The sequence below is a fragment of the Vidua macroura genome, chromosome 18 (genome assembly GCF_024509145.1).
Source record: "Vidua macroura isolate BioBank_ID:100142 chromosome 18, ASM2450914v1, whole genome shotgun sequence".
In the NCBI taxonomy this organism is placed as follows: domain Eukaryota; kingdom Metazoa; phylum Chordata; class Aves; order Passeriformes; family Viduidae; genus Vidua; species Vidua macroura.
Genome location: NC_071588.1, coordinates 13,379,272 through 13,449,943, shown reverse-complemented (window position 1 = coordinate 13,449,943; position 70,672 = coordinate 13,379,272). Strand labels below are relative to the sequence as shown.

Below are 70,672 nucleotides of genomic sequence, written 5' to 3'. Positions count from 1 at the left end.
GCTCAGGGCTGGCACTGCCCAGGGCAGCAGTTCTGCCTCCTGGGCAGGGGCAGCTCCTGGGCTCAGGCCCTGCCCGGGGCTCTGGGGCCATCGCTGGGCCTGGAGCAGAGCCTGGGGCTGCTCTGCCCTCCTGCACACAGGGACAGACTGGGACAGACTGGGACAGACTGGGACACACAGACAGGGACAGACTGGGACAGACTGGGACAGACTGGGACAGACTGGGACACACAGACAGGGACAGACAGGGACAGACTGGGACAGACTGGGACACACAGACAGGGACAGACTGGGACAGCCAGGGCTGAGGCCCCTCTCACTGGGGCTCCTCTCCAGGCTGAGCAGCCCCAGCTCCCTCAGCCTTTCCTGGGCACCGAGATGCTCCAGGCCCCTGCTCAGCTCCAGGAGCTCCTGGCCCTGCTGTGCTGAGGATCCAGAGCTGGGCACAGCACCCAGAGGTGTCCCCAGGGCTGGGCACAGGGGTAGATCACCCCTGACCTGCTGGGAATGCTCTTCCTGATGCCCCCAGGATCCCGTTGGGCCCCAGGTCACTCTCGCTGTCCCCAGGTCCTTCCTCACAGAGCTGCTCCAGCAGGTGCCCCCAGCCTGTGCTGGTTGTTCCTCCCCAGGTGCAGGACCTGCCTTTCCCTGTTCTCTCCTTCCAGACAGTTCTTCTGGGGGAAGGGGAAAATTATCCTGAAATTCAGGTGCTTCTGCTGGGCAGCAAACACAGCTGTGGGGTGCAACCTGCTTCAACCCTGTGCGAGTGAATTCCTTGGAAATTCCACCCAGAAATCCCACATTTGGGCTGTGGAGGTGATGCCAAAGGGTTCCTGGCACTGAGAGGTGGAGCCCAGGAGAATTCCAGAGGCTCTGACTGTGATGTCAAAGTGTTCCTGGCACTGGGAGATGAAGCCCAGGAGAATTCCAGAGGCTGTGGAGGTGATGCCAAAGGGTTCCTGGCACTGAGAGGTGGAGCCCAGGAGAATCCCAGAAGGCTCTGGCTGTGATGTCACAGGGTTCCTGGCACTGGGAAGAGGAGCTCAGGAGAATTCCAGAGGCTGTGGAGCTGATGAGGGCAGAAGTTGCTCTGACCCTCAGCCCTCCCCTGTGACAGACTCAGTTCCCCCTGGAATGGCGGATCCAAGCCCAGAGATCCAATTAGGAGTGATTTTCCCCTCCTTTTGCTTTACTGGGGTAACTCCCTGTCACCAGGGAATTGTCTCTGGGAAGAGAGGAAAGCTGCTGTGCGTTCTTGGAGACTCCCAGGTATTTCTCCATAGTTTTGTCTGCTGAGCACACCTGAAGCAGCCGAGTCTTGCTCCTGCTCTCGCCCTGGGCAGGTGCTGACCCTGATGTGTCACATCCCTGGGAAATGCCATTGAAAATGACCTGCAGCTGCTCCTGGTGGCATCATGGCAATGATGCCACACCTGGCAGGTGACAGAGGCAGCAGGGAGGACTCAAAGAGCTTCTGGAGACAATTTGTGGTTAAAAAAAAAAAAAAAAAAAAATGGTTTTCTGTTCTGAAATGTGGAATCCTGGGAATTCTCACCAAAAATGGGGCAAACATCTACATCTCTTTCCTGCATCCTTGTGTTCTCACTCCCAGCTTTAGGGGCTTTGGGAGCCCTTCTGTCACTGTTCTGCTCCAGAACTGTCCCCTTGACGAGGCTGGACACAGAGAGTGGCACTCAGAGAGTGGCAGAGCTGTGGGAGGGGACTCTCAATCCCTGGGAGTGTCCAGGGCCAGACTGGATGGCGATTGAAGCAACCTGGGGTAGTGGAAGGTGTCCCTGCCTGTGGAATGAGATGGGATTTAAGGTCCCTTCCAGCCCAGCTCAGCCAGGAATTTTATGAATCTGCGATTTAGTGCCTCCCAGCTCAGCAGAATTTCCCCATCTCTGTAACAGCAGAGCTGAAATCTTCAGCTAAAGGGCAGCTCACATATCCTACACCAGGGAATCATCTCCATCATCCTCCCAAGGAAAAATGGCTCGGGATTGCTCCTTCCCTTCCTTTCTCTATTCCCTGAGGAGCTCTGTTCTGTGAGGAACCTTGAAATGATTGGCTCCTGCCAAAGCCTTTAGCAGAAAAATGGGACTTTTCTAATCAAGACCCAGCAAATATGCAAATTGCAGAGACAAAATGCTGATAAGAACAACAAAACTAATTCTGCCAATAATTATCACATTGAGCTTTGCTGCTTCTTATTAAAATCTTACACTTTTCAAAAGAAATTTCTATTTGGACACATGAAAAAATTAAAATATTGCTTGTAAACTGTACCTGAAAAATATTTCATGACCCCTGGGTATCTCTTTAGGGTCTGTAAGAGACAGAGAAGGAGTTGTAGGAGTTTGTAGCAGCAAAATCTTCGCAAGACATGAAGAGGGAGCAGAAATAATTGAGGTCTGGAGGGGCTGAATGCAGAAATGATTAAAAGAGATACTTATGGATAACGACTCAAGATGGAATATAATCACTTTCTTGGAGGGCATGGAGAACAAAAAGATGGGATTTGTTTAGATTTGCACATTGGGGCGTAATTAGAAGTAATAGGATTAAATTTCTGCATGGAAAATAATCTGATTATCAGGAATCACTTGGAAATGAACTGTGGTCTGCAAAGGGTTAACTGGGGCTTCAAGCTCCATCCTCCTCCTCCCTCCAGGCACATTCCTGGCTGGGGCATTTCCAGCAGGTCCTTCTGTGGGGTATGCCCCCGGAAAGAGCTGCTCCAGGCTTCCTCTTTGGAAGTGTAGCTTAAATTAATCTTTTTTAATAGGAATTTATTTTTTCCAGAATTTTAATTATTTCATTTTCTCAGGGAAAGTGAGTTTTATTGGGATTCTTGCTCCACAATCTTTCAGAGCCCAAAACTTCCTCAGAGAGGGCTGTCCCAGGAGTGGGGTCCAAGAAAAGGAGAGGCTCGAAGCTCACTCAGGGGAACCAGGGGTGAACCTCACTTAGGGTGAGGATGACGATGCAGAATTTGGGGAGGTGGGGGAGAATTCCCAGTGAGATAAGTCCCTGATTCATGGACATGTTTCCATGAGCAGGTGGATGTGAGCAGTTTCTCCTCCTGGAAGACCTTGTGGAAGAGGGAAAGGCACAGTGAAATGTAATGGTCTCATTAAAGTGCTGAGTGATTTTTATTCACCTCAGAATGATGTTCTTCCTGAAAGACACGATTATTTCCAGGACCTCAGGCAACTCCAGATGAAGAGATGTCTGAATCCATAATAAGCTGGGAAGGCTTTTCTTCCAAGCACTTGTCCAGCCTGACAGCAGAGCAAGAGCTCAGCGTTTGGGGTGCTTTAGTCAAGGAAAATGCACCAAATGCAGCCAAAAAGAGGGAAAAGTGGATACTGGATATCAGGTTTTTTAGGGTGAATCCATGGGAAGGGTGGCACAGGGCACTGGTGGAGTTATGAAAGCCATGGGAATGTGGCACTTGGGGCATGGGGCAGTGGTGGCCTGGGCACTTTTAGGTTTGATGATTTTGGAGAGCTTTTCCAACCTGAACGGTCTGGGGACTCCAGGAGCAGCCGGGTGCATCCTGCAGCTCCCACCTGGTGCTGAGACACCCCAACTGGGAAGGTCTCTGGATTGCACAAGGCTCCTCTGGAGCAGGCAGGGGGAGGAGGAAGAGGAGAAGAAGGAAAATGAGGAGGAGAAGGAAAAGGAAGAAGGAGGAGAAGGAAAAAGAGGAAGAGGAGGAGGGAGATTTGATCCCAAGATCTCTCCCTGTTCCCACACTGGGATGTCCCCAGCTCACACCTCTGCCCCTGTGATCCTGGCAGGGCTCAGAAGCCCCCAGCGTAGGAATGGACATGAGGAATTCTGCTCCTGAGGAGCTGAATCCAAACCCCTGAGGGTCCAGGACTGTGGGCACAGCACCATTTCCCTGGATCCCTGGGGCATTCCTTACTGTGGGACCTGCTTCCCACCGGGATCACCAAATCTCTCCTTGCCCCTGGAGCCCTCCCGCCCTCCTGAGCAGATCCCAGCAGCATTCCTGGCCTGCCTGGAGCTGTAAAGCTGCAGCTTTATGGCAGCAGCTGCTCCTTTACAGTCCCTGCTAAATCCTGGGCTGCTCCCAAACCACTCCCGGCCAAAGTCTTTCCTTAGGGGATGGGAAAAACCACCCAAGGTCGTCTGTCTGCTGCAATCATATCAGCTTCGTCCTGCTCCTAATGAGCCAGGCTCAGCTCTGGAATCACTCTGGGCAAGGCATTTTCCTTAGGCTTTGGATCACTGCGTTTCCTCCAACCTCCCCGGGCTTTTCCCAGCCTTTTGGAAGGTCAGGGCTGGATCGATGAGGCCCCAGCTCTCCCTGGGGAAGGCGAGATGCACAGGAGCTGTTGGGACACTTGTGTGGCAACAAGAGCATCATAAATTAATAATAATGGCACTAACAGGCTGCATAATTGGAATTTGGGAGCATTTTGAGCTCCTGGATTTCAACAGGAAATGTGAAGCTAAACAAGAATGTCCACCGAGGAATATTTTGGTGTTCAGGAATAAGCAGGTCCCAGTGTTTGGTGCTCAGAGCCAGATGTGACTCCAGCCCTACTGTAAGGACCAGACAACAATAGTAAAAGGTCTGGAAAGGAAAATAAATCATTTTTTCCATGCCAAGAAGATTTCTTCCCTACAGTCCGAGAAGCCCCAGAGCTGCTCCTCCCATGGAAACCACATCGCAATTTTAGCATCATAAATTATGACTCACTAAAACAAAATTATTGTTGTTTTTTCTCAATTTCAGGTGTTTGTCCACAGTGAGGGGATCCCATATTTTATGGAATCACTATCCCAGAGCATAGATTTTGCTTGCTTGGAGCAATGAGAGAAAACAAACAGTGGGATTTACCTTCTCCTCTGGGGATTCAGTTTTAACTCCTTGCACCACGTTGGGAATGTTCTGTTGAATCTTATCACTAATGGTTTTTGATCTATTGTTTCACCTTTTATTTTAATTCAAAGCAATTTTTAAAATATATTTTGGAGGTTCTCCTGGCATATTCCTGAAATTAATCACATCCCTGTCCAACTCTTCTCCTCTGAGACAAGAAAAATCAAATGAAACTTTCCTGGGTGAAGAGCCATCATGAGAATTTGATATTTAGTACTTAGTCATTGTCCCACTAAGGAGAAAACCTTCATTATTACCCCAAATTCATATTTTTATATAGTAGGATGGAAAATCGCACTTCCAGTCTTTTTTTTTTTTTTCGTAACACTGGGTGAGGTTTAGGGACAATTTTATATCCCTTTCTAATATAATTGGCCTGTTTTGTCATCTGTGTCACGTCCCCAAAGTGACACCAAATTTCAGGGACCAATCAGAAATGGAATTTTGTTTTTATATACTGAGTGCCACCAGTAAGCAGAGAAACCCACACACTGAAATTCTGGGATCTGTAGGGCCATTTCTCCCAGGAATTCCACCCCAAAACCATGGCCAGATCCTGGAGAACATCCAAATTTCCCACATTTTCCACCAACCAGAAAAATCCCTGTGAACCAACACAGCTGGCTGAATTCCACTCCTGAGTGCGGCTCTTCCATCCTGAACATTTGCTCATCCATAAAACCCAAATCAACAACAACAACAACAACCACAAAAATTAAGGATGAGGAAGAATCAATGTAAGAGTGCCATCTGGTGACATTTGCCATGGACCAGCCACAGCTTTTCCTGCAGTGCAGTGGGAAAAAACAAGGAGAAGAGAGGTCACTCTACAGGAGTTTTCCCAAACTGATCCATTTTCCCAACAAAAACCAAACAGGAGACTCCAACTTGGTGGCTAAGGGCTAAAAATCCGGCCCCAAATGTGCAAACCGAGGTGCAAAGTTTAATATTCATAGCCGTGCAAATGGACTCATTGTCTTTGCAAATGGATAGTTAGGAATGTTGGAGTGGGATTGGGATAATTAGGGACCATTGGACATGGGGTTGGGAGAACTGTGCCCACAGACCTGCCCTGCTGAGCTGGAGCAGGCTGAAAAGCTGTGACTGGGTCCTCCCTTGATGTATTTAAATATTAGCATCTCATGTTTATGCAAATTCCTGCCATGCTTCAATGATTGGAATCACAATGGTGACGACTTCAACATGACCTGATGTCAGGTCTGACGTGGAATGGCTCTTCTTCTCCAAAAGAGGTTAATTCCTATCACCCCTTGAATCCAGTTTTCTACTGGGAATCTGCTCCCCCTAAGAAAACAGAAGTCCAGGATGAGTTCTGGGGAGAAGTTGCTTGGAGTTGTTTATTTTTCATGGATATTTCCACATTGTCTCCACCTGCAGGAACACACAAGACCTTTCTTATTTTTAAAGGCTTTGAGTGGGGTTTTGGCTCTGCTTTGGCTTTGAGAGCCCCAGAAGCCATCCTGCCTGCTAAAAATAAAGATCGGTCTCAAATTTAGGGATAAATAACAACCCCCTTCAAGAAATCTGGGAAAAACACACCAATGAACGACTTTTGGGGAGGATTGTTCGCATATCCCTGCTCTTTCAGAAAGATCCACAGGAGCACACAGTGCTGTGCTCCCTGGGAAGGTTTGGGTGTTTTGCACTTCCCAAACCAATCTCCAGTGTGGGTGGGAGTGGGAATGATTCAGGGATCATTCCCAAGATGCTTTTTAAGGTTCAGGAGGGCTGGAAATTTGTTGGAAAAGGCAGAGCTGTCCCACAGTAGCTCTGAGGTTGGCTTTGGGCTGGGACAGCTGCAGGGCAAGGGAAAGGCTCTGCTGGGAGCCCAGCTCAGGTTGTTGCCTCTTTCTTTAATTAATGTGGGATTTGGAGCAAGTCCAAACCCAAGCTATCCCAACCCCTAAAGGACAGGGGCATTAAAAGTGCCACAGGAACAGCTTACAGTCACTGGGCTGTCCATAAATAATAAAAGGAGAACCTTAATCAAACTGGAAATGGTCCTGGGGCAGGCCAAGGAGCAAATGCCAGTGTCCCTGAGGTGCCCCCAGGTGTGGCTGTGCCAGAGTGCAGCTCCCATTCCCAAATCTGAGATAAGGTGCCAGCAGAAGACAAAACTTACCTGAAATGAGCTGCTCCAGGAATGTGCTTCACTCATTCCATGGACCAGGAGATAGTTTAGCAGCCTCTGCCTTCTCCTGCACACTCAGGGAACAGGCTGGGCTTCCTGCTCTCAGCACTGCCAAATTCAAAGGGATTGATGGAAAATTCCATTTTATCAGGGTCCTGCCAGGTTTTGAATCTACTCAGCAGCTCTAGGAGTTGAAGTCAACTCTGCCAGTCCCTTCCCAGGCCCCAGAAGTTCCTAAAAGTGCTCCCAGGTGGCTGCTCCTCCCTGAGCTGCAAGTTCCAGCAGGATCCTGTAACCATCTCCCCTCTGCCAGGCACTCATGGATCTGGGACATCCTCAGGTTTGCTCTTCCCAGCCATGGAACAACAATTCTTAACAAGAATTCCAGCAAACAGCAGTTTTCCACTGAAAGGAGCCTCATCTTCCAACCAAGGATGGAGACATTGGGGTACTTCTGCTACAAGAGAGCCCCATTCCCAGGAATTTGTATGGCCTCATCCCAAACCAACCTCCGTTATCCCCTTCCAGCGTCACCTCCCATTCTTCACAGAACCCTAACAGGGATCCTGGCTCTTATGCCTGGCCATTTTCCTCTGGACTAACTCAGTCTTTCCACCCTGAAGTTTTGTTAAAGATTATCCCATGGTCTCCAAGCTCAAATGGATTCCTGTCATTACAGGGAATTTGGGGCACAGAGATCAGCAAAATATGACCTCAATTTAAGTCCATCATTTTCTGCTCCTCGAATTGCTCAGCTGGAATAAATATCATTACTCAGACCTGGGAGAGTGTCTGATGGAGGATTTTGCATCACAGACCTGGAGTGGAAGAAATGCAGCTAAAAATCCTCCCTGTCTGACAGGAACTGGGGAAAAATGGAAGCAGAATCCCCAGAGGTCCAGTGGAGACCCTGAAGAGCTGAAAGTCGACCTTTTTTCCTTTCTGTTCAAGAAGAAATTTCATGGTTGGCCTGAAAAATGGCACCAACAAAAGAAGAAAAGGGTTTACTTCATGAGAGAAAGAACAAAACAGTGCCAGGCCAACCAACCCCCCTAAAAATAGTTCCACTAACCTGAATGTAAATATTTTTCAGGTTCATTTAGTTGTGCTTGGCCAGCAAAGTGTAAAGACACAACATTTTTCCTGCTTTTTATATAGGATTTTATAAAAGAATGGGGAGGGAGTGAACAACTTGGTCACAAAATTGGGATGCAAAGAGGAGGGAAAGAATCCCACTGGTAGGGTTCTGATGAAGTTGTGTAAAAGGCACCACCTGGATTGCAGTGGACAGCAGAGCCATGGACAGCAAGGACTGGAGAGGGGAGAAAAGAAACAGGCGTTCAGTGGTGAATTTGGAACAGAATTGCTGAGCAAGGCTGAGTTTGCAGAGGGAATCTCCTGAGCTGGAGGGACCCACAGGATCATCCAGCCCAGCCCCTGTCCCTGCCCAGACCCCCCAACAACCCCACCCTGGGCATCCCTGGCAGCGCTGTCCAAAGGCTCCTGGAGCTCTGGCAGCCTCGGGGCCGTGCCCATTCCCTGGGGAGCCTGGGCAGTGCCAGCACCCTCTGGGAGAAGAACCTTTCCCTGATCTCCAGCCTGACCTGCCCTGGCCCAGCTCCAGCCGTTCCCTGGGTGCTGTCCCTGTCCCAGAGCAGAGATGGGAGCTGCCCTCGGGAGGAGCTGCAGCCCCTGGGGAGCTCTGCCCTCAGTGTCCTCTGCTCCAGCTGAACATTCCAGGTACTCTCACCTTTCCCCACCTTTGTATCCCTCCTAGGATGCTCCCTAATACCTTTACATCCTTCTGCCTCAAACTGCCCCAGGGACTCGAGGTGAGGGTGGAGTGAGCACTCAAACACAGGCGGGGAATGAGAAGAGCACGGGGAGATGTGGCAGGGGAGGGTTTGGAAAGTGCTGAGATGAAAGGGGAGGTGACCCCTGCAGAGTGTGCAGGGAAAAATGTCACAGCCTGTTTGTGTCTGCAGAGCAGGGAGGGGACAGGGGACAGGGGACAGAGGAGAGAGAGGAGGGAGGAGCCCTTGGCATTTGTATTACAGGAAAGGGTCAACGGGAACCAGCTGGAAATGCAGCATCTCCACAGCATCCCTGATTTCCAATCGCCAGCAGAGCTGTGAAATCCAGCTCCTACATTCTCCTTGTGAAGGTTTTGGTCTCCTCCAAAGACAGGGACAAAGAGGTCAAGGGTGGAGGAGGCATTTTGTGAGAAATGTTCTCTCAATAATAACTGCTTTAACCTGGGTTTAGGTTTGTTTGTGTGAGCTCATTGCGGTGGGCACTGGGTGACCTCAGCCTGAGAGCTTTTGGGAAAGCAGCTCCCAGAGATAAAGCCCGTCACTTTTGACACTGGAATGTTCAGGACCCTGAACATTTGATTTGATCTTTAACAGATATCCTGCATTTTATATTTACTGCATCAACCAACTCAGTGCCACTCAATATTTGTTGGTCTACATCAAGTTTGCTCCCAGGCAGAGGGGAGGATTTAGTTTGAAACACGGGAGGAAAGTCTGGGAAAAATAATTTTGTGGCATAATCTTCCCTTGGAACAGGCTGTAACTGCTTCCAGCCATACACATCCACCTGATCCCATCATTTTTCATCATGGATTGTGAGAGTGAGAGGGAGATGTGCAGTTGGAGGGCTGGGAACTTCCTTTTTTATTGTAATAAGTTCCTCTGAAGTGTCTCAAGAACTTGTCCATAAACGTGATGGATTTCCTGGGAGAGTGTCTGCTGCACTGAAAATCATCCCCAGCTTGGGGAGGTCCTCCTAATTCCTCTCGGAGCAGATGTGGTGGAGTCTGCAGGCCTGGCTGTACATCACTGCTCTAGGGACTTTTGGCAGAGCTGGGAGCTTGATGAAGCATGTAAATGGACTTTTTGCAAGATCCCATTTTCATCCATCACTTTGGAACAGGGACGTGCTAGAAAAGCACTCCCTGGGAGGGGGGAGTTGCTGTTGGATCTGTCCTGGAATGGGATAAGCGAGGTCTTTGGGCCAGGGGCTGGCTGGGATCTCATTCCAGGCTGGGAGCACAGCACCTGGGCTCTGGAAAGTCACAATTCAAATTCTCAATGCCAATATTGGTCTTACAGCTCTCACTGCCCACACAACATGACATGGTCCAAGTTTGGGGGAAAATGGACAAGAAATAACCCCGAGGTTGGTCAGGAATTTCAAAAGACAGGACTTCCCCAGGGGGGCTCAGGGAGGGTGACCAAGGGTCTCAATGGCTCATGGTGGGAATTTCGGCACTAAAGTCACAACTCTCTCTACACAAAACTCATTTGGATTCCTGCACATAAAACCAAAGGAGATTTATCCCAGTCTCAGCCGGCTCAGACAAGGTCAGGCCTAGAGGAGCCTGGTTTTCCCATGGATTTTAAACTGAGCCTCAGGGAACTGCTTCAAAGCCTCTGCCCTGCTCTTCATCCTGTGATGGGGTGGGCAGGATCCACCCAGGATCTTCAGGAATTTCACCTTTGCACGGCAAAGGTTCCTTTGCCTCCTGCCTGGAACATCAGGGACAATCCCAGATCATCTCCCTGTCCCTTCTCCTCTGGTCCCTGTCCAGCTGAGGGTGGCAGGAGCCTGGAGACCCCTCCTCGTGTGGGGATCCCAAAGGGATCACGGGCAGATCCCAGCTTCCAGTTCAACCCTGCAACAGGAGCCTCTCACTGGCACCAGTGGCTGAGAAATTGTCACCCTGAGCCAGCTCTGCCACAACTGTAATTTACAAACCTCTGCAGTCCCCTCCTGGTCCCAGAATCACTTCTGGGCTTTCGTTCCTTCAACTCCTCTGGGGAGGGCCCAGAACTCTGAGCAGGAGAGCAAAGCAGGAAGGAACTGAACTCCCAAGTCTTTGGCTCTGGGTGTCACACTCCAGACCCTGCTGTGGGCAAAAGGGAACAGGCAGCACATATGGAGCTAAAAATACCCTGGGACTGTAATTAATGTTTTGACAGCCTGATAGTGCAAATGATCTGATAATTACAGACCGGCCTCATTAACAGAATGGTCAAAATCCTTCTATATAAAGCACTGTGTATAAAATCATTGTATATAAACATTCCTCTGTGCTAGAGCTTCCAGCTCCAAATGCTGTGACAGCAGCAGTGTCTGGGATCCTTCCTTGGAATGACTCTGATATCCAGTATTGGGTATTTTAATACACCTCTTCTAATACACCTTTGTGTCCTCATCATTCCATCCCAGCTGAAATTCGCAAGCTGCAGCTCAGCCCCACTCAGCATTAATGACTCTGCTCCCTTATGCCCAAATACCTGGATTTGGGCTTAGTTTCATGGGATGTGACATTCCCAGGAGTTCTGCAAAACTCCTTTTGACCCCTCAACAACTCCTAGCTCAGCTACAACTGAACCCTGCCGCATCCAGCAGCCCCTGGGATCTGCCCTGCTGCCACATCTGAATATTTCAGCTCTTTTTAGGACTTTAGGAAGAGCACCCAGATAGACCCAGAATCAACATTTGGGAAAAATGAATCCTCAGCAAAGCAAAGGAGCTCATTAAGATTTTGCAGGTGCATTTTCACGTCATCAGGTGGACCATGAACACTCCTTACACCTGGAATTAGTGCTTAGAAGAGTTGCTTTTCTATATTCAAGGCAAGTTTCTTTGACAACCCCCCTGGTGTAGAGCAAATTTGGGTCTTGTCTTTTATTCTGTGAAACCTGACAAACTTGGAGACAAAGATAAAAAAAAAATAAGGCTGAATGTCATGGAAAAATTGTGATTTGTGTGCCAGGCACCTTGAAGGAGGGGTGTGGGAGGAGGTCTCGGAGGAGATCTGCCAGGAATGCCATGGGAAACTGCTGTAGTGTAAAGAAGAGCATGGTAACAGAGTTCCCACCTTCTCCCATGTCCATCACTGGATGTGCCCTCCCCAGTTAATGTCTGTCAAACAGTTATGCCATCCCCAGTTCTGGAAAGGTCCCTGTTCTATGTTCTGTTATTGGTCCTTTCCCTGTAACCACTCCTTCCCCTGTCTCCCATTGTTTGTCCCATCCTTACTCCTCCCATGGACCCCTATCCCATTGGTCCGCATGTACCCTGACCCCTCCTCCTCTCTCCCGGTTATAACCCCTGGCCCCTCCTTTGGAGAGCAGAGCTCTCGGCACTCAGGTCACCGAGCTCAGGCCCTCAGAGGTAGCTCCCGTCTCGAGAGGTGGTCTCCCTGCGTTTCCCCTGCCTCACCCTGCTCTCTTCTACCCTCGTTGTCCCCACAATAAACCCTCGAGAACTGCAGCACTCTGGGTGTCGTCCCGTCTGTCAGTGGATTCATACTTCTGGTCATCTGGGGCTCCTGTCAACCGGCCACCAGGGGTTTCCCCGCTGGACCAAGGTCCAGGACACCTCAGAGGTGTTGATTTTTTTGGGTGAGGGTTTCACTGCCAACCTGCTCAGTCAGAGCTCTGTGACCAAACACGGGGGACACCTGAGGGGATGGGAGGATCAAATGAGAAGATAAAAATTCACCTGAATTTAACCAGTGCGGTCAGGGTTCCATACCCTGGGCAGCCCAGAGGGCGTGGGCTCACCTGCCAGGTGAAGTTGGTGCTCTCCAACACCTCACACTTCAAAGATTGGTGTTGGCGAGGGATCAGTTTTATAAAATAACCTCTCTGGACAAGCCCTGGATGGAGCCATGAGGATTGGAACTCTCCTGGCTGAGATCTGAGCTCCTTTCACCTGAGCAGGTCCTGAGGGCACCAGGAGGCTCTGACCCTCCCTGGGGCTCGGCTGTCGCTGTCAGGGTGGGGTGGGACCTTGGAGGAGCCCCTGACAGGTGCCCCTCACTGATGCTGCTCCAGGCCCTCCTGTGCTCACTGCCCTGACCTTGTCCTGCTGAATTCCTGCCCTGATCATGGATTTGTGCCTCCCAGGGAAAGCCTGAGGCTGAGCCAGGATCTTGGCCAGGCAAATTCCAAACGGAGGATTCATGGATATGTCACTGCAGAATTTTTTTGCCGTTTTGGGCTTTTGGGTGATCCTGATTACTGTCCCTGAGCCTGCTCTGGTGGCTCAGGTGAGGACACCATTCGTTCCTGGATTCCTGGGAAGATTTAAAACCGATTTCTTGGAGCTCCTCTATTCCCAGGCTCAGTCATGCCATGATTAAATGGCTGCAAGCAATTCCATAAGCAAATCCCAGCCCACTGCTGAAAACTTACATCCAGTCTGTCCCATTTACAGCATGGAACGGGGCCAGAATCAATGTTCTTCCCATAAAAAGGGACAGATTTAAGGGATAGCAGGAGTGGGCCTGGCTCCATTCAGGGAGGGAAGAAGGAGTGGGAAAAATGTGATTTATTGTGACCCTTTAGGAGCTGGGAAATCAACCCCAGTACTCTGGAAGGAAGCAGTTTTCTGGGAATCATGAGTCCCAGGTGAAAGGTTTAAATCCAGGCTGGCAGGAGAGGTGAAATGGGGCAGTGACTCCTGGAAGAGTCAGCTGTGGGATTTAGGGAGGAAAATGCAGTTCTCCAGTTTGATCCACTGCTCCAGGCTGATGCAATTTGTTGAATCACCATTCCTGGAGGGGTTTAAGAGCCCTGATGTGGCACTTGGGGACATTGTGGTGGCCTTGGCAGTGCTGGGGAACCATTTGACTCTTAAAGGTTTTTGCCAACTTAAACAATTCCATGATTCTGTGGTGGGGGAAGAAGGCAGGAGCCAAACTGGGCTCTTCAGGATGAGGAAAGGGGTAGAAATTCCTTGGCTGTGAATAAGAGCCAGTGAAGTAGTTGCATGATCCGAGTGGGAGCAGTGATGTGAGCGCCTGCATCCACATTTATCCATAGGGATGGGAGAGAGGGAGGAGTTAGAGCACTGGATCGAAGCCAGGCAGGATGTTGGGGTCTCTCTGTTTGCCTGGGGTGGATGAAAACACAGCCCAGTTTTCCTGCTGTGCTGCTGGATGGGGCAGATCCAATGCTTGGAATCTCCAGGAATCTCCAAGTCTGAGCTCCCTGGGACAAAAACAGGAGAGGAATGTTTTTTGGGGAGGAGATGGTCCAGAAATAGCTGAGTTCTGCCTCAGTCCCTGTTCCTGGGAACCTGCACAGCTGGAAACACAGCTGGCTGAAGAGCTCCCTGGGGAATGGTGCGGGAAGGGAAGTGCAGGATCTGTCCCTTGGAGCAATCCATCAGCAGAACCAGGCTTCCCTGCACTGCAGGGGACAGATCTGCAGGAGGGATATTTAAGGGGCCATTAACAGGGTCATGAATCACAGAGAGGGGAATTTCTACCTTCAGGGGTCAGAGTAGTCTAAGGAGGTCTTGGCTGAGGCTCCAAGGCTCCGGGCTGAAATTGAGCTGTTGGAACATCCCATTGAAAGGTCTTGCCCAGATGGGTTCAGGAGAGCTCTGGAATAATTGATCTGACACTAAAACTGCTCTTGGAGTGTTCTGGTGGGACCCAGTCACTCCAAACTGGGACAGGGGAGCAAAGCTGCACCTGGGGAACCACCCACAGCCTGTCCCGACCTCCAGGTGCACAACAGCCACTCCACACATCCCTGCACTTCCCATCACTTGGGAATGGCCTTTGTGCCTTCCAGGGAAAGTCTAAGGCCAGAGCCAGGCTATGCAAATTCCAAAGGGAGGATTCATGGGACATCAGAGCAGCCCCTCCCTAATGAGTTTTCCTTGCAGGAGTGATTGCCTCCCTAGGTTTCTTTTTTTTGTTATTTTTTCCAACAGAAAGGGAGGTGAGGTTCTGGGACAGAGAGTTCTTACATGGCGCACCCTGGGGATGGATGGATGATGGATGGATGGATGGATGGATGGATGATGGATGGATGGATGGATGGACGGATAGCTCTGCCTCTGTGCAGATTTTACAGCAGGCCTTTTTTTGCCTTTGCATCTGCAGCAGCTCACACTGGACACACCCAATGCAGGAATGATTATTCCACACCAGTGTAGGAACCTGCTCTTGTGAGAGAGCGGGCTCCAGAATGCCTTCTCCACCCAGGTCCAGCATCCCCTTCTGTGTGGATGCCCAAATCCAAAAACCTGGGCAGTTTGCCCCCTTGCTTGGCCATACTCAGGTTTTCCCTTCCAGCAGCTGTTATTCCCCGATTTCCACACTGGGATCATCCTCAACACCAGGACAATAAGCAGCGTTTTTTCTGGGAGCTGTTGCATTGCATAACAGGATCCTTATGGATTTCCTTGATTTAATAGGTGTCCTACAGGCCTGGATTATTTTCCATTCTTATCAGTGGCCACAGCTCAGGTGTGGGTCAGGTGCTCACTCAGGTGAGCCCAGTCCCCCCAGCTGCTGCTGGGAGGGGGAGAAGGAAATAAATATCAGATGCTGAAGTGCTGAAGAAGAGAAATAACCATGGACTAAATCTCCAGAAGAATTGAGAATGGTTCTTGAATACTGTGGAAGTGCCCAAGGCCAGGTTGGACAGGGCTTGGAGCAGCCTGGGATAGGGGAAGGTGTCCCTGCCCATGGCAGGGGAACTGGATGGGCTTTAAGGCCCCTTCCAATCCAAATCTGTGATTCCATCATGATCCTTTCTCTCCCTAACTCCTAAACGATGACTCAGATGAACTCCAGACATCTGAAGTTATTCCTACCCCATGTCCTACTCTGGATTTTGAAATCCCACCACTCAGGGAGGTGCTGCTGCTGAAGGAGAGGCACTGCCAAGGGCAGAGCCTGGGAGGGAATTCAGCCAGGGAATGCTTGGAACAGGAGACAGACCTGGGGATAAAGGATCCAGCACCAGCACCACATCCAGACAGGAAGGGGAGGGAAATAACTCAGGAATGTGCTGGGCATGACTGAGGAGTCTTCTCTAATAGAAGATTCTTTTTGCTCCTTTTTATTTTTAAATCAAATATCTTTTCCTTTCAGTCCCCGGGCCAAGATAACCTCATCAAATCCTGGAGTGGTGCTCCCAGGGAATTGTGGCAGGGAAAATGAAGCCCTGTCCCCCTGCTGGAGCAGCACAGTGGGGCTGACAGTGAACAAGAAATTAATTCGGGATGCTTGTGCTGCTTATTTGCTTGCTTGTCATCCTGCTATTGCTATAGCCTCCTGGTGGGTTCATTTTCCATATACTTCCCATAAGTCACAGGATTTTTTTTTTTCTTGTCTCTTCCCACAAGGTCCTGGTTTCATGTTGTAACTTCCAGCAAGGCAGGAAAAGAAAGGAGCAGGGAGGAATCCCTGGGAGAGGGGGGTTGTTGGGAAAAAATCTGAAATTGTGGCCCTTTTATATCTTAAAAGTACAGAAAATACAGGCAAGGAAAAGGAAACTTAAAAGGATTATTAAAAAAATAAATCTTGCAATGAATCTGGGATTCTTCTCTTGGAATCTGAGATGGTGCAGACACTTGAGGAGTCTCTTTTGGAAAAATACGATCTCCTTTTATCTCTGCCAAGTGCTGTTATCAATAAAACCAGGAAATCCGAGCTGGGGCTGGAGCTGCTGCTGGGACTGAACATGTGCAGGGTGTCCCAGGAAAGCCTTTTGTTGGGATTTTGCAGGAAAATGGTCAGGGAGAGTCGGGAGAGGCAATCCCGGGTTGCCAGGGATTAACACAGACTGAGCTATCACAGCTCTAAAACACCTCCCAGCCCACACAGCCCAGCCCTGAGGCCTCTGATGGCACCACATCCCTGCTTTCCTGTCTGAATTCCTGGTTTTCCAGGGTTATGCCCACTCAGGTGAAGATTTTTGCAGAGGTTAAAAAAAAAAACTGAAATCTGGTATTGAAAAGAGAATTCCCAGGTACATTTGTGGAGGGCTGGGAGACATGCAGGGGGCAGTGCCAGGAGCCAATGGAAAACTGCAGTGGAAAAATGTGTTTGTGGGTACAAATTCCCTGTGCTCCAAGGGCTGGAGCCAGGCTGGAAGAGCTGGGGGTGCTCACCTGGAGAAGAGAAGGCTCCAGGGAGAGCTCAGAGCCCCTTGCAGGGCCTAAAGGGGCTCCAGGAGAGCTGGAGAGGGACTGGGGACAAGGGATGGAGGGACAGGACACAGGGAATGGCTTCCCAGTGCCAGAGGGCAGGGATGGATGGGATATTGGGGAGGAATTGTTCCCTGGCAGGGTGAGCAGGCCCTGGCACAGGGTACCCAGAGCAGCTGTGGCTGCCCCTGGATCCCTGGCAGTGCCCAAGGCCAGGTTGGACATTGGGGCTTAGAGCAGCCTGGGACAGTGGAAGGTGTCCCTGCCCATGGCAGGGGTGGCACTGGATTAAGGTCCCTGATTCCATGATTCTGGGATGTATTTCCACTGTGGAAGCAGCAGGTTGATCCTCTCCATCTGCTCAGGATTGATCTCCCCACCCTGGCTCAGATCCCTGCTGGTGAAACAATCCCCTCACACCGAACTCCTTCCTTCCCTCTCGGTTGAGTAAATCCTGAATGAACAGCAAGTGGCAAAGGCTAAACCTGTACAGGCTCCGGGAATTCCTGGCACTGCAGCCCCTGCCTGGGCACAGCTCCCTGCCCTCCCTGCCAGGGAAAGAACACGCTTTCCATCAATCCCAGTCAATGTCCCGGCGCCCTTTCCCTCCCAGCACCTGACCCACATCGACTGGAGCTGCTGAGCTCTGATAAAGGTCACATTCCAGGGCTTGCCTGCTTTGATCCAGAGGATTTTGGAAGCAGGGACCGCTGGCTGTGCTCTTGCACGCTCCCCCATCCAGGATCTTATCCCGAGGTGTGTGGATCCCTGACCTGCTTTTCCAGGACTTCAAGGAAACACGAGAGCCACGGAAAACCCAGGGATTTTCTCTTCCAGCTCCAGCTGTGTGGCCTGGGAGTGAGGAGAATGTGACAATGGTGACAAAACTTTTCTGTGCCTTGTCCTGGCAAGACTGTGATAGTCATTCCCTTTCCCCTGAATTCCTTGCAAATGGTCATTCCTGGAGGATTTAACCCTAAAGCTTCCCCAAAAATCTCATCCTGGACTCATCCTGTTTCCAAGCAGAATTATTGCCCAGCAGAGGTGTCTCCATCGCGCACTCCCGGTGTCCCCTCAGTGCAGAGGGAGCTTTTCCTGCTTTTCCCCTGGCACAGGGATCAACAGGAGGGATAATTGCCCGGAGATGGGCTTCAGCTTCCCTCACTCGAGGGAACAGACAACAGCTCCATAGAGATCCACAGAAATTTTAGCTCTACCGCATCCATGTCGTGCTTTCTCCCAGAAATGTTTTGGTGGTTCCCCTCCCCTTGTATAGCGAAATCCAGCCGGGAATAAAAGCGCTTTGTACATGGAAACACAACACCGCGCTCTGGGGGGGTCCTGCAGGATAAAGGGAATGGAGAAATGTAAATGTATTCCTTGGACGAGCCCTCTGGATTAGCTGTGAATTTTGTTTCTCTGGCAGAGCCCTGAGCTGAGGCTCTCTGGTGACGACAATTCCCAGTAATTCACAGGTAAGTCCCAGTAATTCACAGGTAATTTACAGGCAATTCCCGGGTAATCTCTGACGGATTGGGAGAGCCCCCCTGGGCCGGGATGTTCCCAGCTCTGCTCACCTGCCCCAGCAGCGCCTGGAGCGAGGCAGGGAAAAATAACGGGGAGCTCTCTCTCTGCTCCGAGCTGCCCTCGGACTGTTTTGGGGGGAAAATGACAATTTTCTATTTGTTCCCAAACCCAAGCTGAAGTTGAAGCAAACAAACAAAGCTGGTGTTATATAATCTGCTCTTTCCCAGCGTCTGTGTTCCGGGATGCAAATCTCGGGGAGGCTTTGATTGCACAAACTGGGGCACTCCCAGCCCTGACAACAACTCCAGGCATGAGCTGAATGTCATGGACACCGTGATGGGCAGAGATGGTCCCGAGGGGACTCCTCATCCCAGGGCGGCTCATTTCCATCCTTTCCTGGCTCTCAATCTCTTAAAGGTTCTGGCTGAGTAAAGAAAATTGCTGGAAAAGGCTGCCCGGGGGATAGCTCCTATCTCTGCTCTGGGACAGGGACAGCACCCAGGGAACGGCTGGAGCTGGGCCAGGGCACGTCAGGCTGGAGATCAGGAAAGGTTCTTCCCCCAGAGGGTGCTGGCACTGCCCAGGCTCCCCAGGGAATGGGCACGGCCCCGAGGCTGCCAGAGCTCCAGGAGCCTTTGGACAGCGCTGCCAGGGATGCCCAGGGTGGGGCTGTTGGGGGGTCTGGGCAGGGACAGGGGTGGGACTGGATGATCCTGTGGGTGCCTTCCAGCTCAGGAGATTCCATAATTCCATGTTTAAACCAAAGCTCCAGTTCTGCCTCCACAGAAGGTGCTCGGAGCAGCTGCCTTGTCTGAGCTTCCACCCTGAGCAGGATTAACCCAGGGATCCCATGGATAAAAATGACAGTGTAGCTCTGGCCATAAAATTAAAATATCCAGTTCTCCATCCTCTGGAATTACTTTGGATAAATTTTCAAGGGATTCTGCTTCAGACAGAGTCCTGTCTTGTCCTATTTTCCATTTTCCACTTCTGTTCCAGGAGCTGGTATCAGCTTGGAAAGTAATTTTCCTTTTAACCAGCACCCTGTTCCACCTTGCCTGTAATTGTATAATTAACAACTTAATCCATCACCTTTATATCTTCCATCCATCACGGGTTAAGCTGAGCCCATCCTTGCACAGGAGCTCTGCAGGGATCAGCCGTGGCTGATGGAAGGCAAATGAATCTCCAGCTGGGAGAGGTGGCTGCAGGGACACCTGGAGCAGTGGACCTGCTGTGGGCTGGCTCCTGCACTTCATTACCCTGGTGGAAATGGTACTCATTTCCAAACTGAGCTGAGTTCTCCCCTGTGGATGTCTGTGTCTATTCAAACTGAAAGTGGGAGAATTTAGGCAGATGTTCAGGAGAAATTCCTGCCTTTGAGGGTGGGCAGGCCTTGGCACAGGGTGCCCAGAGCAGCTGTGGCTGCCCCTGGATCCCTGGCAGTGCCCAAGGACAGGGCCTGGGATAGTGAAAGTTGTTCCTGCACAGGCAGGGGTGGCACTGGGTGATTTTTCATGTCCCTTCCACCCAAACCACTCTGTGATTCTGTGTTTCAATCATTTTATTTTAAAGTCCATTTTCTACCTGCTAAAATGAATCTGTTGACAAGACACTTCAATGACCCTAATCCTGCCCTGTTGTGATATCAAGCCATGAATCTGGAGCTGTGATTAACCCGCTTCAGTGCCTGTGGCACCAAAGAAAGGGTAATAAACTCCTTTTCATCCTGTGCTGCTCAGTTGGATAAAAAATCACTCCCAGGCTGTCTGCTATCCCTGGGGAAGGTCCATTCCATCTTCACCCCCAGGAAGAGGAGCAGAGATGGGATTGGAGCTCTGCCACCCTGGGACAAGGAGCACACAGAGACAGGCAGGCACGACAGGAATCACAGCTCCAGCACAGAGGAATGTTTATATACAATGATTTTATACACAGTGCTTTATATAGAAGGATTTTGACCATTCTGTTAATGAGGCCGGTCTGTAATTATCAGATCATTTGCACTATCAGGCTGTCAAAACATTAATTACAGTCCCAGGGTATTTTTAGCTCCATATGTGCTGCCTGTTCCCTTTTGCCCACAGCAGGGTCTGGAGTGTGACACCCAGAGCCAAAGACTTGGGAGTTCAGTTCCTTCCTGCTTTGCTCTCCTGCTCAGAGTTCTGGGCCCTCCCCAGAGGAGTTGAAGGAACGAAAGCCCAGAAGTGATTCTGGGACCAGGAGGGGACTGCAGAGGTTTGTAAATCACAGTTGTGGCAGAGCTGGCTCAGGGTGACAATTTCTCAGCCACTGGTGCCAGTGAGAGGCTCCTGTTGCAGGGTTGAACTGGAAGCTGGGATCTGCCCGTGATCCCTTTGGGATCCCCACACAAGGAGGGGTCTCCAGGCTCCTGCCACCCTCAGCTGGACAGGGACCAGAGGAGAAGGGACAGGGAGGTGCTCTGGGATTGTCCCTGATGTTCCAGGCAGGAGGCAAAGGAACCTTTGCCGTGCAAAGGTGAAATTCCTGAAGATCCTGGGTGGATCCTGCCCACCCCATCACAGGATGAAGAGCAGGGCAGAGGCTTTGAAGCAGTTCCCTGAGGCTCAGTTTAAAATCCATGAGAAAACCAGGCTCCTCTAGGCCTGACCTTGTCTGAGCCGGCTGAGACTGGGATAAATCTCCTTTGGTTTTATGTGCAGGAATCCAAATGAGTTTTGTGTAGAGAGAGTTGTGACTTTAGTGCCGAAATGGGGACAAAACCATTCCCACCATGAGCCATTGAGACCCTTGGTCACCCTCCCTGAGCCCCTTGGGGAGGTCCTGTCTTTCCCAGCCCTGTCAGCCCTTGGCCAGAGGACTGAGGATGGATTTTTCCCATGTTAGAAGTGTCCCCATGCGTGGCTGGATGTGTTACCCTCACCCTGCTCTGGTGGTTTCAGGATCAGCTGCCCCCAAGCAAGAGAGCAGGAACAGTATGAGGGCAGCTCAGTTACCTGCCAGGACTCAAAGTATTCCCAAGTTCCCATCAATTTGCCCATTTAATTAAAGAACAGGGATCTCCAACTCTTCCAGATTTCTCCATCAGGTGATGCATGTGGGAATTCAGAACACGCTATTTTGGGAGCCAAACTGCGCAATGCTTCTCATTAAAAAAATAGAGCAAGTTGTGATTGTCTCCTTTATTTTAGAATGAGGAAAAATACCACCCAAAAGGCCTGGAACATGAAAATTTTGGGGATAAATGTGGATATGACGTGTGTCTTGCTATATTGAGCCAGACACAAGGTGGCAACAGGGGCCATTTCAGCCCAAAGATGTTCAGTCCTCAGTCTCAGGGTCTGCCAAGCCCTGGGAAAGGTATCCCAAGGGCTCAGCCTGTCCTGCTCATGGAGTCCCTAGGGGGTTGGTGACCTGCAAGGTGGAGCTCAGGTCCTGTCCCCGCTGGCAGCAGTCCAACTGCAGTGTGATGAAAAGTTTGGGGGCACAGGGTAAGAAGGATTTAAAGCTGTTGGAGAATATACAAAGGAGGGGCAGGAGGGTGGGGAAGGGTCCCCAGGGGAAGCTGAGGGTGAGATCACATGGAATGCTCAGCTGGGCAAGAGGAAACTGAGGGGAGACTCATTGGGGGCAGTTCCCATCTCTGCTCTGGGACAGGGACAGCACCCAGGGAATGGCTGGAGCTAAGCCAGGGCAGGCTCAGGCTGGAGATCAGGGAAAGATTCTTCCCCCAGAGGGTGCTGGCACTGCCCAGGCTCCCCAGGGAATGGGCACGGCCCCGAGGCTGCCAGAGCTCCAGGAGCCTTTGGACAGCGCTGCCAGGGATGCCCAGGGTGGGGTTGTTGGGGGTCTGGGCAGGGCCAGGAGTGGGAGTGGATGATCCTGTGGGTGCCTTCCAGCTCAGGAGGTTCCAGGATTCTAAAACAATGTAGCTGAAGGAAATGGGGATCCCTCTAAGGCTCAAGTTTACCCAGAGCTGCGCTGTTCACTGTTTCCAGAAGTATTTAATGCACAGATTATTTGAAATATGGAATCTGTTCCTCCACTTAGTGAGCAGCAGCTCATGGATTTGGGCACCAGAGTCCAGCAAGACCAGCTTGGAGAAATGAGAAGAAAATTAAATTCCAGCTGGCAGGAGCCCAGCCCTGCTGTGCAGCCAGACAGACTCAGGGTGTGCAGAAGGCCCTGCCTGAGCCTGTTGGTAATAGAAACAAGAAAAGAGCGTGATAAGGAGAAGCTGAGAAGGGATAAAAATGAGCCACGGAAAGGGAGGCTTTTGTTATTTTGTCAAGGAACAAAAACTCGAGGAAGTGAGAAATCTCAGGGAGGAATAACAGCCATGGCACCAGACAAGCTAATAAATGTCTGATGAACAATGCAGCTCCAGCCAGGAGCAGACAGGAGATGGAGACTATTTTCAGTTCAAAACAAAAAAAAGCAGGAATAAGGGAATAAATAGTTACATTGGAGGGCAAAACTCCAGCAGGCACATGGAGCTCTGGAAGTGGAAAAGTTCCCCTATTATTTAAAGGAAATTGTTGGACATGTAATTTCACCGCTGAGGTAAAAGTGGTTTGGAGAAGCAAATCTAATTCCAGACAAATATCCCTGACTGCACAGAGAGTTAAACTGCCCTCGGAAGCAGATCCTGCCATGGCAATACAGGAATTTTCTCCAGGCTGTCCTCAGCATCCCCCACGCAGAGCTGTGACCAAGGCACAGCTGTCACAGCACAGGACATGGCCACCAACATCTGAGGCCACCAAACATTCCAGAAGGAGTTCAGATGCCCATTCTGCTCGATGCCACTGATTTTCCAGATGACACAGCCACAGCAGGAACAGCTCAGGCATCTGGGATTCCCTGGGAAGAGATTTCCCCAGCAAGTCCAGCTCATCCATGGGCAGATTTCGGAAGGATCTGCCAACCCAAAGCATTGCTCAGCTTTGCTGTGGCACCAGTGACCTGTCCAGCACATACTGGGATGCAGACCCAGCTGGGATCTCACTGGAAAAGGTTTCCCAGAGCAGCTCTGGCTGCCCCTGGATCCCTGGCAGTGTCCAAGGTCAGGTTGGACATTGGGGCTTGGAGCAGCCTGGGACAGTGGGAGGTGTCCCTGCCATGGCAGGGGTGGCACTGGATGATTTTTAACCTCCCTTCCAACCCAAACCATTCCATGGGTCTGTGATATTCCTACAACACCAGCATGTGGGAGAAATAGGAATTATTTCAAGCACAATTTTAAAAAATGAAGTCATGCATAAAGCAGTTTTTCCACAAGGAAGCCACAAACCCTGCAGTGCTGTCACCCAAGATGTCCCTGAACACAGGAAAATCCTGGAGCAGGAGGGTGGCCAGTGCTCCCAGGGAATACAGGGACACCCAGAAATGAGGGAGAAGGGATCTGGCATATTCCAACCAAATGTAGGATTCTGCAGATGGGGCCCAGCAGAGAAGGAAAAGGTAGGAATAGGTCCCAGTTCATCCCACGAGACAGCTGGAACAGCTGCTTCATGAGGAGGAACTGAGGAGACTTCAGCTGGGATCCTCATATTCCTGTGGAAATGGGGTAGAGGGAGCAGCAGAGGGAGAAAGTCAGGGGAAGGGAGTGGCTGATGGTCTGGATGGTTTGCCTGAGCAAAGATGTTCCTCACCTCCAGGCCTGGGCCCTGGGCCCTGTCCTGCAGGGCCCTGCTCCCAGACAAAAAAATTCCAAGGAGGAATCTTGATAAACCTGATTTAGATTGGGTTTTCTTTGGGTTGTGGGTTTTTTTTTTGTTGTTGTTTTTTGGGTTTTTTTGTTTGTTTGTTTTTGTTTTTGTTTTTGTTTTGTTGGTTTTTTGGTATTTGGGTTTTTTTTGTCCCAGTGATTTCATTTCACCTCAAGTGTCCATAAATGAGTGGCCAAGTCTGATTTCCTCACTTAAATCCTCCTTCCAAGGGTGATCCCTGTGCCCCATCCCTCCCCTCTGGCTGGAGGATGTTTTCCCTGATCCCTGCACAAATGGCAATGATGCCTCCGAGGCCTGGGCTTCATGAGAGAGGGAATTTGGGGGTTTTTTTTGGCAACAGTGAACCCATCTGGGGACACAGGATTGCCCTTGGCTCAGAGAAGGTGCCTCCAAGGCCTGGCCTTCATGAGAGATGAGATTTGGGGTTTTTTTGGCAGGACTGAGCCCACCTGAGGACAGAGGATACCCCTTTTCCCTTTTTCCCAGCTGCACCAGCCCCTGGGGCTGCTCAGCCATAAAACAGCCCCAGCAGCAGAACCCAACCCTCTGAAGGCCCAAAATCTGCCCAAAGACCTGTGGTGCACCAAAGGTCTGCTCTTGGAAACCAGGACTTGTGGGCACAGCTGGATCAACCTGGCCACTGCATCAGGGAAAGAAAGATTTCCAAGTTATCCATTAAAAAGGCAGGACATGGGAAGTGCAGGACTTTTGAGCAATGGGGCTGCCAGGAGAGTCAGGGAGATAGTCCTGAGATTTATGAACAGAATGTGCTCCCCAACTCCTGCTACAGCTTTGGAACTTGTGGGAAGTCTTATTTATCAACCCCGGGGAAAGGACAAATGTAGGAACAGGCCATGACAGATAATAATTCAACGTGCTGGGTGAATCTCCAGCGAGTGGCATTTTTCATTTCACTCCTGTGTTTGCAGAGAACTTGGCACTGGTGTTGTTTTCATTTAATTTCTCTGTTTGTAAGAGCTCTGCCCATTCATTTTGGCTGGAATCTGATAAGCAAAGCGAAGGGAAGACAAGGCACATGTTGTTCTTGAGGCAGGGAAGCTGAAAAGAAAATAGATTTTTATTATCAACTCAAATATTGACTGGGTGTCGCGACGAGGGAGGGAGGGAGGGAAAATTTGCTCCAGAGGTAACCTCAGAAGAATCCAAGAATCCCAGGCTGTTTCTGGAAAGTCTTTATCTACTGGCTTCTTGCTTTGATAAATAAAGTGTCAAACTGGGAAATGGAAACTGCATTGTGCAAATGTCACTGGTGGGAGAGGGGAGATGCAGAGGCACAGTCATGAAAAAGGGGGATGGTTTGGAGCTGAAGAAGGGTAAATTTAGTTTGGATTTTGGGAGGGAATTGTTCCCTGGGAGGGTAGGCAGGCCCTGGCACAGGGTGCCCAGAGCAGCTGTGGCTGCCCCTGGATCCCTGGCAGTGCCCAAGGCCAGGTTGGACATTGGGGCTTGGAGCAGCCTGGGACAGTGGGAGGTGTCCCTGAGAAGAGCTTTAAGGTCCCTCCCAACCCAACCCATTCCAGAATTCCATGATTGTCTGTGACACGGTCACACACCTACAGAGCCATCGCTCATGGATGGAGCCTAAGGACTGCTCAGGGTTGGTTAAATTTGGGACTCAGCAGGGCAGGGACACAGAGCAGTCCCAGGGCTGTGAGTGGTGGCAGAGGGGTGTTGGTGTGGGTGGAAAAGCAGTCACAGAGCCATGGAATCATGGAATAATGGAACCATGGAATAATGGAACCAAGGAATCATGGAACCAAGGAATCATGGAATAATGGAATCACGGACTTGTGGAATCATAGAATCTTGGAATCATGGAGTCATGGAATCTTGGAATCCTGGAACCATGGAATCATGGAGTCATGGAATAATGGAATAATGGAGTCTTGGAATCATGGAATCTTGGAATCATGGAGTCATGGAACCATGGAATGATGGAGTCATGGAGTCATGGAATCAAGGTTGGAAAAATCCTCTGAGCTCCTGCAGTCCAACCCTTCCCCCAGCACTGCCAAGGCCACCCATGCCCCCAGGTGCCAGGTCTGTGTGGGTCCAGGAATGGTGGGGATTCCAACACTTCCCTGTGACGGGCAGGAGTAAGGAAATGGCCATGGCAGCATTCCATGGATCTGGAGAGTGCCAGGCAAGGACATGGCTACAGGGGTTGAGGTGTAAAGGCTGTAGGAGCTCAGAGGGATGAGAGAAGGAGGCACTGAAGGACTCCCTGCTTTCCTTCTTCTATCTTTCCATAAAAGAAAGGCACAGAAAAAAAAAAATTCCTTCTGAGCCAGCCAGGAACAACCCTGGAGTCCCTCCCCAACTCTTCCTTCTTTGCAAAGTGACAAAAAACTGGGACAGAGGAGCTGCAGCCTGTCAGGCATTGCCAGATCCAGTTCTGGCTGATGCCTGACACAGATTCCACCAGGAATTCCCATCCAACCTCTTGGCTCAGACCTCCAGGGGCAGCCATGGGTGATTGGCAGGGCTGGGAATAAGGATGGGATGTCTGATGGAAAGGGAAGGGCTCTGCAGTCAGGAACTGGCTGAGAGAGACAGACAGGGAATGCAAAGAGACCTTGATGGGAGCATTCCCACTGGGATAAGACATGGGCCTTCCAGGTTATCCCATCCCCATGGAACCACTCGTGGCGCCTGCACAAAATTCAGGAGCTGCTCCTCTTTTGGAAGGTGGAAAATCAGATCCAGTGGTCTGAACACTTCAGATTTGATGCATCCAAAGCATATTTTCCACATTTCCAGTGGTGTGGGAGTGGGCACTGGGGTGGAGCAGCTTTCAGAAATGTCACTGGACAAAGTTTCCCTAATTTTCCTGGAGTGCAGGAGGTGAAGGAAAGTCCTGGCAAACATCCAGATCAGACACAGTGGTTTCCCTTTGGGGACAGGTTCTTATTCCCATTTTCCTATGCAAGGCTGCCCCTAAAATGAGAGAGAGAGCTTGGAAATAATGGGAGATTCCAAGGAAACAGAAAATGGAAGAACATCTCAAAGCAAAGACAAAATGAGGAAGAATTAGATGAAAAAGGGGCTGGAAAAAGATTCATCCCCTACCACCACAACTCCAAAATTGTTCCTGGCAGCCAGACCTTGGCAAAAGCCAGAAGCTAGAAAAGGACAAAGCATAAGGATGACTGAAATCAGCCCAATTTTTTTTCTGTTTGGCTGAATGAATTAACAATAATTTTTATCAGAAATGTGTTTTCTGTGCATATTATTTAAAATATTGGAGCAGCTCCTTGAAAACGGTGGGATTTTTTTTCTCTTCCCCATACCCCCTTATTAAAAAAAAAAAAAAAAAAAAAAAGAGAGAATGAAGTTCTTAAAGGAAAAAGAAAGGAAAAGCAAATGGAAAAAATGAACCCTATTTCTGCTTTACGATTGGTTCCAAAGCCATTTCCACTGGAAAAACATGGAAAAGTAACATTTTGTTGGAAGAAAATCAGCTGGGACTCCAGGCATAGGCACAGGTTAAGGTGCAGAAGTATTTTTCTAAAACATTATTTTATTTATTATTCCTTGCATTTTCTCTGTTTTTTCTAACATAAAAAATGGCATTCAGGCTTTTATTTGGCTTTTTTCCTGGTCAGAAGGCAAAAATCTGCCTTTCTCTTGAACATCTGCACCCCCCTTCTGGTTTTCAGCCCAAACCAGTCATTTGCAAAGGTGACATTCTGCTCTCCAGCAGAATCCAGGGACAAATCCACTCCTTTGGCTAGGAACAAAGCTCTCTGGGAATGGCAAAAAGCAGCCAGGGAATGTCCAATGGGAATTTCTTATCTGGGAAAGCCTTGGAGTGACATGGTGTGGGTGATGCTGGGATTATTCTTCACCAACCAGGCACTGGCGTTTGGTTGGCTGAGGAACTCAGGCCCTAAAACCTTGGAATGTTTAAATTCCAGGAGTGGCTGGGATTTGACCCTGCCATGAGGACATTTTGCTTGGATATAGCAGCTCTTGGATCTCCTGCCATCCCAAACTTTGTTGAACTGGAGTTTAATTGAGTTTGGAGTGTGGTCTTGATGCCATCACAAATTAACTCACCCCGGGCTGCAGGAATGTGGTTCTCCAAAAGTCCTGCATGATTTATGGAGCTCAGAGGAAAAGTGGGAATAAAATGTGCCGGGTCATGAAGGGACAAATCAGCCTGTGGGGCTTTAGTGGCTCCTCCACATCCATAACTTCAGTTTTAACTGAATTCCATAACTCCATCCATATTTTCAGTTTTCCTCACAGATTTCCCTCGGCCAGGCTGAGGATCTGCCCACAAGGATCCATTTGGCAGCTGCCAGGCCTCATTCCCACCATCCTGGAAGTGCCACCTGGCTCATCCATGCCCTGGATCCACACACGGATCCCACTTGGAACTGGGCTGGCCCGAACCTGCCTTATCAATATGGAACACTCCCAAGAACTGATGGGGGCAAAGCGATCAATAACAGCACCAAGAGGGGACAACAGAAAGGTTTGGACAGGAACATCCAAGTGTTCCATGTTTTTTTATGCTCATGTCAGCAGAGATGGGAGATGTCTGATCTCAGCACCCACTCCAGGTGTGAATGGAGAAACAGCCATAGGAGTGTGGGACTTCTTCCCAAGTTTCTGGAGCTGTATATGGATTTTTGGTGCAGGAAGAATCTCCCCTTTGCAAATCTTGGTAGCTTCACTGCTGGAAAAGAAACAAATCCAGGATGGATCCCTTTTATTTGCCAGGAAAAGGCAATGTTGAACCCATGGTGGGGCATTTCCTGTGCCCCTGCTTTGGACAAACTTCCCAGCCATTCCAAATCCACATCAATGAACCAAACAGATGGAGCTGGTCCCTCATTAATCAACCTTCAGATTTGCCTGGGGCTCGCTCTAATTGATTCTGAGCTGATCTTCCATTCTCCAGGAGGGAAAAATAAAATCAAATTTCCAGGTTTAACTCCCATGCATCAATTCCATTTCCAAGGGTTTTGGGGTTTGATTTCCTTGGACAATATCCTGGCACTCTGGGTTTGGAGCAGGAGCAGATTACTGCAGTGGTGCTCTGGAGGTGTGCAGGGACACATCTGCAGTCTGTACCCATCCCCCTCCAGGGTGAAGTCTTGGAAAAACAGGATTTTTATAGGTTATGCCTTAGAATAATGGAATTCTTCAGGTTGAAAAAGCCGTCTGTGATCACCAAGTCCAACCATCAGCATGTTCCCCGCTAATCTTTGTCCCCAAGAGCCACATCTACAGGGTTTTGGCTCTCCCAGGAATGGGGACTCTACCACTGCCCTGGGCAGCCTTTCCAGGGCTTGACCACCTCTGGCTCCCACATCAAGCACTCCTTAGAGCACAGCAGGGCTTTCCCAAAGTTCTGAAGGAATATTTTTGGACTTTGGGTTGTTTAAATGTGCTGGAAATTGATTTGGAATTTAAGATTTAGGGGTTGTGAGGCTTCTTGTGAGAGGGAGGATGAAGGACGGAAGGAAGGACGGAAGGAAGGACGGAAGGAAGGAAGGACGGAAGGAAGGACGGAAGGAAGGAAGGAAGGAAGGAAGGAAGGAAGGAAGGAAGGAAGGAAGGAAGGAAGGAAGGAAGGAAGGAAGGAAGGAAGGAGAGGAAGGAAGGAAGGAAGGAAGGAAGGAAGGAAGGAAGGAAGGAAGGAAGGAAGGAAGGAAGGAAGGAAGGAAGGAAGGAAGGAAGGAAGGAAGGAAGGAAGGAAGGAAGGAAGGAAGGAAGGAAGGAAGGAAGGAAGGAAGGAAGGAAGGAAGGAAGGAAGGAAGGAAGGATGGAAGGAAGGAAGGAAGGAAGGAAGGAAGGAAGGAAGGAAGGAAGGAAGAAGGAAGGAAGGAAGGAAGGAAGGAAGGAAGGAAGGAAGGAAGGAAGGAAGGAAGGAAGGAAGGAAGGAAGGAAGGAAGGAAGGAAGGAAGGAAAGGAAGGAAGGAAGGAAGGAAGGAAGGAAGGAAGGAAGGGGAAGGAAGGAAGGAAGGAAGGGAAGGAAGGAAGGAAGGAAGAAGGAAGGAAGGAAGGAAGGAAGGAAGGAAGGAAGGAAGGAAGGAAGGAAGGAAGGAAGGAAGGAAGGAAGGACCTTGTTCCCTCACCTGTTTTCTCCTTCCTCCACTGACTGTGCAGATTTTAGGAAGTTATCAAGGAATATCTCTGAGTTTCTCAGCCAGAATGAGCCCAGCTGGGGACTCCAATGAGTCCCAGTGATTCCAGTCCCATCTACTCTGCTCCTTCCTGCTGGAATCCCATGGGATTCTGCCATTCCCATTGTTGCCAGGCAGACCAGTGACCCCAGTGAGCATCACTGGGAATACTGGGAGCACTCAGCTCCCAAGGCAGGTGGAAAGAAAGCACAGCACCAGCAGCAAAGCCTCCTCTGGCTCCATTCATCCCATTCTGGATGTTTGCCAAGTTCTCGAGGCTCTGGGAGCTGGGAGAGGGAAATTCCACAAATGTTATTAAATAGGTTAGGATTAGAGGAGCTGGAGTTCCAAGTTAAAGAGCAAATTGGGATCAGGGCTCAGGAACATCCATTCAGCTGTTCCAAAACATAACTTTTGCTAATGGGGACAATAAAGCTTTCCTTAAAGTTCATATCTCTTCTTTTTCCTTAAATCTTCATTTTTTTTCCTCGGCCTTTGAACATAAAATCCAACCATTTGCTCCTTTGCTGTGCCCGTTTTTTGTAATAAATGTCATCCTATTCACGCAAGAATTTCTCTCTGTCCCTAATTCTTCATCAAGAGCAGCAATTCTCCTCCTAAATCATGATCTGTGAGCATTACCAGGAGCCTTTCCTTATTTGCCTCCCAGATCTCATAATTCCGGGCAAAGTTGGAAGTGCTGAGCAGGAATGAAGCGTTATCAAGTGAGGATCAGACCATCCACAATCCCATTAGTCCAAACTGGATTAATTATTACTGGAAGTGCTAAAAGTGCACATAGGGCTAAATGGGTCATGGAATTTCATGGGTTAAGCAAAAAGGGATTTGTTACTGAGAAAAACTTTATCAATAAACAGTTAATTGAACCCAAACTTGCTGATGAGAGCTCTTAATGTAAAGATTTTTTATATTTTTATATAAACCACCATTAAATTAGTCCCTTGGAACTCCTGGCAAGACATCAGGAGCAGCATCACATGGGAAGTGACCCTCCTGCAGCAGGGAATGAACTGAGGGAGAGGAAGGGCACAGGGATCCCAGGGCTCTGTTCCACCAGTGAGAGGGACAGGAAATATTGGGATATTGGCACAAATATGGTAGAGAACTCCATATGGGAGGCATCACTAGACAGCCACTTCCATGGGATTTGCAAACTATGAAGGAGGACACCTGAGCAGTCTGGGGGTTCAAGTGGCACATTCCATTCCAGGTCAGCTCTGAGGTTCCCCCAAAGTGGGAAAACCTCTCTGCTGTGACATCAGAAGGAGCTGGGATTTGGGGGAATGGACTGCCGTCGCTGATGGAATCATGGAATTATGGAATATTCTCAGCAGGAAGGAACCTACAGGGATCATCAAAGTCCAGCATGGCCCTGCCCAGACCCCCCAACAGTCCCACCCCTGGGCATCCCTGGCAGCGCTGTCCAAAGGCTCCTGGAGCTTGGCAGCCTCGGGGCCGTGCCCATTCCCTGGGGGAGCCTGGGCAGTGCCAGCACCCCTCTGGGGGAAGAACCTTTCCTGATCTCCAGCCTGAGCCTGCCCTGGCCCACCTCCAGCCATTCCTGGGTGCTGTCCCTGTCCCCAGTGCAGAGATGGGAGCTGCCCTCGGAGGAGCTGCAGCCCCTGAGGAATCTCCCTCAGTCTCCTCTGCTCCATCTTAGCATTCCAAGTGCCCTCAGCCCCTCCAGATCCTTCCCCCTTCCCATGTCCCTCCTTTGGTCTCTCTCCAACAGCTTTAGACACTTCTCTTCAGGTGGGAACTGTCCCAGCCCAGAGCAGAGCAGGACAATCCCCCCAGGCCCAAGGTGCCCCCAGGACAGGGATGTCCCTCCTGCCTCCAGGGCCCTGCTGCTCCACCCTCTCAGGTTCTGTTCCAGAGGATTTATGGTTCACACAATACAACAAGGAGCTGGATTTGGTCCTGCCTGCTGCACATTCCACCAGATCCTGCCTCAAATCCCAAAGCCTTCTCCACAGCTCCCCAGTTCCTCACCATGCACAGGTCCAGCTCTCACCACTCCCAGTTTCCCAACGTTCTCTCCTGCTGCAGGTTGGAGTTGTCAAGTCTCCTTAGGGTGTCTTCTCTTCACCCATTTCACCTTTCCTCAGCCTTACAGTTTCCCTGGATTTTCCTTCCTTCCAGTCCCTTCCCATAAACTTTGAGTCCGGCTAATTTCTGTTTTCAGCAGCTGTACTTTACCTACCCTGCATTTTTCTCTGCCAAAAAAAGTGAAACTTCCTCTAAGTCTTTCATCTCTCTCTTTTCCTCCTCCTCCGTTGTTGTTGTTGAGAGAGATATCTCTCTCTTTTCCCTCCTCTCGTTGTTGTTGTTGAGAGAGATATCCTGCCGGACACAGCTTTGCTTTCCCACCTGGCTGACCTCCACCATCTCCTTCTCCTCCTTCCTCACCAGCAGCCATTGGTATCAATAATGCTGAATTATGAATTGGCTTAATGCTATTAAATAATTTACTCATTATTTTAAATTCTTCCAGCACCTTTTTGTAGACCAGTGCTTACCTAAGGAATTCAGTTTGGAATTCCTGAACCTTTGGTACTGTATTAATTAAAACAAAATAGAAAAATAAACAAGAATGGAGAAGTTAATGGAATAACTTATGGTCATTCTGTGGAAGGAATAACTCCCAACTGTCGGCAGTTAGGAAAGATGATTTAAAGTTTCATTTGGGAGAAATAATAGGATGTAATGGAATCCATGACAATAATCAGGGCCTTATCTCAAAATGTCAATCTTGGCTCATCTGCTATTCTGGGGAAGATGATTTTGTTATCAATAATAGAAGGAATTGGTCCCTCTCCTCAGAGTCTTGTTCATACCAGGCAGATTCTTCTCTGTCCAGTTATTCTGGAGTTCTCACCAAAAATAAATCCCAAGGCTAAAATGGAAGCAATTCCTTTAACCATCAGTTAACTCCAGCAGTGTCTTTGGGGCTGGGAACACCACCCTGCTCTGGCCTGGCTCCCTCAGCACCCAGAGGGAAAGGGGGAGCACAGGGAGCCCATTTCAGGGGGAATGCAGGATCTTCCCTCCAGGGCAAACCCTCCACAGCCACTTCCATGTAAAGAGCTGAAGCCAGAAAGAGGAAAGTTCCTCTTTTGTGTCATTTGACCAAATCCCACCGAATCATGGCAGAAAAATCCTCATCCCACTATAGTCCTGCGTTTGAAAACTGGCCCAGGCAGACATTGTGAATATTAATTCATTAAAATGAATTCATTAAAATGAGGACACTTAATTGCATTGTCCCATATCCAGCTGCACCTGTAGGATTTTGTCACAGTGACAGGTGATCCACAACCCCCTGAGGTGACCCAGGAGCTGGCACTCAGGGATGTCCCATCCATGGCTCCTTTCTCTTAACTCCCACATGCTCATGGTGGTCAGGAGCTGGGAGGCTACGGGACAATGTCACATCTGTGTTCCTGGCAGGGAGGAACCCTCCAGAGGCCCTTTAAACCACATTTAGAGGTGCACAGGATATCCTGAATTGGGAGGGACCCACAGGGATCACTGATCCATCCCCCAGCCCTGCCCAGACCCCCCAAGAGCCCCACCCTGGGCATCCCTGGCAGCGCTGTCCAAAGGCTCCTGGAGCTCTGGCAGCCTCGGGGCCGTGCCCATTCCCTGGGGAGCCTGGGCAGTGCCAGCACCCTCTGGGGGAAGAACCTTTCCCTGATCTCCAGCCTGAGCCTGCCCTGGCTTAGCTTCAGCCATTCCCTGGGTCCAGGGAGATCAGTGCCTGCCCCAGTGCTGTAAATCCCAAAAATGCACCCAAACATCAGGAGATCCTGCAGAGAATCCTGACCCCACAGATTTGGTGGGATCCTTTGTTTCAGGAATTTGGCAATAGCTCTTAATTTCTAAGAGGAATTGGGTGTCCCAACACCTGCACCCAGCCTCGTGCACAGGACCAGACACTACTGCAGGAGTTGTTCCACCTTGGATCAAGTTCTGGGTGAAATCTTTCATTTCTATCCCTACAATGACTCTTCTCAGAATCACTTTTGAGAGCTGGATTGTGACAAGCCAGGCTCAGGACTGTGGTCTTAGCAGACAGAAAGTAATCACTGTAATAACTCTTCTTCCTGTGCTTCTTTACTCTCCTGGAATGATTCACTTCATTCCTGTCACCACTGATCAGCTCCAGCCAATGCAAATTCCAGCTGCAAGAGGAGACTCTATTTTCTCCTTGCTCCATGAGATTCATCTTAGTGAAAAAAAGCTTCTGGAATTACACCTGCTTAATAAAAATTACCTGCCTGATGCAAGTGGAACGGTCTGACACAGGAATTCTTGGCAAGGAAAGGTGTCCAGTGGCCTCTCCAACACTTCTGGAGCTCTGGGGTTTCCTTACAACACTGCTCCAGACCACTGGAGCAATTAATGTGGGGCAATTCATGTAGGACGATTAACCTGAACCCAGATCTCATCTCTATAACTTGATTAGAAACCCTCCTGGTTCCTGTGAGCTGCCAGGACCCGAGGGTGGGGTTCAGGTGTCCCCAAGGGGGGTCCCTCTGCCCAGGGGAGACACAGTGGGGGCTGTGGGGTTTTGAGCCATCCTAAAGGAGGGATCTGAAACAGCTGATCCTAAAAATGCCTGTTTCCCTCTTGGATCTCCAGGCAATCCACAGGCTGGCTTAGCTGTGGATGTCCTTCCGTAGGTTAAATTAGGAGCAATTAATCCCATCCTGAGCACCCCAAATGAAAATAAATTCCTCTGTCGCTATCCAATGAAAAATTCCCAATAAAATTCCCAATAAATTCCCTTTCTGTGTTGAATATTGATCAACCCAGGCTCTTCCACCTCTCACACCTGAAGCCTCTGTGAACAGGAGATCCAGCTCCTCACCTGGGACACGTCCTGATAGTCAGAATTAGAGAATCACCCCCCCTGTCCCTGTCACACCCTGTCCCTGTCACCCCCCTGTCCCTGTCACACCCTGTCCCTGTCACACCCCCTGTCCCAACCTGCTCTCCTGACAAGTCCAGGTCCTTTCCACTGAGGCTTTTTTGGGTTGTTCAGCTGCTGGACGTGGCAATGCCAATTTTAGTGGTTGGACTCCAAGGTCTTGGGGGTCTTTCCAAGCTTAATAATTCCATGGATTCTCTGATTCTGTGGATGCTCTTGAGTCACTGCTGGGGTCTGTCCAGCCTGGCTGAACGTCCCGGATGGAGAACTTCCCTTCTCCCCTTGGTTCATTACAAAACCCCATTGTTCCTGCCAGAGGAAGGTTGTGATTTATAAAAACCTTACACAGTTTTGCTCATTTGCAGCCGTTAAACCCCAGAAAATTATCCCAGTGTGAATGCACTGCAGGGAGTGACATTGACAATCCCGTGGTGTCACAAACACCAGGATCAGCCTGAGATGTGGCCATGGGAACACAGAAACAGAATCCCTGCAAGGAAAATGGTGAAGAGGACAGAGAAGAGGGGAGAGGAAAAGAAAAAAAGGAAGGGATGTGATAAAGAAATGCACCAAAGCATTTTCATTTATCAGAACAAATCTGTTCTCCTGTTTGCTGAAGCAGCTCATGAATTATGTTGGGCAAACAGACAAACTCAGTAACTAAAGGCACATTAGTTCCTTCATTTCTGTTTATGAATGTGGAGTGTGAGAGAAACATGATAGGAAAAGGAATGGCTATGGATAATTCTCTTTTTTTAAATTAATAGCTGTGTATTTCTCTGTGGCTCATCCATCTCAGTGTGGCCTGTGCAGGAGCAGGATCCTTCCAGCTGAACTTCCACTGCCCCATCACAGCAGAGCTACAGAAGGTGTTCCCATGGAACGGGAACCTGAGACACAGAGGTGCCCAGGGCTGTGTATTTGTGGTGAATGCAGTTGGTGACAAGGCCCAAGGGTGTACCAAGGCTGAGGATGGAGGCCAGGTCTGTTTAACACCTTTACTGATGACCTGGATGAGGGCACTGAGTGCTCCCTCAGCCACTCCACAGCTGACACCAAGCTGGGGGAGTGGGGATGTGCTGCAGGGGAAGGGTCTGCAGAGGGGTCTGGCCAGGCTGGATCCATGGACTGAGAGCCATGGACTGGGGGGCAGCAAGGCCAAGTGCCAGGTCCTGCCCTGGGCTCACAACAACCCCAGGGAGTGCTCCAGGCTGGGGCAGAGGGGCTGGGAAGTGCCCAGCAGGAAAGGCTCTGGGGGTGCTGCTGACAGCGGCTGGACATGAGCCCAGCTGTGCCCAGGTGGCCAAGAGGCCAAGGGCACCTGGGCTGTCCCAGCCCTGGGGTGGCAGCAGGAGCAGGGCAGTGCCCGTCCCCTGAGCTGGCACTGCTGGGGCACGTCCAGTGCTGGGGCAGCTCTGGCACCCTCCTGACAGAGAGACCTGGAGGGGCTGGAGCGTGTCCAGGGAAGGGAAAGGAGCTGGGAAGGGGCTGGAGCCCCAGGAGAGGCTGAGGCAGCTGGAAAGGGGCTCAGCCTGGAGAAAAGGAGGCTCAGGGGGGACCTTGTGGTTCTGCACAACTCCTGACAGGAGGGGACAGCCAGGGGGGTCAGGCTCTGCTCCAGGGAACAGGGACAGGAGGAGAGGGATCGGCCTCAGGCTGGGCCCCTGGATCCCTGGCAGTGCCCAAGGCCTGGCTGGACAGGATTTGGAGCAGCCTGGGACAGTGGAAGGAGTCCCTGCCCATGGCAGGGGTGGCACTGGATGGGCTCTCAGGTCCCTTCCCACCCAAACCATTCCATGGTTCTGACATGTCTTGGATGCAGCCAAAGGTCCTCACACCAGTGCTGCTCCATCCCAGAGGTTCCCACGTGGGATGAGGTGACAGCCAAGGGTGGTGGATGTGTTCCAAGGACTCAGCATCATCCTTGCACACACAGGAATGGCAAGCAGGGAAGCGCTGGAGAGTGGGGTAATAACTGGGGATGAGCAAGGACATGCAGGAGAAGGAGGAAAAATGCAGAAGGGAGGGTGGAGAAGACCTGGAGAAAACAGAGGAATTTTGTTTTGTGTGTGGGAGGATGAGTGATGGGCCCTGGTGTGGGAAAGCAGGGCCTGAATGCAGAGTTGAGCTGCAAACACAATAATGACACAAATTCCAGGGAAAACACAGTTTTTCATGTAAAACTGATGTTTCCTCATAGACCTTTATTTATCTGAACAAATGAAGAGCAATCTCTGAGCCATGTAGGAGCATTTGTCACCTGAGAAGGTGCAGGCAGGAGAAGGGGCTGGTTATTCAGACAAATTATATTCAGATTATTAGTGAGCCCAAGCACGGTGGGAGTTCTACAACCCCAAACAAGCAGGAGTCTTCTCTGGTTTTAAAAATGAGCACATCCTGAAGCCCCACAGAACTGCAGGGAAAAGAATTCCATCTCCTGGAATTCCTGTCAGGCTTTGTGTCCTGGTGGAAACAGGGATATATATTTATTTAACACAAAAAAGTGCAGATGTGATTAAGAATTTAAAGAGGTTCTGTGCCATGGTTCTGATGGCTTTTAAGCCTCTATTTGTCAAGGGTGGACAGAGAAGTTGTCTATAAAAACAAAGACTAACATCCCTTTTCCACACCAATACCTCATCCAATTTTTTATATTTTCCTCAAGTTTTTGAGCTGCCCTTCAGCTCCCAGCCAGGGATTTCCTGTCTCTGCTCCCACCTGTAAAACAGGGGTCTGATGCCTCCTCCAAAAATTGAAACAACTCTCAGAAATAACAGTCAGGGGAAAAAAAATAAAATATAACAAAAATAACATTACCTGAAACCATTCCCAAGGTCACAAAGTCAAGCAGTTAAAAATTAAGAGGTGTCAGATTTAAGCTGCCTGGAAAATCTTCATTTTGCCCTGCTGTGTGTGTGCATTCTAATCCAGCCTTAAATATGGGATCATTCCTGCTCCTGAGGCAGATCCTGCTCGTTCCAGGCTCGGAACAGACTTGCTCCTGGAACAGCAGCTCTTCAATATTTCATTGGGTCTCATCGTTCAGTGTGTGGCTCCATGCATTATTTACTGCAGACAGCACAGAATACAGAATTATTAAGTTCTTACCAGCTTTTTCTTTTGTGCTTCCCCACCCAACCTTTCTTCTTCCCCGAATTTAATGAATTTATCTGAACAATGCATCTGAGGGGGGAATCAATGAAAAGCTTTTCATTTATGGGTGGGGGGAAACGATGCATGCAAAAAGGACTAAAGTCAAAACAATCTGATTTTTGGGGTTGCATTTTGGCTCTCTGGCCTGGCTTTCTTCAGCACTGGCAGGTTTTTAGGGATCTCTGTTTCCAGAGCACGTTGGGCTGGGTGGGTTCTGCCTTGAGCCCCAGGGGATTTAAGGCTCAATTCACCCTCCCAGAAAAGAGATATCAAACCCCGAGCTGATTATCCTGCCCTTAGCAGGCTGCTGCTCTCCCTGCAGAATAAAGCAAATAAGGAGCCAGACAGCTCATTTTGGGTTGTCCCAGGTGAATCCTTTCCATGGAATTAATGAGGAAAAAATCCCAAGAGACTCCGCAGCCCTATTTGTGCAGAGCTGGGTGAGTGAGCAGAGGGAGGACGGGAATTCTGAGGTCGCGGTGGGGATCGGGGCTGGGAAGGGCCACACTCAGCTCCTACCCCTGCTGCAGGACCCAGGGGGTGCTCAGGGATCAGGGATCAGCCTTCTCACGGAATCACGGGATCTTCCGAGCTGGAAGGATCCCTCCCACAAGGATCAGTGGGTGCTGGCTCTGCCCAGGACACCCCAACAGCCCCCCAAAAGCACCCAAAGGCTTTTATGAAGTGCACTTTTTCAGTGGCCACCTTCTGTGAAAGTCACCTCCTACTCTAAACATCTGCCACTCACTTGATCTCGTCAGTGTCTCACACACAGGCACACGTGGGATTAGCCAGTTCTCCTGGAATTCTGCCTCTGGAGACAACCTGCCTTTGCTCCATGAGGGAGTTTTTGGTGATGGAATGAATTCCAGTACACAGACAATGGGAAATCTCTTCATAGGACGGCTTCTGGGACTTCCCAGAGTGGCTGTTTTGGGAAAAAAAAAAATTGTCTGTTTTGGAAAAAAAAAATGTCTGTTTTGGAAAAAATTGTCTGTTTTGGAATGAGGAATCCAAGGCTGAGCCTTTCAGCATTATTTAACTTGATCCAGTGAGTGAGGGAGGCTAAAGCTCAGCTCAAGGGTTCTTCCCACAAAGTCAAAGCAGGAGGAAATATTTTCAGCTGGAAGAAATATTTCCTTCCCAAGGAATTGACTTGCAATAAGAATCACTTACTATAAAGCTACATTTCTCTTTGCAGTGCAGTATTTCCATGGGAGGAAAGTGGTTTGTTCACCAGTTGTGGTGGTGGAGGGGGATTCTCACTCTTACCTCCAAGCTGTGCTGCACTAGGGATGAAATTCTTCAGCCCTCATAAGATAGTGGGGGAAAAAAGAAAATTCAGATTGAACTGAATCCTGAGAAATATTTTTGGATGCTTCAACCAAACAGAAAGAAATCTCTGCAGCAGGAATGCTGGGAAGTTTATTCCCAGCAGCCACACCCAATTTTTTGGGTTTTGGGTTCATGTGGTTCTGCAGTATTTAATTCAAAATAAACTCCCTTTAAACACTCAGATTCCAACTGGGATTAAACAAAAGGTGAAAAATTCAAATTTCCCACTGGGCAGAAGCTGGAGGTACTGCCAGGAGGAAAGGCAGTGGCAGATATTAGGTGGAGTGATCTCCAGGGGCAGCGGAGCTGGCACTGCCCTCGGAGAAGAGAAACCAGATCCAGGAAAAACACTCCCATGGAAACAGAGGGATCAGTTTAGGTTTAGGCTTAGGGTTAAGGCTTAGGAGTGTGGCTTTCTGGGGACCTACAAGAAAGGTGGACAGAGCTGGGGACAAGAGATGGAGTGACAGGACACAGGGAATGGCATCAAAGGGACAGAGAGGAGGTGGCAGAGCAGCAGGAGGGAGGAACCTCTGGGCACATGAGGCCTCCAAAGGCCCAAAAAAAGACCAACCTCTCATTTTTTATATCTTCAACACCAGGATCTTCATCTCTGTGAGAGCTGGGGGTGCCCACCTGGAGAGGAGAAGGCTCCAGGGAGAGCTCAGAGCCCCTTGCAGGGCCTAAAGGGGCTCCAGGAGAGCTGGAGAGGGACTGGGGACAAGGGATGGAGAGACAGGATACAGGGAATGGCTTCCCAGTGCCAGAGGGCAGGGATGGATGGGAGATTGGGAAGGAATTGTTCCCTGGCAGGGTGGGCAGGCCCTGGCACAGGGTGCCCAGAGCAGCTGTGGCTGCCCCTGGATCCCTGGCAGTGCCCAAGGCCAGGCTGGAATAACCTGGGACAGTGGAAGGTGTCCCTGCTCATGGCAGGGGTGGCACTGGATGAGTTTTAAGGTCCCTTCCCACCCAAACCATTCCATGGATCTGTGATTCCATGGTCTCGTTGAAGCCCATGCTCCCAGGAGGAGCCAATGTCATAAAGGGCCATTCCCCGGTTGTGGCGTTTTCCAAGTGCTGCCTGCTGGGATGAGCTGTGTCAGCATTCCTTGAACACAACTCTGATACCAAACACAGAACTTTGGGCCTGAAAGGACCACTGTGCTATTTAAACTGACTTTATGGACAGAGATTTTTTTTTTTCCTTGTTAAGTGTGGAATGAGCCTGATAATTTGTGTTTAATCAAACATCCTGCAAACAACATCTGGATTTTACTGGATGAGGTGGGGTCTGCACTTGTGGCCCTTCAGGAGCCTTTCCCACTTTTTATACTTTTATTTTTAATTTGAATTTGTGCTGCTTCACCACCCACTGCTGGTCACTTTGCTGGTGCTTCACAGAGCACATTCCCACGTCCTTCCCTCCAAGCCTGTTTACACATTACATAACAAATCGTTTTTCAGCCTTGTCTATTTTTTTTTTTTTTTGATAGCCAGAATGTATTGAATTCCTTCTGTGTTTCATAAAAACTCATTTCCCAAGCTTCCAAATAATTGTATTGCTGCTCACTCTTCTAGCTTCAATTTTTCACTTGACTAAATGCACTTTTGCAAGATTAATCCCATCATTGCCCCATGAGATGTAAAATAACCAACTAATCCCGGGTTTATCTATTTGCAGATCACCCCCCAAGCTTTTTATCCCTGGGCTGGGGAGATCCCATGAAAATTTTGGATTTTGAGGGGAGAAGAGGTAGAGTTTGTGTGCAGACAGCGAGAGGGTTGGTGCCTTTGGCAAAGCTCCTCGCACACCTCGTTGGTGATGCAGAAATTGTGACATTAACGGGACACTGGGTGCTTTGTCCTGGTTTTGTGGGGCTTGGCACAGGCTCTCCTCATGTTTGCCAAAGGTTTTGATGTCTCCTTCTGTACCTGGCTGTACTTAATGATGAAATAAAACCAAATCCGCCTCTGGGAGACTCCACAGCTGGGTTGGAGGCAGAAGTGTCCCAGTCTCCCCAGGGAATCCCAGCCATGATCACCAGGATCTTTTCCAGCGCTTTAATGGACAAATTCTATGGCATATTTATGTCTTGGTTTGGAAATTCTCCCTCATTGGGAATTCTTGGGATAAAAGCAGACACTGATCCACCTTTAATGCTTCCATTAATGCTTTAATGGAAGCAGCAGGAGCTTCCATTGATTTGCTCTGTGGTTCTGGCAGGAGGAGTCTGAAAGCTGAGGGGTTCAAGGGGCCAGTTCCTCCTGTCCTTAGTGTGCTCCTATCTCACATCCTTGACACACCATGGAAGGCTGTCCAGTGCTCCAAAATAAGGGAAAAAATCCACCAGGGGAATCCCAGACATGATCACCAGTATCTTCTCCAGGGCTTTAATGGACAATTTGTATGGGACATTCATGCCTTGGTTTAGAAATCCTCCCTCATTAGGACCTCTTGGAGTAGTTACAGGAATGAGATGATCAGCAGGCGCTGATCCATCTTTGATGACCCCAGGATTTAGAACAGGAGCTTTCATTGATCGGCTCGGGGGTTCTGGCAGGGGCAGGCTGAAAGCAGAGGTGGCTCAAGGGGCCAATTCCTCCTGTCCCAGGTAACCATGAGAAGGGTCCTTGGTGTGGTCCTGTCCCATGTGCTTCACACTCCCTGGAATGTTGTCCAATACTCCAAAATAAGGGAAAAACCTGCCCCTGCCAGCTTGGGCTCCATGGAAGAAATGAGTGCAAGGGAGAGACAGCAGTGGGTGATGTCCGAGGAACCCTCTGCAGCTGGAAAACTTGGAAGCATCCTTACATCCTTAGGTGAGAACTGCACCCTACAGAGCAGGATCTGAGAGTGCCCAGACTTAAAATTGCAGGATAGATCCCAACAAAGCAAAGATTCTAGGAGCAACAAGTGCTCAGCTTTTATTTCCAAGTTGTTATTTGTGCTTTAAGTGGAGTTTTAGAAAATGTCCAGGGCCAAACCCAGCCTCCAGTGCATCCCAGGGAGGGAAAGGAGCCAGGTTAGGACTCAATCTGGGAATCGAGACAAGAACTTGACAGGAAATCTGGAGCAGAAAATTCAGTCAATAAAACTCAGCCCATCCCAGCTGGTGGAGATCATTTCCCTGAGGGGATGTATCCTGTTGCATATATGTAAAGCTTTATAAAATAAGGGCCTTGTTACTGGGTCCTTTAGCATCACTGGGGCCTGGGATGAGCTCTTGTGTCAAAAGAATATTGCCTTTGGCTGTATTACAGCCAGCTTCATCTTGATTCAGGAAACTGAGAACATACAGGGTGGCTTAGGTTGAAAGATGTGGCTGGGGGTGTGAATTCTATCCCCATCTGTCAGAGCTGGGGCAGTTCTCTGATGTTCATGGGGCAGTTTTTTCTTTATCTCTCCCACAGCCAATCCTCCCTCCAGGAGATCTCTTCTGTTCATGGCCACTGAGTGTCCCTGCATGGCTGAGAAAATTCCATCAGCCCATGGGGAGAGGCTCTGCCCAGGGGAGGAGCCAAGCATTCCTGCCTGGATCCAATCTGACCTTGGAACAGCACAGCAGCCTTTGCCCACTGCATTCCCAGAGGAGCAGCTTTCTGCCCCACTGCATTCCCAGAGGAGCAGCTTTCTGCCCCACTGCATTCCCAGAGGAGCAGCTTTCTGCCCCACTGCATTCCCAGAGGAGCAGCTTTCTGCCCCACTGCATTCCCAGAGGAAGCCCAGGCCCATCTCCAGCAGCCCTGGAGCTTCAGAGGAAAACTCCAGCCTTGTGCAGGATCCTGCTCCAGCAGAAGCACAGCTGGCACTGCAGGAGGGCTGAGCCACCATGGAATGGGACTGCTGCCACCACCCTGACACACAGGCTGCCAGGGCCTGCTCTGACTCTGGCAGTGGTTTGTTTTGTATTACTGCATTTTTTATTTTACTTTATTTTTGTTTTCTTCCCGAATAAAGAACTGTTATTCCTATTCCCCTATCTTTGCCTGAGAGCCCCTTAATTTCAAAATGATAATAATTTAGAGGGAGGGGGTTTACATTTTCCATTTCAAGAGAGGCTCCTGCCTTCCTTAGCAGACACCTGTCTTTTCAAACCAAGACACAGGGCTTTTGCTAACCTGTGACGTGGGCACTCCAGTATCCTGTATTCCCTGGAGACTCCCGGCTGGTTTGGGCAACCCTTCCTTCAAGGGAATGAAATAGATTGGACTGCAATGCCGTGATCTGAGCCTTTTTCAGCTCCACAGTTCAGGAATAATTAAAGACTCTTTACAGGAGTTGTATTCTTTGGAGGGATTATCTCCAAGCAGATTTTTCCATGCTGGAGATCTCAGACCTTTGCTGTAACTATAGCAGCGACCAGGAAGGGAGGATATTTCCCTTTTTGGTGTCTGTGCAAACACTGCACAGCTCTGGCTTAACTAAACTCAGTTTATTGGATTAGAGACATTTCCTTCAAAAGACAGTAGAGAGGTCACAGTGGTACCAATTCTTGGGGGATTCTAGACTTGGTTTTGCCAGTGGTGACAGAAAACCTGCCCTGAGGAGCAGCATCTGCTGTCAATGATCACCTCCTGCCAGGACTGAGTGTGTCAGGAGGGGCTGGCAGGGGGGGCTGTCTCTCCTAGAAGGAGTTCCATGGATGCCAAGGAACAGGTGGGACATTGGCACGGTCCCTGCAGCTCCAGTTCTGCTGAGATGAATGTGGAATTTCACAGCAGAACCTGCCAGACTGTTGGGCAATTTCTCCATTACCTGGAGGATTTCTTCCCTTCCTTCCTTCCTTGGACAGTAAAATGAACAATTATCCCAATTATTCCTGAGCTGGCCATTCCCTTCATGCTGTGGATTTGCTGAGATCCATCCCACCTCTCCCTGCCCTAATCCAGACACTTTCAGGATGCAGAATCCTGGTGTTTGTTGCTGTTTCTGGAATAAAAACTCACATATTTGTGACTAAATTAATCCATTTAATCCCATCTGCTGCCCTTTTCTCTCTGTTTGGTCCAAGTCCTGTCCCACCTTTTTGGCAGAAAAAAAGGAGGAGAAAAGAGGAGCAGAACCTCACAGTGGGAGCAGGAACCTGCACCCTGGATGAGTTTGCTGCCTTTTGTTGTCACAAGGATTTCCAACATTTTCTCCTAATCTCATTCCTTCAGCGAATTCCAATCACTTCCACTCTGTGAGCATTGATAATTTAATTCCCAGCCTGTATTTTCCCTGTTTTCAACAATTTTTTATCCATGTGAGGATCTTGCCCCTCATTTCATAGCAGCTTCGCTTCTTTAAGATACTTTAAATCTTTCTTTTTGGTGTAGAATGCCTTTGGAAATGCAAGTCCTTTATCAGCTGGGTCTCCCTTATCGCTGTGTCCATGGGCTCCTCCAAAGGGCCATTTCCTTTTACAGAACTCCTTGGATTCTCTCCATTATCTTGTTTCATCCATGGATCCTCTTACAGATCACAATTATCTGGTAGGGATGTGCTGCTACTCCAGATTTTCCTGAACATTACACTGGGCACTCTTTAAAAATGGGAACCACGCTGGGGATTTGACCTTGGCCTTGAGGCATTTTTACATTCCAGCTTTCCCACCAGTTATTAAAGCAGCGATTCCCCAGTGGAATCCTCAGGTATCAGGGAAGAACATCCCTCCTCTGGGGGATTTGTGAATACCTTTGGATCTGCTCCAGGATCTCCTTCATTATGGGAATGATGCTTTGATGTGTCCCCTTCTAAAAAAGGAGCAGGAGCCTCCCTGACCCCTTCCCCAGTAATAGCAGCTGCAAACATGGCATTTGTTTTTGGCAGGCACTTATTTCCCTAAACTTGGATGATTCTTTGGCATTTCCAGTACCCATTTTGTCTCTGGATAGTCCTGCTGGCTTCTCTTGGCCTTTCCAAACTCCTGGTGGTGAAACTTATTTGCTCAAAATCCCAGTGTGACCTCTGCTTTCTACATCACAGACAAGGATTTGGTGACTGTTCTTCCATTTTGCTCTTATTTCCATTCTTTTTATTTTATTCTCTATTTCAAAACAAGAGACATAATAAGAAATAATTTCCATTTAATAATTTAGCACCCATTTTTGAATTCAAACCTATTTTCCTTTCTTTTTCTTAATTTCCTCCCCCCCCCCCCCCCAAATTTCAGCACTTCCTGATGACTTGGAACAGCTTTTCCAGGAACATTTCGCTCAGGTGTGCCCTGGGTGCAGTCAGGTTGAGAATTTATTTTCCTCTTGCTGTTGCCCTGACTGATTTCCCCATTCTGTGTGTAATGGGAATTTCCTGCCACCCACCCCAGGAAATAAAGCAGGGAGGGAATGTTACCCATAATATCAGTTTGTTGGTTTCTCTAATTCCATTCCCTGTAAAGCTGTCTGGGAACACCAAGGGAATGACCTCTTGCTTCTCACAGCAAGACAGGATTGTGCTGGGAAAGAATTAAGGCCTGGGATGTGTAGGAATAGCAAACAGATCCCTCTTTTCCCTGAGCCAAGAAAGCTGAACCAGCAGTGCTGAACAAAGTGGGTACAATCCACAAGTCCTTGTCTAATTCCAGTTTGGACATCAAGCCTTTGGAAATAAATCCTCTTTCCATTACAGGAGCTGTGCTGCTACAAGCAGAGCAGGCAGGGCTACAGGAATATTTGTCAGGACAGCTCAGTTTGCCGTGTGTACAATCCAGAATATCCCGGGAACAAATAAATACCATGAGCGAGAACAAGGCAGCTCCTTCCCCTCCCCTCTGTCCTACTGCAGCACAAGGAGGGTCACCGAGAACTCCAATTCCATTTATTCCCCCTGGCTGACCCATAGCCTGCTTTACAAGCTTTCCTCCATTTTTTTCACCTCAAAATAATTTCAGTTTCTTGCCCCTGCTGTACTGTTTGGAAAGTCATTCCAGGATATAATTCTATAGTGGTTTGGGGTTTTGGGGTTTTTTTCTGCCTTCCAGTGTAAATTTATTCATGGCCGCTCTGACATTATTGGAGCATTATCCTCTAACTTAAATATTCTTCTTTTGTTGTTACTTAGTCAACCAGTGTGTGCTGGATTAAGGTTCTGGGTTTTTTTTTTACCTAGAGATGAAGTAACTGAGAAGCATTTAAAAAATGTTTATTCTATTTTTAATCTTATATAAAAAATAAAATAATAAAAATATTTTAATTCACACTATTACAATCAAGAACTATTTCTTAATTACAATACATTATAAACATTTCTTAATTTATTAACTTTTACTACACCATACTATAAATACCTTAAAGTTAATCTTCTAAAATTACCTCTCATTAGTCTTACTACAATACATATTTTATAATTCTATTTCTCTAAAGTATCTAATTTTACTTATAAAACCATCTTTTAAAACTTATTTCTAATTCCATTTCTCTCTTAACAATATCAATCCTATTCTATAACATTTCTAAATCAACGTTTCTTATCTCAAAGTTTATATATAAATATATACTATATAAACCTTCTATCAGACTTTAAAAATTCTCTACAAATTCATTTCCCACAAGTGTGTTTTAAAGAGCCACTGTGTTGACTCCAAGACTTTATTTTCCTGGGTTAAATAGTCTTGGGAGCTTCTGGAGTCATTGCAGCCTGAGAGCTGCTCCCTCAGCCCTGGGATTTTCTCCTCTGGGTGTTCAAGAAGTGGCACTTGAGGTCTGAACTCACATCTACCACAGAGCCAATAATATAAATAATAACAATTCTATCCCAGTTCTCCGTTATCCTGGAGCATCCTCCAGTCCTGCCTTAATGGCCCAGCCATTATTTGATAATTCTGTCAAAAAAGGACTTGATGTTATTTAATTAATTAATTGATTGACTTGTTTTCTCCTGAAAATCCAGAGTGATGGATGGCAGAGAGCCCCAGGGACACTCCGCTCCCAGGGATTTCACCTCTGGATGCCAGAGGCATGGAAGAGGCGCTGTTTCCTCTGTTTTGGGGTTTGCAGGGTGTGACATCCCCTCTTTTACTGCTGGGACACCCCAACCCCTTCCCAGCCCCAGCAAACTGAGGCCTGCAGAGGAATGGAGAGAAATACATTGGCAATATTAATAGTGGCACACCACTTTGCTGCCTGGGGCTCCAGCTCATACGGGAGCTCCAGTGTGTCCGGCACGGCAGTGCTCAGTGGCAGAGTCACTTCATTCCAGCCACGATAGTCAATAGTGTTGGATTAAGCCCTTTTCTGACCCAGAGATGGGGCAGCTGAGAGGTGTTTTAAAAACTTTTATTCTGTTTGCAGTCTCATGAGAAGGGTGAGACAATACAGATGTTATAATTCACGCCATCACAATCAGAAGCCAACTATTTCCTAATTACAAAACACTGTAAGTGTTTCCTGGCCTATCAGCTTTAGCCACACCATGCTGTAGATGCCTTAAAGCCAATCATCTAAAACTACCCCTCGTGGGTCCCACTACAATGCACTTTCATAGTTCTGTTTCTCCAAAGTATCCAGTCTTATTTGCAAGGCCATCTTTGAAATTTGTTTCTAGTTCCATTTCTCTCTCAACAATGTCTGTCCTATTCCATGGCATTTCTGAGTCAGCATTTCTTGTCTCAAGGTTTGCACACAGATGCACACTGTGTGGGTCTTCTGCCTTTGAGAATTCCCTACAAATTCATTTCCCACTCATAGTCAATCTCTATTCTCTGGCAGACTTGCACACAGGCCAGATGGGGCTGGTGAAGGGTGAGTGGGTTTTGCTGACCACCCCTTGGCTCTCCAGCTCACGGATCATTCTGTGGATGGGGATCATGGCATCCCGATTCATTCAATACTGCCAGTGATGCACTGTCGAGGTGGCAATTGGCACTCGTTGCTCTTCCACCCTCAGGAGTCCTACTGCAGACAGGTTTTCTGATAGTCCAGGCAAGTTGTTCAACTGCTTCATGTCCTCTGCCTCTCCAGCAGCTATGCCAAAAGCCCACCTGAGTCCCTTTGGGTCTTTGTAGTAGCCGCTCCGGAGGAAGTCTATGCCCAGAATACACGGAGCCCCTGGGCCGGTCACAATGGGATGTTTCTGCCACTCCTTCCCAGTCAGGCTCACCTCGGCTCCCAACAGGGTCAATTGCTGTGATCGATCCCCCCGTCAGCCCGGCAATGGAAACAGGTTCTGCCCCCACATGTCCCCATGGTATCAGGGCACACTGCGCACCAGTATCAGCTAAGGCATCGCATTTTTGTGTCTCTGATGTGCCAGGCCATCGGATCCACACCATCCAGAAGATCTGGTTTTCCCGCGCCTCTCCCTGGCTAGAGACAGAGCCCCTCTAGCCCTGGTTATTATTTCTTTCCTGGACATACATGGTAGAGGTACCTTCAAGGATCTGACAGATCATACCCAGCAGCTCGGTCATGGGAGGCCGAGGCTACTTTAATTTTGGTGGAACTCCCTCGGTTAGTGTTTCCCTCCTTGAGTTGATGCACCTGTGCTGCCAGGACAGAAATAGGTTTCCCATCCTATGTCTTCCCCATGGTCACACAGGAAGAACCCCAGGTCAGCCCATGAGGTGTACCCTCTCTCCCTAGCTGGGGAACATTGGGCTCTGACTTTGGGGCCTGTGACTTGCACTGGTGCCATACAGGAACTGTTCCTTCTCACCTCCTCCTTCATCTCCCTCATCTCCTCTTTGAGTTCCTTGACCACAGCAGAGACATGAGCCTGCATCGGGCCATTGATCATACTCTCACAATTTCTAAGTTTGTTGGCAGCAGAACCCACTGTCTCTCGGTTGGTATCGGCATTAATCGTTGCAATGAAGGTGGTGTACTGAGATGGCCCAAGATTTGCCAGGCTCCACAACATTTGCCCTGTGCACCTGACCTTGTTGGGGTCATTATCATGCTTTCCATCCCTCCCAAAGAGTACCTCCAATACTGCCACTTCCCTCAGCTGTTGGATCCCTTCCTCAAGGGTGTTCCAGTGCATTCTATGATGGTGCTCCTGCATTCTCTCCCTGTGGACAAACCTCTCTCTGACCCTCATTAAAAACCATTCCCAGAGAGAAAGGGACCCTGGCTCCCTTACAAAAATCTGATTCATACCTGAGTCCTGGGTCAAGGGTCCCAAGTTCCTTGCCTCACCACCATCCAGCTGGATGCCTGTACCCATAAAGTCCCAGACCCAAAGTAGCCAGGTTGTATAAACCTCACATCCCTGTCGTACAATGTCCTTGTGCAAATTATGGAGACTTTTGTATGTCAGGGACTCAGTGATGATCGCAACCTCTGGCTCCCCTGTGGGTTGTGAGGGCCCTCCCCTATTTGAGTGCTCTGATTTCATCTTAGATCTCCTTGTTTCTACAGAGGCAACTGCTGCCGGCTGGGACTGCCTTTGTGGTTCAGCTGGAACCTGGACATTTGTAACATCTGTGGGTTCCACTGCTGCACTATTAGACTGTCCCTCTTCGAGGCAGGGGGAGGGCTTCTCACCAGCTGGGGAAATGCACTCCTTCAGCATCTGGCCCATCTCACATATCTCCTTCACCAGAACCCCCACCCAGTCTGGGTGGTTCATTTCTGAGGCGGGCTGTGGGGCAGGGTCAGGCTCTAGGGCAGCAGCATCCCTAGTCTCTGGGGCAGATATCAGTGAGGTTATCCAGGTTAATCTTCCCTTATCTCTGAATGCTAAATAGAACAGGCTTAACAGCAACACCAGCCACTGTATGATATCATTAGTATTTAGAGTGGATCTGAACCCTTCAAAAACTGGTGGGGCAGACCCAAAGAGATGGTTAAAGGTTTGGGAGAAAATTTGCCCCAGTGTCATTTCCTCACAGTGGGTACCATTATTAAAGTAACCCCAAAAACATACAGTTAGTGTGTGGTAGCTGTGAATCCATGTGCCTGTTTTCCAGAGGAAGTTAAAGATCCATTAATTCCTCACCTTATTCACCCATAAAATAAATTGAGTAACAACCACAGTAGCCTTGGTTATAGGACCCATGTTTAGATAAGGACCTGCAAATGGGAGAAATACAGCCACGATTACCTGCCACCCAAACCAGGGTAAGCTAGGTGACACTTAATGAGGTCTCTGTATCCAGCACACAAAAATTAGAATACTCAAGAACTGTTATTCCCTTTTTCAGCCTTTTTCTCTTGATGCCCTCGAGCCTCACGTTGGGCGCCAAAATCTGTCTCTGTTTGAAAAGACAGGTGTCTGCTACGGAAGGCAGGAGCCTCCCCTGAAATGGAAAATGTAAACCCCCTCTCTCTGAATTATTATGATTTTGAAATTAAGGGGCTCTCAGGCAAAGGTATGTATGGGAGTAGGAATAACAGTTCTTTACTAGGAAAATTAAGAAAATACAAATGCAATAGTACAAAAAAAAAAAAAAAAAAAAAAAAAAAGAAAAAAAAAAAAAAAAGAAAAAGAAAACAAACTACTGCCCCACTGCCAGAGTCAGAGCAGGCCCTGGCAGCCTGTGGGTCAGGGTGTGGCAGCAGTGCCATTCCATGGGGGCTCAGCCCTCCTGCAGTGCCAGCTGTGCTTCTGCTGGAGCAGGATCCTGGACAAGGCTGGAGTTTTCCTCTGAAGCTCCAGGGCTGCTGGAGATGGGCCTGGGCTTCCTCTGGGAATGCAGTGGGGAAGAAAGCTGCTCCTCTGGGAATGCAGTGGGGCAGAAAGCTGCTCCTCTGGGAATGCAGTGGGGCAGAAAGCTGCTCCTCTGGGAATGCAGTGGGCAAAGGCTGCTGTGCTGTTCCAAGGTCAGATTGGATCCAGGTAGGAATGCTTGGCTCCTCCCCTGGGCACAGCCTCTCCCCATGGGATGATGGAATTTTCTCAGCCATGCAGGGACACTCAGTGGCCATGAACAGGAGAGATCTCCTGGAGGGAGGATTGGCTGTGGGAGAGATAAAGAAAAAACTGCCCCATGAACAGCAGAGAACTGCCCCAGCTCTGACAGATGGGGATAGAATTCACATCCCCAGCCACATCTTGCATTTCCAACCTAAGACACCTTCCCAGCCCCATCCCAGCTCTTCCCAGCCCTATCCCTGTCCTTCCTAGCCTATCCCAGCCCCATCCCAACTCCATCCCAGCCCCATCCCAGCCCCTTCCTCGTCTCTTCCCAGTTTGGTCAAGGCTCCTGAACCTGGGCACAGCTCTTCTCTCCCTGCCCTTGCTCCCAAAGATCTCCTGAGCTGTAAATCATTCCAACATTTCATTTATTGCTCTGAAGCTTCCAGGGAGCCCAGTGCCTGTTTGAATGCCTGGGAATTCTCTGGGAGACAGCGTTTTCCGTGAATGCCTTTGTGCCTTTGCAGGGAGGGAGCATGAGCTGTGCTTGCAGCTCCATCTCAAATTAAGCAGGAAAATGGGATTTTGATCCCAGCTGCACAGACAGCTTCACTGAATTCCTCATTTGTGGATTCATGGCCTTTTCTTTCTATTCCTGCCATCCCTCCCCTCCTGTCCTTCCCCTGCCCTTCCCTTCTCTGCCCAGGAATTATTGATGGGAATTTTGCAAATGGAGCTGTGCTGTTTCCAGCTAATAGAACTCCAATCACTGGCACTGCCCCATTAGAGAGAAAACCTCCCCCAGTAAATTACACCCAGGCCATAAATGGGAGCAGTTCAAGTGTTTTTATGACTCCATAAAACCCTAGAAGTTTATTGCTGTTGAACAAACATGGAATCAGATTTTAAAATCTGGATATGAGACCCCCAAAAGGTCCAAAATATGCATTTCCGTTCAGATCCACTGTGGAAATTATGGAGAGTTTTAAGCCATTAATAAACCCAGGGCTTCTGCCTGGAAGATCTCCCAGCTGGGCCAAAAACATCAGGAAATATCAAAATTCAGTGGAACAAAGCAAAGTCTCCAGTTTAAAATTCCCTTTGTCTACAAAGAGGTCCTGTGAGAACTTTAATAAAGAGCTGAAAAGCAAAGATGGTTTGGACTTCTTAAATCCAGCTTGTGGAAAATGAAAGTAAAAGGGTTTTTTTTCCTATTTCATGAAAAGCTGGCTGCTAAAATATGGCAAAAACAAACACAGCCAGGCCAAACTGGAATATTTAACGTGGGGTTGTTGACCTGATTTCCCAGGAATTGTAAAGCCATTGGAAAAAAAATGATTTTCTAACGGTTGCGGAGACTCCTCTGAACTAAACTGAGCTGAGCTCTGAGCCCTGAGCTCTGCCCTGCAGGGATTAGTGGGACATCACTTGAGTGGAGGCAGGACAGGGAGTGGGATCAAAGCCCTGATCCAGGATTCCTTTTTTCCTGCCTCTGCCCCTTATTGTTATTTTTACTCACTCCTCTCCCATTTGAAGCCAGCCTAGATTGAGCGAGCATGGAAATGTTTGAGCTGCTCCAGGGCTGTGTTCTTTCCCTCTTTTTTCCAGGGATATTCAGGGCCTGGGACACTGGGTTTGTTCTCCTGGCCCACGCAGTGCTGGGAGCAGAGGGAGCAGGGAAAACCCTCAGGGAACATCTCTGAAGAAGGAAAGAAGGAATTTTGGGAATTTCCACCTTTCTTTGTCAGATTTTACTCCCATGGCTCTGGAGTTGGGGTACCCTCATTTGGCAGCTTGTTTGGGCAGGAGAAAGGCACATCCAGCCAGGGAACGATTTCTTCCTAGAGAAATTCTCTCAAAGCCTTGGTTGGGAAGGATGGAGGAAAGAAAGGGTGGGAAGTTCCCTTCTTTAGTGCCAGGAATGGAGCAGGGATTGGGACATCTCAGCCCTGCCCCATATCAATTATTCCTCTCAGTTGTCAAGGGTGGCTTGAATTGTCTGAGCACAGGAATATTCTGGAGCTTCCCCAAAAGTGGTGAGGATTGGGCAGAGCTGGAGTGGAATGGAGAAGGTGGGGGAGTATGGGGAAATCGGGGGGTGGGAAATGCCAAGGGTTGTGTTGATGTCCTACACATGGAACACAGAAACTCAGGAGCACAGGAGGCTCTAATCAGTCCTGATGTGGCCAAAATTAAATATAATTTCTGCTGTTTCCTTTGGACAGAACGTTCTTCCTGGCTAAATGCTCACATGGATGATGTATAGAGGGAATTCAAGGATTGGGAGGTATTTTTAGGGATGTGAGATGGTTCCTTGTGTTCTGGCAGGGCATTTCCCTCTCTCTGTTGCCAGATATGTCTTGAGGAAACTCCCGAGCTCCTGCAGAGCTCTGCCTGGATGTGTCAGCACCTGGAGGGTTCAAATCATTCCCAAGAGGAGAGAATTCCAACTTCCCAATAGTGACAACAATCTGTAGTCATCCAGGAGTAACTACAGCAAACAAACCACTGGGATGCTGCTGGGAAAAGAGGAACAAGAGGAAAAAAATCCTATATTTTTAGCTGAGGGAAATATGAAGGCTATCAGGAGGCAGTGATGGACTCCCCACTTTGAGCTGAGCTGCAAATTCATTTCAAGTGTGGCTGTCTTCAATAATTACCCTCAAATGTCTCATGGAAGAGAAAGTCACTTTAATGAGTAAGAAAATGGAAAATTCATTCCAGCCTTCCCTTCCCTTCCCTTCCCTTCCCTTCCCTTCCCTTCCCTTCCCTTCCCTTCCCTTCCCTTCCCTTCCCTTCCCTTCCCTTCCCTTCCCTTCCCTTCCCTTCCCTTCCCTTCCCTTCCCTTCCCTTCCCTTCCCTTCCCTTCCCTTCCCTTCCCTTCCCTTCCCTTCCCTTCCCTTCCCTTCCCTTCCCTTGGGCTGGCAGAGGCCAGGAAGGGCTCCTTGGCCAGATGTGTCCCCTCAGCCCTGTTCCCATGTGTAAGCCATGGAAATGTCATTCCAGCTGCAGATCCAGCTGGATGTGGGAAGCAGCTGGAGGACCTTTGAAAGGCTCAGAGAGTTGGGATTGTTCACCTGGAGAACAGAAGGCTCCAGGGAGAGCTCAAAGCCCTTTCCAGGGCCTAAAGGGGCTCCAGGAGAGCTGGAGAGGGACTGGGGACAAGGGATAGAGGACAGAACAAGGGGGAATGGCCTTAAGATGAAAGAGAGTAGATTTAGATTTAGATATTGTGAGGGAATTGTTCCCTGGCAGGGCGGGCAGGCCCTGGCACAGGGTGCCCAGAGCAGCTGTGGCTGCCCCTGGATCCCTGGCAGCACCCAAGGCCAGGTTGGAGGGGGCTTAGAGCAGTCTGGGATAGTGGAAGGTGTCCCTGCCCAAGGCAGGGGTGACACTGGGTGTCCTGTAAGAGTCCTTCCATCCCAAACTGCTCTGGGATCCCATGGTCCTGCAACCTGGGTGCTCTGCTTGTGCCCAGCTCCACCTGGCAGCTCCTAAATCACAATATCAGAGTTTATGGGTAATTTCCTTGCTGAAGAACCAGTTAAATTTTAGGAACATTGAGAGTTTTTTTCTGTTTCCAGCACATTAAGGAACACACGGGGAGGCAGCTGCTCAGCCTAATGAACCCCACAGCAGGGGGGGAAACAAAGGAGCCCCTACAAAAATGAGGAGCAGGGCCCATGGACAGCTCTAAGTGCCTGGGAATGTTGGATCCAGACAATGCAGCCTTTTTTTGGCATTTCCCTGTGGGGAATAGGAGACAGGACCTGCGTGAATGAGGCCATGTGACTCCTAATTATGAGGGAGATTTTTTTGGAGGAGCAGATCTTTCCCTAAGGAAATCCCTGTGAACAGCCAGGACAGATGAGCTGCCCTTGCTCAGGATTAGCAGCAAGGAGAGCCTGGGTCCCTGTGTGCCCCCAGGGGAGCTGAACCATGCCAGAGGCTCGGGATGCAGGGAGCAAAGGCACAGATGGATCAGGGAACGTGGGATTCGGTCAGGTTTGTGTGGAGAGCAATAAATACAAAAGGTAGAAAGAACAAATGTTTGTTCTCCTGAAAGTAGGACAGGAGGAAGGAAGAGCTGGGAACAGCATGGATGTGGAGCTGCCTTGGGAAAGGATGAAACCCTTCAGTGCAGGCAGGGACTGAAGATATCCAGGGAAGAGCCCAGAGCATGGATCCAGCTGATCCAGGCTGTCAGGATGCCTGTGGAAGAGAAGGCACTGCCAGACCTTTCCTTTCTAATTCCCAAAATCTGTCAGCAGCTCCAGAGCCACTGAGGGGCTGAGCACACGGAGTTAAAACACGGATGAGCAGGAATGTTGGAGTGGAGCTTTCACTCCAAGCAGCTCCTTTCAAGGACAGGCTGGACACCACTGGGATCACTGGGCAGGAAACTGGGAAACATTTCCTGCACTTCCAGGTGTGTTACCACCTGTTCCCAGTGTGTTATCACCTGGAGCAGCAGGGAATGGAGGACAGGGCAGCAGCACTGCAGGAATGGCATGGTCCTCACATAAATAGGAATGAACCACAGCATTGTTGGGATTTGGCAGCTTCCAGGTGGAATCCAAGGCTATATTCCATGAATGGATTTTAGGAATAGACCCAATTCCCTATGAGAGAGCTGAGCACTGGGGGAAAAGGGACTGAGGAGTCTCCGAGTGAAGGGATTGTTACACCTGGATATTTGAAAGAGAGAGAAGCAGCCAAACAGTGAGAGAAAACACCAGGGGAACTGAGGGTATGATGAAAAAATTCTTATTAGGAAGGAATCCTTCCCTGTGAGGGTGGTGAGCCCCTGAAACTGCTGGCAAGAAAGACAGGGAGGGACTTGGGACAAGGGATGGAGGGACAGGACACAGGGAATGGCTTCCCAGTGCCAGAGGGCAGGGATGGATGGGATATTGGGAATTAGGAATTGTTCCCTGGCAGGGTGGGCAGGCCCTGGCACAGGGTGCCCAGAGCAGCTGTGGCTGCCCCTGGATCCCTGGCAGTGCCCAAGGCCAGGCTGGACACTGGGGCTTGGAGCAGCCTGGGACAGTGGAAGGTGTCCCTGCCCATGGCAGGGGTGGGATGGGCTTTAGGTCCCTTCCCACCCAACCCATTCCAGGATTTTGTGATCAGCCACAACTTTTGAACCTCTAATGAGCTCCTGTTGTGCCTGGGGGTCTGGGTGCAGTCTGGGAAAACCCAGACTCTCCTCCTGAGTTCAGAGAAATCATGGGAAAGCTGAGTTTTCCTGTCAGCTGAAGGTTTCTCCATATGGATCAAGACTGCACCTGAACAAGGCTCCAGGAAATACCAGAACACTCCCTGGATGTTTTTTTTATCTCCTGTGAAGGTCAGGGTTTACCTACTAAACCCCTGCTTTAAATCCAGCACTGCATCCTTCCATTAAAGCACTTGCCCAGTTTCACAGACAAAATAATCCTCAGCAGGGAATGATCTGGGAATAATCAGGTAATGATGTTTTCTCCTGGGGATCCTGTTCTTCAGCACTTTGTCTCCCTCCACACTGATTTTAACATAAAATTGTTGTTAAAATATTTGGGATTAACACAAAGTCTGGAGTTAAAGTGTCTGACCAGGGTGGGAGATCACAGACACAGCTTTGCTTTGGTGGTCAGGTGGGAAATCCAACCAAGGGAGGCCTAGGAGACGTCTCAGGAAGTACTGCAATATGGACCACACATTCCCAAAATCCAGATCCATCAAGATGGATTTATTGGAAAGGGTTTTCCATCTGCCAGGCAACGCCAGCAGTGGAGGTGTCTCACTGTGACATTGCTGTGTCTGCTGGGAGAGTCAGAGCCTCTGGAAATTTCCTTTCCATCTCCTGGCACTCCAAGTTTTCAACCTGAGAGTTTCCAGTTCCTCAGGGTCCCAAACCCACCTCAAATCTCAGGTATGAAATGACTTTTTTGTATCTGAACCCTTTCCAGAGGAACAGGTTTTGGCTCAGAGGATTTATCCATCACATCCCAGCACCAGCCAAGCTTAATGAACCAAATTTATCCTGGGGAGGAATTCAGTCCTGGATTACAAAATTCAGAACACAGTGGGAGTCCTCAGATGCAGAGCTGGAGCCCCACAGTGTAGGAAGGCTCACTGGGGTCTCGGGGCTTCTGTGATCCCTGCAGAGGGATCATCCAACCCCAAAATCATCCAAGCCCACTTTTGGGATCAGCACAGGCAGGAAGCGCTGCTCTGGGAACACCTCTCCCTCCTCTGATGGTACAGAGGGAATGCAGACAGCTCCAATGAGACATGGAGCCTTCTGCCAGGGGGGATGAATCCAGTTCCTATGGAAAAATCAATCTATTTATTGTATTTCCCAATAATTTATGACATGGTTCCCCACTCTCTGCTCTCTGCATTAGAGGGCTTCCTCCTCTCCCTTCATTTCACAGAATTCACTCAAAAACCATAAATACGAAAAATCAGCATTATCCTTATCCTGATCCTTTGCTGATTTCTTTCCTCTGCTCCACCACCAGTGCAGATGGGCTCCTGTGGGAACACCTTTCCCTCCCCTGATGGCAGGCAGGGAATGCAGACATCTCCGGTGAGATATGGAGCTTTCTGCCAGGGGGGATGGATTCAGTTCCTATGGAAAAATCAATCTCCCTGTGACCTGAGAAGGGGAAATGGAGCGTGAGGCTGTTCAGCCCTGCTTGCTGCAGCGATGGTTTAGGTGGGGATGAGGTGATCCCTGAGCCCTGACCTCCCCAGGCTCTGGCCTTCCCTGTGTCTCTTGGGTGCTGGAGTCATCCTTCCCTCAGCTCTCTCCCTAGTTATTGTATCTCCCAGTATTTTATGCCATGGTTCCCTCACTCACTGCTCTGCAGGTTATGGGGTTTCCACCTCTCCCTTTATTTCTTTGAATTCACTTAAAAAACATAAATATGAAAAATCAGTGTGATCCTTATCCCGATCCTTTGAGGATTTGTTGCCTTTGCTCTGTTACACAACCAGTGCCTTCCCTTTTCCATTAACCAGCCCTTCCTGAGACCCAGAATATTCCTTAAAAACCTTGGGAGGTCAAACAGCAGGACAGGATAAACACCACATCACTCCCCCCCAGGTTACACGTGAAAAAATGGGAATTTTAGGGGCATCAGAGCATATCCAAGAGGTTGAGAGGGGCGATGCTGCAGCTCTGAGCAGCGGGAAGGCTCAGCATGGAATTCCAGAGGCACATCAACACACCTCTGGAGTACACATCACACATTTATAAATGCATGCAGGGATCGTGTCACCAGTGCTGACCCTGGGACATGTCCCTGAGGCCACAGGGACGCTCCAGGTGCTGCCACTCCTTTGATGGCTCCTTGGAAGGGTCACTGGCTCCTTGAATGGGCTGGTGGCTCCTTTGGTGGGCTGGTGCATCCTTGGATGGGCTGGTGGCTCCTTGGATGGGCTGGTGGCTCCTTGGATGGGCTGGTGGTTCCTTGGATGAGCTGGTGGCTTCTTGGATGGGCTGGTGGCTCATTCAATGGTCAGGCACAGCTGACCCAGGAGGTTCTTCAAGAGCTCCCCACCCCTTTGTCTGAGTGAGCCCCTTTTAGGGGTGCAGCTGAGTTTTTCCTGCCTAAGCTAGCAATTAACAGCAAGTTTAATCTTGGCACAAAAGCACATTTTCCTTCCACCCTCAGCTCCCTTCTGTCACTTTTGGAGCCCCTGGCATTCCAGATCCCTTTTCTGTATTTTAAGGACTTTTTTTTAGCTGCTCCACACACGCACACCCCGCCCCCCCCCTTGCCCTGAGCTACTGGAGGAGTTGAATTTTTCCCTTTGCTCCTGACAGAATCATGAATCCCTTCTGCCCCAGCCTCTCATCAGACACCTTAAACCATGCTTTGTGCTGCTTGGAACCTGCTTAACCTTTAATTACTCCTTTTAAATCCCTTTTCCTCATTCCCAGCTCAGACAGGGCTGTGAAAGATGGTGGGAAAGGTGGAAAGGGGCCCTTGGTGTCCTCTGAATTCCTCTGCCTGCTCTGCAGAGTGATCCTCTGGAGGGGTTTCTGATGGCAGTCGTTAATGTTGCTCAGGCAGAAATTATGAGGGAACTGCAGGAATTCATGTGGAAGGAGGAAATCTATTTTTATCCCAAAATCTCAATTCCTCTGCACTTAAACCAACTCCTGATCATTTATGGTCTTTAAGTGAAGGAGATCAGTCCTGGGAGAAGGAGACCTGAGGAAATTCTGGGAGGGCTGAGGGCTGGGAGGAAAAATCCTCATGGAGATTTCTGGAAAGAGTTTGTGCAGAGCAGGGGTGGGAAATTAGTGGGGCTGGGAGAGGCTGCTCCCTGTGGCCTTTTGGGTCTGGGACCTGAATGGAAAATCTGGAAGGGTTCAAGACCATGGCAAGAGAGACCTGGAGGGGCTGGAGCGTGTCCAGGGAAGGGAACGGAGCTGGGAAGGGCCTGGAGCCCCAGGAGAGGCTGAGGCAGCTGGAAAGGGGCTCAGCCTGGAGAAAAAGAGGCTCAGGGGGGACCTTGTGGCTCTGCACAACTCCTGACAGGAGGGGACAGCCGGGGGGGTCGGGCTCTGCTCCAGGGAACAGGGACAGGAGGAGAGGGATCGGCCTCAGGCTGGGCCAGGGCAGGCTCAGGGTGGATTTTGGGAACATTTCTGCATGGAAAGAGCTGTCAGACATTGACACAGCTGCCCAGGGCAGTGATGGATTATCATCCATGGAAGTGCTCAATGACCTGTGGGTGTGGCACTTGGGGACAAGGGTCAGTGCTGAACATGGTGGTTCTGGGTCAAGGGTTGGACTTGTTAATCTTCCAGGTCTTTTGCAACCTTAAAAATCCCATGATCCTATGCTTCCACCGATTTCCTATGGGACCGAGAATAACAGATCCCATCTTCTAGGGCAGAGGAAGAGCTCGGGTTTTTCCCTCTTGGGAAAGGGAGAAGTTGTGCCAGGGGAGTTTTAGATTGGGTAGTAGGGAAATTTCCTGCATGGAAAAGGTTCCAGCCCTGCTCCCCCTCTTCCCAGACTGCTCCTCTCTTTTTACCTTGTGCTAAATTTCTCCCTTTTTCCTTGACCATTCCACGTTTTTTTCCTGCAACAATTCCAAGTGCCAACTAAAACAAGTCCACACACAAAAAACTGCTGCTTATTTAAAGTCTCCAGGCCAAACAGTCCCAGGGAAACCAGGCAGGGATCTGATCCCACACCTCCACAACCTGATTAATTCCCACAAAGTTCTCAGTGCCTCTTTCCCCAGCTTTTGGCTGAAACGTGGGCAGCCCCAAGTACAATAATGTAACCCCCTGAATTATGTGTTTAATAGGCAGCAAGCAGCCAGGAGATGAAAAATCCAGGCATTGAATCAATAAATTATTAAATTTAAAAAGGCGACAAGACATCTTTGGCCAGGAAGAAGCAAAAATGCTTACAAGATTTTTACTGAAACCTCCTGGTGTGCTCACAACTCGCTGCCATCCTGCCTTGAATTGTTGCTTCAATTCTTGTTTTGCTTGTCACCCCTCTCAATTATTTGTAAAAAATGACCTAAAATAGATTTATATTTCTCTGATTTTATTAGACAGTAAAAAAGAGAAAGCTGAGCCACAGCAGTTAAATAATTTATGACCTTTGCTAGCGGGGCAAGAAGACCTAAAATAAAAATAAAACTCATGTATTGAAAAGACAAGGGTTGGTGTCTTATTGTTTTTCTTGCCCACTGGTTTGGCTGGCTACAATTTGAAATAAATATTCAATACATGGAGAAGTTTCACCCCCATCTCACAGCTACTCATTATCATCAGGTTCTACCCAGCAATTCCTCCCAGAGCCATCAGGCTGGAGCTGATCTGTGCTTGGATTTCATGGTGATAAGGCAGAGATAAGGCAGAGTTAAAGCACTGCTGGGTGCATGGAGAGGCATTTATTTTAAGTGGTGAATTCAAGCATTAAGCACTGCTGTCCTTTTCCATGCAGCTTTGAAATTCCATATGTTACCCTCCAGTTCCTCCAATATTGTCATTAACTCCCCTCAGAAAGGCTCCATGAAACAGCCTCTGAGCCCAGCACCTTCAGGTGCTTCACGGAGGTTCAGAGCTGTTTGGGACACGGATCTGGCCATACATTCCTCCAGGGGCTGAATTCCCAAATATTCCCAACTACAGCACCTGGCTGGTGCTCTTAGTAGCTGAAGGTATTTTCCATTTGGTGCCCAGAAATGCCAAGGGCAAATTCCAGTTACCACAGGGCTTTTATTTCTGCTGGAGTTGTGAAGACACAACTACAATTGAGAGGACAGAGTGGCTTAAAATTGAAAAAGAGGAGGTTAAATAGGATATTGGGAAGGAATTGTTCCCTGGCAGGGTGGGCAGGCCCTGGCACAGGGTGCCCAGAGCAGCTGTGGCTGCCCCTGGATCCCTGGCAAGTGCCCAAGGCCAGGCTGGACACTGGGGCTTAGAGCAGCCTGGGGCAGTGGGAGGTGTCCCTGTCCATGGCTGGGGTGGAATGGGATGATCTGTAGGATCCCTTCCCACCCACACCATTCAATGATTCCATGATTCCATGCCATGGATCTACCTGGTGACCTCCTCTGCCAGCCATGGTGGGCAGCACTGAATGGAATAAATATCCAGAATAAGAAAATCTTCAGTCCTGATCTTCCAAACTCTCCCTTTGCTGTCCACAGGGCTCTGTGGCTGATCTAATTTGTGAGCAAGAATAATTTATTCCCCCTAAACAAACATTCTGCCTCTCACTCTTGTTGACATCTCTGCTGTTCAACTCCCCTTGAGAAGTTCCCAGTCTTTGTCGTATCTTAGAGCAATGAGTTCCACACTTAATTATCTGTTGGAAAAACCAATTACAATTAAACAAACAAAATCCAGGCCCCGCTTCTGCCCAATCTTCTTCATTAGTCTTGTCTTGATAAATGTCAATAAAGTTTAATTCTGAACAAGCAGAGTCAAGATTCCGAGCACACCCAATTGTCCTCCAGTTTTTTTAAGATGATGTTCCCAGATTTCATCTCCACGAAAACCTTGTTGCTGTTTCCCAAGTCTGCACTCATCCTTTTGCTGTTCCTGCAGCCTTCTCTATTCCTATCCCACCATTTGGAAATTCCTTTTCCAGCAGGGTCTAAGATGAGGTCACTTTGTTTGGAGATTGTCATTGTCAAAGCACTCTTATCTTCGGGGTTTTGGTTTTTAGGCCACAACTTCCTGTGCCACCAAAAAAATGGCGCAGGTCATGGGATATCAGGCTGAAAGAAGCCTCAGGGGATCATTTAATCCAGCACTGGAACTGAAGTACAGCCAGGGATCAAATCTTAATAGATGGATTAATAAGGATCTCTCCTGCAGTTGTCCCCATTTAATTGTCCCTCATCTGTCCCTGTGCTTCTCTCTATTGATAGGTTGAAGGTTTTTCCTTATTTTATTACTGAAATATCTTCTATTGTTCATTTTTGGCTGTTTCACTCTACACAAGGTGCAGATCAAGTTGTTATTCTTCTCTTTCTGAGCGTATTTATGTTGTGGGAGACTGGAATGTTTTCCCTCACTTTCTTTTTTTTTTGAAGGGAAAATTTACCAATTCCTTTTTACTGGTTTTCCTCCAAGATCCCAGGATAACATTAAAGTCCATTGACAAGAAAAGCCACAGCACTGATGACTTTCCATCTGTTAATGCCTCCTGTTGCTGCAGCATTCCAAGCTCAGGTTCAGGCTTCTGGCTGCTCTTCGTCTGCTCATCCTCAGGAAACGGAGTGACAGGACACAGGGAATGCCTTCAGGCTGTAGAGGACAGCTTTAGATGGGACCTCCTCTCCACCTTCCAGCTCCTGGCTCCATGTTGAGCCCAGTGGAAGGTGGACATTGATCCAGGAATGGTGGCAGAAATGGGGATGGGAACTGTGGGACCTGGACAAGGCTCTGAGAGAGTTGGGATTGTCCAGCCTGAAAAAGACAAGCTTTGGGGTGACTTAATTGTGGCCTTCCAGGACCTGAAGGGGCTGACAAGAAAGATGGAGAGGGACTTGGGACAAGGGATGGAGGGGCAGGATACAGGGAATGGCTTCCCACTGCCAGAGGACAGGGATGGATGGGATATTGGGAAGGAATTGTTCCCTGGCAGGGTGGGCAGGCCCTGGCACAGTGTGCCCAGAGCAGCTGTGGCTGCCCCTGGATCCCTGGCAGTGCCCAAGGCCAGGCTGGATGGGGCTGGGAGCCACCTGGGCTAGTGGAAAGTATCCCTGCCCACGGCAGGGGTGGCACTGGGATGGGCTTTAAGATCTCTCCAAACCCAACTCCCGATTCTGGGATTATCCTTTACAAAGGCACATTTTGAGTTTGTGCCTGACTCTAACTCTGAGATGGGCGGTGCTGCACAAACTCTTCCCCATCTTCCCCATCTGATTCCTCCTTCCCCCAGATGGATGTGCAGGAATCTTGGCTCCAGCACTGGGGTTTCTGCTGCATGCTCCTGGCAGCCCATTTGTTTCCCCCTGCTGCAGATTGCTTCCCCTACAGAGAGGCTGAGCTGCTGCTCGTGGGGCTGTGCCGTGAGCAGAGCAGGGCCTGGAGCAGGAGCCACCTCACTCTTTACAAGTAAAGGAGAGGAATTTTTCCTGGGAGTTGGCTCATGCAGCCCCACAAACAGTGAGCAGCACACCTCAGAGGGCAGCACACTCATCCCAAGGCAGAAAGGGGCAGGTTGGAGGTGAGGAGAGGGAGAGAAAATTCTCAAAGCAGCTCTGCTGGCAAGAGGGGGCCTCACCTGCCTGGATCCCAACAAACAGAGCTGTTTGCCTTCATCTCTGTGGAATTTGATTGGATTTTTTCCAGGTCATGCCTCCAATTCATCAGAATCATGTTCAGTTTAGATTCCATCCTCCAGAGCACTTTGAAAACTTCCAAGTGTTTTTGCTTCAGAACCGCTGAACAATTCCTGTTCTCTCCCTTCCGGACTATGGAGAGAGGCTGGGAGTGACCTCCACGGAAAGCTGAGGAGACACCAGAGGTGACAGAAGCAAAAAGCGTTGTGCAATTCACATTTTTGTGGGCGTTTTGGGCACATTAATGAAGTGCTGCGGTTGTCAGTCACCTCCCAGAGCACACAGGACACACTTTAGGCTGAGATTTAAAGGCCTCCTGCCAGGAACAGGAGGAGAGGAGGCACCTCAGGGTGACAGAGGTGTCCCAAAGATGTAGGAGACAGGGTGAGGCAGCTCCACCACTGGCGGTCTGGAGGGAATGTGTGGCTTTTCCTACACAACTCCTGCAGCTCCTTCCCAGGCCAATTCTTCCAGGAAATGCATTTTCTTAAGAGCAAAGGAATAAAATTTGATGGATTATCTAAGAGTTATCCCAGGGAGAGACCAGCTGGGAACAATGGCCACACAAGAGTCCATTGTGAATGAACTTCATAGGGTCAAAATAGTAATTTCCTTGAAGCTGGATACAAATTCCATCGTGTTTTGTGATTATTTTACCTCTCAGCTTTTCTGTTCCCAAATCTGGGACTTTTATGGGGTCAAAATAATTTGCAGCTGAATGCAGATTCCATAGCGTTTGTGCTAATTTCATTCATCAGCTTTTCTGTTCCCAAATCTGGGAGCTATTCCCCTGAACATTCCCTGGTGTTGGATGTGTTTTCTGGACTCAAAATCCCTCCCATTAGTGATGTTGCTGCTGCCTGGAATGCTGGAAAATCCCTGTCCAGTGATGGCCATGAGAAGGGGGCAGAGCCTTTGGGGTGGGGAGAAGCGTTTTGCCAGTCTCTGGAAGCTCAGGGTGAGGTCTGGGGGGCTAAGTGCAGGGTTTAGGTTGATAACTGCGAGATCTGGGGAGGGAACAAGCACAAATCCACTCTGTGTTCCAAGATGGATCCATCTCACCTGTCCAGACACTGCCTGCGGTTCCAGATTTGTGGGAATTTTGCAGCCTTCTGCCTCCAAAGCTTGACACCAAAGCTGCTGACCCCAGAAAGGGCCCTGTCTGCCACCACCCCCAGCTGGGCTGGGAATCACCCAGGGCTCTGCCCAGGTGAGGTTTTCAGGGATGTTCCTCCCCCAGAGCAGTTCAGATTCCCCAGATTTGCAGCTCTGCCATGTGGGGCAATGTCAGAGCCTGGGAAAATCCCATCTGCCCCTGTCCCCACCCACCAGAGCAGCTCTCCTGCCAAGGAGAGGAAAGGAGGCTGTTCCCACAGGAATTGGTTTTGCCAGATCCAGGTGGGCTCTTATCTCATTACCTCATTATCCTCCAGGTGCCTATGAACCACTGCTTATTCCAGTGGTTTTCCAGGTGCTGACCTTGCACTGACCTATCTGGATTTCCCCAGCTCCCCAGTTATTCCTTTTTAATGGCAGATGTTGTAGTTATTCCCTCCTACTCTTCCAGGATTTCCCTCTTCCTCCCTGTTCTCTCCCAGGTAAAAGTTGAGCATTCAGCTCCTACTTTCTCCCTGCCTCTCCTCAAATTAATTGCATCAATAATTGGCCAAAAGATAAAATTCCCTTTTTAAATGAGGGATGCACAGAGTCCTTAAGCTTCCTCCATATCATCCATTATTTACTCTGTGTGGGATTATCCAAGGATTTATTTCATTTTCCTATTCATATAGGTTAATAAATCCATGGTTAATAAATCCATGGATTTATTTCATTTTCCAGCTCCATTTCATTTCAGACCTTCTGATAATTTATTTTCACATTTAGATGCCATTCATGATCTGATTCCTTTCTTGTTCCCAAGTCCCTGGAAATTCCCCAATGCAGCTCCAAATTTTTTCTATCCCAATTATTTATTTTTCTCCTGGTCTTTTCACAGCCCTTTTTTATAAACTTTTGGTTTCCTTCCTTCCTTCCTTCTTTCCTTCCGCACTTCCTCACTTCCTTCCACCCTTTTCCCATGAAATAATTCACCATATTTCTGGAGTTTCCTTCCTTGGAGCTCCCATTCCCAGGTATCTTTTAAAGAATTAAGCACATTATTAATATTATAATAATTCCCTGTGGTGAAATCCTGAATCATCCATAAGAATCTAAAATTTCAGATCCTCTCCACTGCTTGTTCTGCCAGAGTGTGCAAGACAAGCTGCAGGATTTTCCTGAGAAGATTCCAAGGATTGTGGGAAACCTCAATGGCCAATTATTTTCTTCAGGTTATTTTCATTTAAAACCTTGAATGTTGTTTCCACTTGTCCATGGGATGCAGCGTGATCTCCACAAAGAGCACATTGGGAATGACCACTATTGACTCTGGAAACCTTGGAAATCTTGGGAAGCTCCCCTTCCCTGTTGTTTCTTTCCAAGTGTTTTGGGATGTGCACATGGGCAGAATGTGACTGTACAAAATGCATCCCCCTCCTAAGAGTGAACACATTCCTAGCTCCAGGAACTGCTGCTTTTCATCCCTCTGGGATAAATGTTCCAATCTTCACTTGCCACATTTATTCTGGAGGTATCCATAGGCCTTTCCTGCCTCCTGCTCCAAGAGCTGCCCACACCTTCCCAGGATCAGTCATTTTGTGCCCCCAGCCCAACTGTGGTGGTCACTTTGTCACCCCAGCAGCAAAATTCTTCATTATCTAATGAACTGTGAAGGCAACAAAATCCTGTCTCAGAGGGCAGAAAATCCCACAAAATTATCCCTAATCCAGCCTTCCCAGAGACTTTTCCTTCTGCTTTTGGGGCTTGGTCAGGAGAGGGCAGATGCCCGTGAATCCTTCCTGCATCCAACAGCTCTGAGGGCTTTGAGCTCCTTCACACAGAGGTGACTTTTCCAGCAGGATCAGGAGCACTTTTCCTGGGATAACATCCCAGTTCCATCAAAGTCACAACCCCTGGCACCTGAGAAGATGTAGAGGGAGCTGCCGCTGGAGAAATCTCAGTGAAAGCAGCAAAATCTATGGAGAAGCATCAAATGTTGGGACATGACTCAGCTTCCCAGACTGAGCGAGCTGCTAGTGGAAGACCCAGCATCCCAAGAACTCCTTCTACATCCCCAGTTTTTGCCCAAATCTCTCCTGCAGGGGAGCGTGCTTCTCTTGGAGCTGGTTTTCCTGCTATCCCCGATACCCTGGGCCAAGCGGCGAAGGGATCAGAGGAAGGTACAAACTCTGTTGTTCAGCAAGTTCCAACCTGGCTCCCTCAGCAGCTCAGGGCTCCTCACAGACCTCTTTGAAAACCAAATCTTTCCCTTGTTTTGATGGGATAAGTGGCAAAAAAAGCAGGAATAAAACACACTGGAAACCTCTGAGCCTGCTTGTGCCAGATTTCCTGAGATCTCCTCTCTCTGGGGAAAGGGAAGTAAAGGAAGGGAAAATCCTGAAAGGATTTCTGCCAGAATAAAACCAGGTAACTTCCTGTACAAAAGGGGTTCACTCTGTGAAAAAGTGGGTTTGATGTCTGGTTAAACGGGATATTCATCCCCCTAGGGATTTTTATGATTTTATAGGATTAAAAGCAAACTTGATGTAGCTCTGGGGTAAAGGGAGAGTTGCTGTGTGGGAAGAGTATCCTGCTTTTGTCTGGAGTTTGTATGGAAGCAGAAGGTGCAGCTTCTACACTTAATAAATCAAACAAATGTGGAACAACTCTAGAATCCATGAATATTACATGGAATTATTCCTTGGAAAATATTTGTTATGAGAATTTGGATGGTGGGTAATGAGCTGGGTAAACAAAGAACTGCCATTCCAGGATTATCCATCTAAAATCCACGAGTGTGGATCATAATGAATGGACAGACAGGAGCAGGGGGAGGAAAATGGGGAATGTGGGAAATACTCATTTTAAAAAGGATATGAAGGGAACTGAATGTGAAAATCCAGTGAAAAAGGCAGCAGCCAGCCCGGATCTGGATTTTATTCCAAAGATGTTTCAATCTCAGGGAGTAATTGGAGAAATACTTGCTGGGAGGTGTTTTCCATCCTGTGCATGGAGCTACTTCTGCACAGGAGTCTTTCAGTCACCTCTGGGCTCAGACTCCACAATTTTATGTCCATATTTAATAATTCCTTTTGGTTATGCACATCCAGAAAATAAATGAGATTTTAACATTAAAAATCAGCTTTTCTCCCTTTTATCTCTCTAATAAATAACTCTTAAGTCACTCTTGTAACCCCTTAGAGCAGTAAAAGAGAGCAAATATCTGCAAAATAATTTAATCTAACAAGGCCTTTGGAAAGGAAAATGAAATATCTGCAGCTCTTGCTGGTGAGAGGTTCAGCTCCTGTGAAGTGATGGCATTTGGAATTATTGTCACTCAGCCTCAGACTTTTCCTTTGTGTTTGGATGGGTGCCTTGGAGCCAAGGCATGGCCACAGGATGCAAAGGATAACAGCAGAGGAAGAGCAGGTATGCAGCTCTGATGTGTCCTTGTAGGATGTAGGGAATTGCAGGAAGGACCTGTGGAAGGTGGTGTCCTTGTATCCAATGAATATTTGAATGCATTTGTTTATTTTTTGGAGTTTCCCATTGGATTTTTGCCTCTGCAGCCTTCACTGATGGAGATTCCATAGTTTATCTTCCAATGGTTTTGAGTGTGCCCCCTGCATCCCATCCTGCTGCCTCATTCCCAGTTTATCCATTTATTCTTACTCCTAAATCTGCATTTTTTCCCCCTTCACATCCTTTATTTCTGTATTGAAACTCTCTCCTGTGCTCCTCATTGCGGATTCTTGATCCCACACATTGAGCTTTCCCAACCCCTGACCCTTTCCCAGCCCCACTCCAGCCATTCCCAGGGAATGAGCAGTGTTCAGGACACAGGGATTTCCCCCTGCCCTTGGTCTGGCCCTCTCTTCCTTCCTTAGCACCCATTTCCATCCTGTCTGAGTTGATATTTCTGGACTCCCAAATTCTGAATTTCTTTGGATCCCCTGACTCCAGGGATATTTCCTGCACAGTAACTGTTGAGCTCCAGCCCCTCAGCATGGATTGAAATGTAGGGCCCTGCTCCTCCTGTTGCAGAATTCCCTGTTCACCTGTGCCAAATCCCAGCTGACATTTCCCCATCCAGTCACTGGTGGCAGACTGAGCTGGGCTGATTTTTCCAGTCCTGGATCACTTGATGCCATCAGCATTGGGATCTCACCATTCCTGGGCTTTCTAGATCATTTACAAGCATCCATGAAATCCCTCCCCTGAGAAGTGATTTTCTCATTCCTTAAGCACCCATTTGTGTCAGGTTCAGCCACTTTATCCCAAGGATGTTGCATTTCTTTGGCTGCTGAGGATCCCTCCTGGAAGGGCTGTGGAAATCCAAGGAGGGAGTAGGACCTTGGCACTCATATTTTTCAAAATGAATTTTTCACAAAGGCCTGGAGGGACAGGACACACTGCCAGAGGGAAGGGATGGATGGGATATTGGGAAGGAATTGTTCCCTGGCAGGGTGGGCAGGCCCTGGCACAGGGTGCCCAGAGCAGCTGTGGCTGCCCCTGGATCCCTGGCAGTGCCCAAGGCCAGGTTGGACATTGGGGCTTGGAGCAACCTGGGACAGTGGAAGGTAAAATATTAATTTAGAAATTCCCTTGACAGTGTTTTGACTTTCCAATATCCAACATCCTTCTTTAAAGCCTTTTTTCCAGGAATATTTCAGCCCTGGATTCAGAATTGCTCCAATTAAAGTCTTATAATCATAAACAATTTAATTGTCCTCTGCTAACTTTGTGCTTCCACTGCTTGTCCTTTAGACAGCAAGTTTATGATGTATAGTGAATATTACTTTTACATCTCAGAATTAGTGATTTAACTCATTTTTAAGGGATTTAACACTTGTAATGCAGATTTTTTTTGCTGGCTTACAGCCTCCTTTAATTGAAATTATTTCTTTTACTTTGTCTGTATTCCCAAATTGGAACTGGATATGGGTAGGAGGTTTTGGTGTTATTTTTTCTTTCTTTAAAATTGAGAAATTGCAGCTGTGTTTGTTCTTTGTCTTTCAGACAGGTGTGAGCTTTGCTTTGTTATTTGGATTTTTTTTTCATTTATTATTTCTACACTTTCATTTACTTCTGTTTTC

The 70,672-nt window shown here is 48.8% G+C and overlaps 3 long non-coding RNA genes across 4 annotated transcripts in view; all 3 read right to left on the bottom strand.

Annotated features, from left to right (window-relative positions):
- LOC128816408 (uncharacterized) overlaps positions 1-818 on the bottom strand; it is a 2,609-nt gene extending 1,791 nt beyond the window's left edge. The window contains exon 1 of the long non-coding RNA XR_008439895.1: positions 499-818. This is a non-coding gene — a long non-coding RNA (uncharacterized LOC128816408). The remainder of the gene's footprint in view (positions 1-498) is intronic.
- Positions 819-25,168: 24,350 nt separating this feature from the next.
- On the bottom strand, positions 25,169-25,759 carry LOC128816572 (uncharacterized). The gene is made up of 2 exons (XR_008439953.1): positions 25,433-25,759; positions 25,169-25,339 (listed from the first exon to the last, which is right to left on the bottom strand). It is a non-coding gene; the product is annotated as an uncharacterized LOC128816572 (long non-coding RNA).
- Positions 25,760-37,576: 11,817 nt separating this feature from the next.
- On the bottom strand, positions 37,577-40,708 carry LOC128816397 (uncharacterized). 2 transcript variants are annotated; one of them, XR_008439888.1, is made up of 4 exons: positions 40,517-40,708; positions 39,818-39,856; positions 39,294-39,473; positions 37,577-38,461 (listed from the first exon to the last, which is right to left on the bottom strand). It is a non-coding gene; the product is annotated as an uncharacterized LOC128816397 (long non-coding RNA). The 2 variants fall into 2 exon arrangements; XR_008439889.1 differs by lacking the exon at positions 39,818-39,856 and having other exon boundaries at positions 40,517-40,702.
- Positions 40,709-70,672: the final 29,964 nt, after the last annotated feature.